Here is a 69242-nt window from a genome sequence, read left to right as displayed (position 1 = left end):
CGCGTTCATACCAAGCCCTGGAGTAGAGCAACGTCAAAAATGAATCATTTTTGAGGATCATTGGCAATACCAACCAGCTGGTAGAAGTGATAACTGCGATACAAGCACATTTCTTTTCCAAAGCCGCTTTGCTGATGCCCAGTGCTGCTCGCCTGTTCTCACCTGGCTCTGCTGTTAAAGGCATCACGGAAATCAATCACGTCTTTGTTTTATTATGTAACGAGGAACATAGCAAAACGGTGACGCGAGTAGCACCTTTATTACAGCGCTGGCCAGTTCCAAACTGCCCTCAGCTGCAGCAGCGATGCGAAACGGTTAGGCTTAGCGACGACTACGGCAGCGAGTGAGCAGCGCAGTTCGTCTCTCGGCGTGTCCGCGGGCGACGTCGTTGCCGAAAGTTCGACTGTCCGCGGGCGGCGTCATTGCGGAAAGCTCGACTGTCTCGCCGATTAGTTCAGCGGCTTGTGACTCGCAGTCGCAAGGCTGCAAAATCGAGCAGCGAACGACTTGCCTGCGCGTCGTCTGCCACTTCTTTCGTGCACGGTAGGGACAGGCTCACTGGCTCTCCGAAGAGCGCGGCCGCATACTCGCGTGTTCGGGGTAAGAGTGGATCACCCTGTACATACGCTTTGGTTTTTACAATACGGCCTTCGTACTACCTCCTTTTTGCTGCGCCGAGACCGCGTCTGTCAGCAGCGCGACTCTCCCGTCGCACGTGCACACGAAGCTAGCAGGGCGTCTGCTCCGGCGGCGCCGCGAGTTTCCGCTGCTCGCCGCTGCGGCGCTGGCGTCGCGCTCCCAAACTTGAGCTTGGCGGCGTCGCGCGGCGGCCAAAGCGAAAGAAGAAACTGAAAATAGGAGAAAGAAGAGCGGAGAGGAGAAAGAAAGAGATGACAGAGGGCGCCTCAACGGCTGGAACTTCGCCAACATTTCGAGGCGTTTCTTCCTCATTTAAAAAACTGTGCCTGGTTAAGGCACTGTAAATAAAAAAGTGAATAAAGATCTCGCGCTCAGTCACGTCCTAAACATATATGTTTAAAGTTAGCGCTTCATACGTTTACTGTCCGGATTTTAATCAACTCATGAGACAGTACTCCCTGGCAACGGTATGGCGGTCGAAAGCAGTAGTGGGTTTGCCTACCCTTGCAGTGTTCCGATGTCAAACTCGTGCTGAGGTGGCCCTGATCATCGAGGGGGGCGCCTCCGGGGCGAGGCGTGGGCATTGCACTGAGCCTGCGCTGACCTCTGCCACTCTCTTGTCGTGAGCAGATGGAGCACTAAATTTTTGGTAGTGTGGGCTCGCGTGCGCGCGGCCCCCTAATCATTAAATTCAAAAATCAGAATTAATACAACTAGGCTATCGCCTGAGAGGAGTTGTAGCCGCCGGTCGTCGAGATATTAAAAGCTAACAGTCATAAGTGCCATTTTGGAACAACAGTGGACACCTCTATCGTGCTGTAAGCTACGTGGCGGTAGTGACAGCAGTGCGCCATTTTAAGGAAAGGATGTGCGCATAACTGGCTCCCTAGGTCAGTGGGCGCCTCAATCGCGCTTATAGGTACGTGGAGTGAGGAGAGTGAGAAATGTGGGCTGCATGCGGTAGCTCCGAGAACGGTGAACCAACTCTCGCTCTCAACCATTAACTGCCACCTGGCAGCGGGGGTGGAAATTTTAATCTACATGTAAAGGCAAACAGGTGTTTCTTGCCACTTATGCGGGAGAACATCCCGTTCCTCTCTCTCGTAACGTCTCCCACAGCTGGGACACCCAGGAGAAATACTTGCACAGACCTCGTCTTTGAGAACCAGGCATTGGCGCAGCAAGTCGAGCATATATCAGTCTGTTTCTCCAAACCAAAAACTTCCTTCATAACAATTAAGAACTGTTAGTGGAGTGTTTCTCGAAGAAGGAAAATGTGTGAAAAAAAAACGAGTTGTCCGTAATTGTACACACGTGTCTTGCTCGAATTCTTTGCCTCAGTCAATCCAAAAGCTGAGACAGCTGACGAGCTGCGCTCAAATTTCGCATTAGGAAGTAACGTAATGGTCGCTATTTTTTTTTTTAGTGACGCCATTAGATTTAGCTCGGATGCCACCCGAGCCACTCGCGCGTGCTCGCTCGGCCGATTGGCGACGAAGCACGCGAGGCAGAACGATAGCAGGGGTGCGATAACGTGTTGTTGTCTCAATTTTGAGACTGTGACGTCAAAATGACGACACTGCGAGACACTGACCTCGGAATCAACCAATTAGCAGCGAGGTTGTAGTGGCTAGTAGCAGGGCTCCACCCAGGAAGCATTTAGTTGCACAATAAGGGACCGTATGCTAACATTTTGCTGTAAACACGCCGTTAATGAAATCAACAATGTTTTATTTTCCCAACAAACTATGTTTCAAACCTAACAAGAAGCGTCCTCAGTTTTGCAATTAAGTTTGCTCTTCAGTCCCTTTTGCTGCCGCGAGGGTGCGCTGACGCTGGAAAAGCGTCGGCTAGGTGGCGTGAGCTGCCTCTGATTCAAAGGATTAAGCCTCATCCCTCCACCCACATATTCAGCCATCGCAAACATGGCAGTCAGATAAAAATCAGCAGATTCGACGGGACGGCTGTCCTTTTTCTTTTACACATTACGTAGAACCAAGGTACTGTGCGGACGTCTTAAGTGCGTGCAAAAGTCTATTGAAGGGCAATGATTGCTACGGGTCTGCCGAGATCAATTTGCAAGGTGCGCTTGGCTCGAAAACCGGCGAAGGCACTTTTAAGGCAAGTTCACATTGGCGAGTTGCAAACGTCGCGCTAGTATTCTAGGCACTATAGTCGCGCGACCGATTTCGGTCACTTAGCTACGGTTTCTGAAGCACATGTAAAGTGGGGAGGGAGAGTAACAAATCGATTTATGCCTGCCGCGCGACCTCCGCAACTCGCCAGTGTGAACTCACCTAGCCTGCTATCGATGGCAATTGTGCTCTAAGGGCGATGCGTGGTTCTATTTATTTTTGTTCAGAAAATACCAGGCGACCATGAATAATCACACTGCAGCAACTGCCGACATACGAGAGCAGACCGGTGAAGCTGCTGGGAGCTTGCAATCTGACTGCGGGAATTAGGAGCCGGCACGCCCGGTCACAACAATCACTCTCCCGCCTCGTAACCAACTCAAGCCGCCCGTTTCGGGTTAAGCACTTGATATTCGTGTTGGTGTTGTTGCCGTTACGTTCGGATGATGCTCGGATTACGCCGCCGGGGATACTGAGGCGGCGAAAGTTTATGCGAAGGAAACACTCCTTCGCATACGTAAAGTGCACTTCGTTGACTATGCGTTGTAGGCACAAGCAGAGTAGGCTCCTATTAATTGAACCATTTTATTTTTAATCAAATTGAAGGGAGAGAGAGAGAGAGAGAAAGAGAGAGAGAGGGAGAGAGAGAATTGCTTTTATTGAAGAAAAGAAAGTGACCGAGATATCCTCTGTAGGATGGTTTCCTAGTCCAGCTGAAGCTGTTTCTTTTAAACATTTTGTAGAAAAGATAGATCCTCGACTTCCGTTTGCGCACGATGCTAACGATCTTAATTGATGTATTAATATCCACTCTGAGATATAGTCAATATATTTTTCATGCTCAAATGACCGGACAGTTCGGCTCGGCTATTTCTCGACAAATTTAGTCGCAGCGCATGTCTGCGAGCCAACCTCGTCAAAAGTGGATTGAACTTCACCTTCCTGCGATCCAAAACGCAACTCTTCCTTCAGGCCGCCCTCCGTTTTCATCTCCGTACAGCCACCCATTCAGACTTTACTGCACACCGAAATGCAGGGCCTTCAATTAGGCAGGTGACTTACAGCTGCTTCAATGTAGCATCGTGGACTTGTTTGAAAGGGTTTACGAGTGCGGTTGCCCATAGAGAATACATGCGAACTTACAGAAGCTCCAGCGTGTAGTAATCTTGGATATTTGTAATGCGGCCCGCGGCACCTTTTTGTACATTATTAAACGGATCGAGTGTCACGGAGAGATGTTTTTCTAAGTCTTGAAGTTTTGTCTCGCATGAGGGAGGGGCGGGGTTTGTCTCCCAGTGCCGCCGGTTACCGCCGGTGGCAGAATGGGTGCAAGCTTTCCCTTAGCCTGGTGCTTGCGGATTCTTTTGGGTGAAATGCTTGACAAATGTGTCTTTGACCTTACCTTGGGTGCGCGAAAAAAAAAATTAGCGCACTTGTTTTTTGGTCTTCAGAGGCGATGGTAATGGAGAGGTAGCGGTTGGGGAATGACGTCATGACCGTCTGGACAAGTGCACTATTGTGTAGTGGCCTCATCACTGTTATATGTAGATCGGGATCGTTGTGGGGTATTTGAATCTGTACCTGCGCTAGGTAATGTGGTTGTGATGTCGCGTCGTCATCTAGCTATGAAAAATTTTTTTAGAACGAAATTTAGTTCTTACGCCCCCATGGCTGCGTTAAAATGTGCAGCATCACTGTCTGGGTGGTATGAGGGCTGCACATTGGCTGGAAGCGGTGGGGCTGCCATCAGCACGTCTTAGAAAAGTGCGCAGTCATTTGTGCTGAGAGCGCAGAAAGGAGCGTTCGCGTGACACGTTTTTGATCGCTTCATGGGTGAGGTGCGCTTCCGGAGTGAAAGAAAGGGATGATTGAAAAATCGTCAGCTACCGCTACTTCCGGTTCCAACTTTTATTACCCTGTTCGTTTGCTTCATGGCAGTTTCTGCATTTATATAAGTTATTCTACATTTAAGACGGGTGTTTATTGAAGGCACTGGGACCTCAGGAGCAAGGCGGCAACAGTCCGTGGTCAGCCAAGGCGAGCCCCCATAGCACGCGCAGCGATGAAAATGCTGCCACTAAACAAAATGTTCGTCTTCGTCTTTACAACTGCCTCCGCGGAGAAAAGGAGCCACCCTGGCGACTTGGGGCGCAGGCAGGATGGGCTGGATCGTAGAATGGCTTGAGGCACTGGACGTGAACAGTATCGCGTCCACGGCGGCGCCGATCAGAAGATGGAGATGACAGGTTCTACAGTGTAAATAACTCGAGATGTGAGCTCCAGGGCACGGTATGGGCCATGTTACTTGGCAAGCAATTTGACAATAGGCCTGGTCTATTTGTGGGGGTCCAGAGCCAGACAAGGGAGCCATTGGGAAGTGTGGCGTTGTTTGACTGAGGTCACCGTGGGATTTCTCTCTGCACTGCGTGTCGGTTGTGAGAGCATGGGCGATGCGGTGACAGTCTTCGGAGTGCCGGCCGGCTTCAGAAAAAGGCTTCAGAAAGAGAGAGGAAAGCCAGCACACCGCATGGTGGGCTGTGACGACTTCAAACGGGCGGCCGTACAGGTACGGGCGGACTTGGTAAATGCCCGAACTGTCGCCAGACACTCTTTTTCACAGACCGAATAATTAGATTAAGCCTTTGTGATGGTGCGGCTGGCATTGTCAACGATGTATTCGACGAAGCCAGATTTTCGTTGTGCGAGTACGGCGCCGAGGCGTACCCCACTGTCGTCAGTATGAACCTCGGTAGGTGCAGTCGGGTCGTAATGGCGCAGTGTCGGCGGTGCATTGAGGATACGGCGCAAGGAATCGAAGGCGTCGTCACTCACTTGTGACCACTGCGAAAGATCGGAACTGCCGGTCAGAAGTTGTGTCAAGGGTGCAGCAACTGAGGCAAAGTTGCTTATAAACCTACGGAAGTAGGAGCACTCACCTAGGAAGCTGGAAGTTCTTTGATAGAAGTAGGTCGAGGACACGCAGTCACAGCACGAAGTTTAGCCGGGTCCGGACGGACACCATCGTCGGAAACAACGTGGCCTAAAATGGTAAATTAGAGCGAAACAAAACTGCGCGAAGACGACGGGACAAAAGAAAGGCACGAATACACACACGCACAAAGCGCAGATTTCCAACTGACTTTATTTTGTAAAAGCAGAGCGCTTATACAGGCAACCGCAGCAAACTAGGAGACAAGCAGAAGCAAAGGCAACGTGCGAACGGCAGTGACAGTGTCAACGAGACCACGTGTGATTACGACCCATGAAAAGTTCGGATGTGTCCATCTAAGAAATTGATCTCTTGACTTGAAAGAGATAAAGAAGGCGCGCTAACACACTTATCACCCCTTTTAGAAATGAAATAGGCCTCGATAACTTCTTTTTCGGTTTTTGTTTTGGCCTTAGAAAGGAACTTTGTTTTTTCCAGGTAAGGAGAAAAGCTTTTGGTGTCGCAGCTCTTACAGTGCAAGGGTAGATTGCTGCCAGTGCCGCTGCTAAGGGATCGCCTGTGTTCTAAAGCGCGCTCATTAAAACAACGGCCAGTCTGGCTTATGTAGGAACGACCGCATGACAGAGGTATTTCGTAAACAACTTCGGAAACACATTTTGTGAACTTGTTCCGGTGGTTCTTCTTGCAAGTGGTGGGTTCCTTTCTTGTTCCAACCAGTAGAGGGCACACTTTTTTCAATTTGCAGGGAGCCGAAAAAACAACGCGTATCCCATACCTTTCTGCTACCTTCTTGATGTTATGGGAAAGGCAACGAAAATACGGCATGACAAATGGTGGCTTGGATTCCGAGCATCCTTTATCTTTTTCATGTGAAGATTTTAGCCTTTGAAGCAGGCTTTCGCAGGTGCCAAGCCAAGAAGTAGATGACGGTGATAGCCAGCGGAAAGAAGGCGCTCAAACTCAAAAAAGTTTTGTTTCGCTCTAACCATGAACCGACTAGCCGAACATCATGTCTTACCTCAATGGTAAGTTGGCGGGCGGCAAATGACACTTCTTTAAGTTGAGCTGGAGGCCGCCGTCAGAGAGGCAGGTCAAAACGTGCTTCACGCGGTAGAGGTGAGTGTGTCAGGCGAAAGCACGATGATGTCGTCGAGGTAACGGAAGCAGGTCTTCCACTTTAGCCTACGCAGAATGGTATCCATCATCCTCTCAAAGGTGGCAGGAGCACTACGAAGGCCGAAAGACATCAAAGTAAACTTATATAGGTGGTCAGGGGTTACAAAGGCTGTTTTGGCGCGATCGGCTGCTTCCATGGGTACCTGCCAGTACCCGGAACGTAAATATAACGAAGAAAATTTTTGGGCACCTTGCAAGCAGTCTAGCGCGTCATCGAGGCGTGGCAGGGGATAGACGTCCTTGCGCGTGATCTTGTCAAGGCGGCAGTAGTCTACACAGAAACGGATGGAGCCCTCTTTCTTTTTGAAGGCAACTGGCGAAGCCCAAGGACTGCTTGCGGGATGGATGACGCCGCACTTGGGCATTTAGTCGACTTGATCTTCAATAACTTGGCGCTCGGTTGCCGAAACACGATAGGGGCGCTGCCAAGTGGACAAGCTGCATGAACTGCGGTGGAGGAAGAGCTGCGTCGATGGAAGGGAGAAACAGTTTTGTAGAGGAAAGAGTGGGTGTAGTAGATGGTGGACTCAGCGCAGTGAGATTGATGTGCGATGCATCGGCAGTCACCTCATGGGTTAGATAAGAGGCGATGGGTTGGACATTGCCGACGCATTTGCCACTGCGCAAAGCACTAGGGCAGGAAAACGGGTTACAGATCCACAGTACGGAGAGGCCAGCAGAAATAGTCAATACGGCGTAAGGCAGGGGAAGACACTTACAGTGGAGAAAAGTATCGGCTGGCGTGAACAGGACTGTGCCATCACAGAGAGGGTCACAAGCGAGGCGCACAAGGACGGAAGAGCATGGAGGCAGGTCGATGTCTTCGGCGACGAGGGCTTTAACACATGGCGGTGAAGGAGCAGCGCCCGACACGGATTGGGCCAGAGCAGAGAAGCCGACTTCAGCATGAGCGCAATCGATAACAGCATGACGAGACAGGAAATCTCAGCTTAAAATGACTGCTTGAGAACAAAACGGCAGGACGACGAACTCCATCGTATATAGGACGTCCTGAATTAATACTCGAGCGGCGCAAGCTGCTGACGGCTTGATGTGTTGAGCGATGGCCGCGCGCAGCGAGAAACCGGCAATTGGCGTCTTAACTTTCTTCAAGCGGCGACAAAGTTTTACGTCTATTACTGAAATTGCGGCGAAAGTGTCGACAAGGGATATGACAAATTCCCTCGACCGAAACGTCAATAAGGTACGCAGGGGACAGCTGAGGTCTTTGGTAGTTCGACAGGGACGCAGTTCTTGCCTCAGGAACAGCGGCATATAGTTTTCCTCTTGAGGATTATTAGGGCAGTGCATCGGAGAAACGGAGTGGCGTCGCGCCGAAAGGGAACGGCGGTCGGTAAGCCCTGAGCGGTCTGGGGAGAAAGGACGTGTCGACGGACGGGGATCAGCAGATGCGGAGTACCGACGCGCTGGAGGCCAGTACCCGACAGGCGGTGCCGAAACTGGGAGACTGCGACGACAATGGCGGGCTAGGTGCCCAGGCAATCCGGAAGTGTAGAAAATAGGCCGGTTATCCGTTGTGCGCCAGGGACCTCGGTCTCGTGGAGAGGGTCGCAGATAATGTGCCGGCGCTTGTAAGGAGTACTGACATTGTAAGGTACTTAGGCGGCCTAGTTTGTGCGACGACTTCGGCGTAAGTCAGTGGACGGGCGACCGGTCTTCGGACGACGTTGGCATAATTCATAGGGGTGGCGATAGGTCTGAGGTCGGCGTCAGCGTACGTCTGGGGAGCAGTGGCAGGTGATGGTGAATGGGCGGACTGAAGCGCCTCAGCAGCCTGTTCTCGAGTAGCATGCTGGAGAACCGGGGCAAAATATGGTGGCGAACCTTGAGGGCTAGGCAAAAGAGAAAGCTGACGCGCCGCCTTCTCACGTACAAAATCGTTGACTTGCTAACCTGCTTATTTAGAAGACAAAAGGGGTTAGGCGTTTCCTTTTTTAATTGCCGGATTTAAAAAACAAAATCCCTTGCACATACTACTGGCCAATTTCAAAATATCACTCATAAAGTTCCATATTATTGTCTGCGTTCTTCCAGTAGTAATTTAACATCGGCACCCACCTGGGCTAACCGCAATCAATAAAAAAAAACTGCCCTCGGCTGCGTACGCAGGTAAGCAGACGCGAACCCAACAGCGGATCTGACAGGCTGCGCCACATGGCGGACGGCGCGACAAACGAGTCACGCGCGGTTTCTTGGAAGATTGTTTCGTCTGCTCTTTGAAATTAATGCCATGAAGAAGAGTCATCGCTCCTCTTAATTGAAACCACAATGCAAATGTGACAGCAACAGCACTGCACACACTAATAGATGAGAATAATTATTATCCACATCTTGTTTTCGCTGTCGTATGCTTTCAATGATCTCTGTGTTCCGAATACTTCGAGAGCTTTGTTCTTGCCCTACGGGAAAGGCCACGTCTCTGTGTTCGGACTACCACATATCATGTGTCTTGCGAGAGCGGTGATGTCACGATGTTGCCTTGGTATTCATCCAACGTGATGGGACGTTCAGGACCACATGTCGGTTGCTTATTCGTACGGAAGGTGGCGCAGTGTGTCGAATCCGCTCCTGGGCTCGCGTCGGTGAAAACTACCGTATTGTGCGTTTTTATCGTAAAGACTTTCAAAATTTTTCTTACCTCAACCGCTGGCTCGTTTGAGGTGAAACTCCACACAGAGCTTGCGTATTATGCTAACTTTTGTATCGTAGCAAGTTTTGCAAAAGTGCTTACTTAGTTGAGCCGTGCATGATGCAAAAGCGTAATTGTCTGCTTCGAGATGGGAGAAACCGAAACCCAAAACACCGAGTTTTTGCTGAAGGGCGGAAGTAGCGCCGTCGGTGTTCCACAACGAAATTAAACAAGAAAAAAACAGCTCAGGACTTCGCGACGTCGTCCTCCGACGCTTCAGGAGAGCCACGAAAGCAGACGATATAAGCTGAATTGGATAAAGTCATTGGACGAAAAAAAGACGTCAAAGAATATACTTTTAATGGCACAGCCGCGTTAAAATAGTTGTTTCTGGCATTTTTTTCCGCTCAGTTGGCGGAAAATGTTCGAAGCGCTTCAGTTGAAGCAGCCGAAAAGGCCTGAACGGCGTATTCAAAAGGCCCGCGCTCTCTGCAACGCTCGCCTTGGCGCCATGTGACGCTTTCCACTGCAGAAGAGAGATGGCGCTACTGCCGCCCTTCAGTGGTCGGCACTGAAGGGTCGGCAGTGGTCGGCAGGCTCTTAGCGCAAAAGGACGAAGAGACGCCGGGATAATGAAACATAGGGCATTATGGGGCTACAACAAATATGAAGTACTAAGAGATATATGGAAAGGAATAATGGTGCCGGGACTTACTTTCGGCAATGCGGTTCTGTGCTTAAGGGCAGAAGTTCAGTCGAGATTAGACGTAAATCAGAGAGCTGTTGGAAGATCAGCACTAGGTGCCCACGGAAAAACCACAAACGAGGCAGTACAAGGGGATATCGGCTGGGCATCGTTCGAAGCACAGGAAGCTGAGAGTAAAATGCTATATGAACAACGCCTGAGGTAATTGGACGATAACAGGTGGGCAGCTAAGGTATTTGAATATTTATACAGAAAGAGCGTTGACTCACAGTGGCGGAAAAGAACTAGAAAACTAACCAGTAAGTATGCCGGTGATGAGGACGGAGAAAGAGCATTAAACGACAGGTTAAAAACGCGCAAGTTAAAAATTGGTTTGGTTTGGTTTGGTTTATGGGGTTAAACGTCCCAAAGCGACTAAGGCTATGAGAGACGCCGTAGTGAAGAGCTCCGGAAATTTCGACCACCTGGGGTTCTTTAACGTGCACTGACATCGCACAGTACACGGGCCTCTAGAATTTCTCATCCAAAGAAATTCTAGCCACCGCGGCCGGGATCGAACCCGCGTCTTTCGGGTCAGCAGCCGAGCACCATACCCGCCGAGCCACCGCGGCGGCAAGTTAAAAACTGGATGAATTCAATGGAAAAGAAACATAGTGTAGAACTATATCGATACTGGAAAAGGCAGAGCAGGAAAGAATTTTTCTATGATAACTCAAGAGGCAGTGCCCTACATTTTGAAGCTAAGTCAGGGTGTCTTAGAACGCACAGCTACAAAAAGAAATTTAACGAAGAAGATGACAAATGTGCAGTGTGTGATAGATCTGTGGAAACAATTGAATACCTTATAATCAAATGTGATGGTATCCATCCGGATGTCGATACAGGCACAGTCACGCTTCCTGAGGCCCTAGGGTTTAAAGATAACAATGGTCATGTAAATAAATCTGGAGTGCAAGTTAGCAAAAAGCGATTGGAGGATTGGTGGCTGAAAAGCAGAGATGTGGCATAAGGTTAGAATTGTAGGAAACCGTAGGTAAAGATGATGGCGAGTCTTAATGAGAATTGCCAACACAGTAAACAAAACAAATAATAAAGAAAGAAAAGCTGAGCATGGTGGCCATTGCCACCACCCCGTTTCAAAGGGGGCGCTCTTATCCATCCATCCATCCATCCATCCATCCATCCATCCATCCATCCATCCATCCATCCATCCATCCATCCATCCATCCATCCATCCATCCATCCATCCATCCATCCATCCACCCACCCACCCACCCACCCACCCAATCATCCATCCATCCATCCATCCATCCATCCATCCATCCATCCATCCATCCATCCATCCATCCATCGATCGATCGATCGATCGATCGATCGATCCATCGATCCATCGATCCATCCATCGATCCAACCATCCATCGATCCATCGATCCATCGATCCATCGATCCATCCATCCATCGATCCATCGATCCATCCATCCATCGATCCATCCATCCATCCATCGATCCATCCATCGATCCATCCATCGATCCATCCATCCATCCATCCATCCATCCATCCATCCATCCATCCATCCATCCATCCATCCATCCATCCATCGATCGATCGATCCTTTGATCCATCCATCGATCCATCGATCCATCCATCGATCCATCCATCGATCCATCGATCGATCCATCCATCGATCCATCGATCCATCGATCCATCCATCCATCCATCCATCGATCCATCCATCCATCCATCCATCCATCCATCCATCCATCCATCCATCCATCCATCCATCCATCCATCCATCCATCCATCCATCCATCCATCCATCCATCCATCCATCCATCCATCCATCCATCCATCCATCCATCCATCCATCCATCCATCGATCCATCCATCCATCCATCGATCCATCCGTCCGTCCATCCATCCATCCATCCATCCATCCATCCATCCATCCATCCATCCATCCATCCATCCATCCATCCATCCATCCATCCATCCATCTATCCATCCATCCATCCATTCATCGATCCATCCATCGATCCATCCATCCATCCATCCATCCATCCATCCATCCATCCATCCATCCATCCATCCATCCATCCATCCATCCATCCATCGATCCATCCATCCATCCATCCATCCATCCATCCATCCATCCATCCATCCATCCATCCATCGATCCATCCATCCATCCATCGATCCATCCATCCATCCATCGATCCATCGATCCATCCATCGATCAATCCATCCATCCATCCATCGATCCATCCATCCAGTAAAAACTCGGTAACTCGGTGTTCTGGGTTTCGGTACGCCGATCTCGACGCAGACGATTACGCTTTTGCATCATGCACGGCTCAACTTGGTAAGTACCGTTGTAAAACTTGCTATGATACAAAAGTTACCATAATGCGCAAGCTTTGTGTGCAGTTTCACCGCAAAAGAGCGAGCGGTTGAGGTAAGAAAAATTTTGAAAGTTTTTACGATAAAAACGCACAATACGGTATACGTTGTACAGGTGCGGACCCAAGTAAATAGAGCACGTTAATTCATTGTAAGGGAAATCACGCCTTCCGTACTGGAAATAAAAAAAAAAACACTGCTCATGAGAAAGCGCACCAACATCCACTATCAGAATGCGCATACCATTTCTGAAGATTTCAATTAGGTAGTCTGTAAGAATTATTCGAAGACAATTTCGAGCTGCGTTTACTTTTCTTTTGCACTGGTACGCACAGCCGGGAGGCGTTTTTCATTGGTTCCGGTAAATCCAGGTAAGTGCCGAAGTTAAGTTACTCCTCAAGGAACGCGACCGCAATACGCTTCATGAGCGGTGTTCGCTCGAATAGGCCAGTACATTGCGCAAAGGAATTTTTTGAAGTCTGCAGCAATCAGATACGAGATTCTCTGAGTAGCCTGCCCTTGCACATAGACGGCTGTAATAAATTTTCTGTTGGAGAAAAATCGTGGAGGTGTTCTAACAGTCTTTTCCCTCAAGGAATCCCAACAGCCTTCATTTCTACTGCTCCCAACAGTCAGGCTATGTGTCGGTGCTAGCACAGGGGAAGCGCCACAAACGATCTGTCTTTCTTGTGAGTGGAGGCTTTGTGCTGCAGCATGTATCTGTTTTCTATTTAGCATTTATCTATTTTCATGCGTTCAGCAATCAATTCTGTATTAAATGCCCGTCTCAGACGAGAAAGCAGCAGACTACATTCACAATACAAACGTTCCGCCGCAATCGCGCACTCGACCGGATGGCCTGCGCACAATCACGTGACGACTCCCCAGCTTACACTGGCTATCGACGCTCTCCGGTGCTTCAGCGTCATCGTTTTTTTTTATTTCATTGCCACAAATACTGGGTTTTCAGCGCAGCTGTGCTTTCTGCCGGCAAAACGTCGCCCCAGTGCAGTTGACGCCATCGAATCGGCCGGAAGAATGCCCCATGCGGGCTAGCTTCGCCGGAGACGCTGAGGTAGCTAGAAACGTAGAGTTTCTCAATGGCATCCCGAGAGGAAAAGCTGGTCCACCGTCTATGCGATATTAAGGACCACGTGATACACCACGGGGATGCCGGGAAGACGAGGATTCTTGTTTGGATTGGCTGGTGTTAGGCCGGAAACGTGGAGTCTGCCTCGGAATTGGTAGCTGCGCAGTTATGCTCTCCTCCGTGCGCAAATTAAGTATGCGAAGCATACTACTTTACCTACCACTTCAGCCCTTCACCGGGGTTATGCGCCTCCAAATCACGTGATACATGACGTCACACCACGTGACACGATGACGTCACGACAGTAGAGAAACGGGGGCCCACCTCGCGCCGTCGCTGTGGTTATGCGCCTCCAAATCACGTGATACATGACGTCACACCATGTGACACGATGACGTCACGACAGTGGAGAAACGGGGGCCCACCTCGCGCCGTCGCTGCGGTTGTGCGCCTCCAAATCACGTGATACATGACGTCACACCACGTGACACGATGACGTCACGACAGTGGAGAAACGGGGGCCCACCTCGCGCCGTCGCTGCGGTTGTGCGCCTCCAAATCACGTGATACATGACGTCACACCACGTGACACGATGACGTCACGACAGTGGAGAAACGGGGGCCCACCTCGCGCCGTCGCTGTGGTTGTGCGCCTCCAAATTACGCGACACGATGATGCTTCGCATTCTCCAGGCTTAACCAAGTTAAGCCTCAGCCATTTTTTTTAACCGTGCGTTTTTCACTTCATAAATAAATTTAACGAAAGTTCCATGTTAGGCTGGCACGGAAACTTCGACAGCTTTTGCTGCGAGGTTTGCCGCGAGAAGAGTCGTATTATTGCGGCTAAATCCACCTTTCATGCCCAGCAATAGCCAAGCCAAATTCGAAACATCATCCTGCCATTTCTGCGCAGCACCTTGGTGTATAGGGTAGAGCGCAGCCAGTTTTCCCCCGAAGTAATTTTAAGAAACTATTGCTTGAAACTCGCCCATGCTTTTTTATTTTGTCTTGGCTTGCCAGATCGACGGTGCGGCCCACGTCTTCATTTTGGCTACATCGTGCCAAAATACGTGCTATTTCTCCAAGCTTGCAGGCAAAGCAAATCCTGCACTGCACTTTTCAAAAATAGCCAAAAATTGTTGTATCATAGCACCGAGAATAACTGCGCTATAGAAATTCTAAAAAGTGATATCGGTTTAAATTACGGTGCGCTGCGCGTCTCTAAATAAACAAGGAGGCTAATAGTAATGGTTAAAATATATACTACTCAGTATCAGTTGACCAGCGTACTTGTCGGCACGTCTTATCTGTATTCTGATGGGCTACGCCGCTGACTATGGAATGCCCCAATAAAGCGCTTTTCTGTATCAAAAAGCTGTTTTTAAAAATTACAGAAAGTGTTAGACGAAACACCCGGTATAGGGCCAAAGTGTTTGGTTCGTGAAATTCCTTTGACTTCCTTACGAAGTCAAAAGCGACGTAGTTATGCGGCAAGAGCGCCATGCACATTACGAAGAAAAAGAAGGAAACGCGGAAAGCATGGAACCAGCCTTTGTTAAGGCTGGGTTAGCAACAAGAAAAGAAAGCTATAGACGCGTTTCGACAGCGCCAGAAGCGTCAGTGTCACATGGACGCTGTGAGCCGAAATTTGTCACAGCAGAGGAGCATTCCTGTGCTGAGTGTTCTGTCGCAGGGATTCAGTAAACAGCAGGAAGAGGCCAGGGTGGTATTGCCTCCAGTTGTAAGCTCTCTACATTCACCGCAGCCTCACGAGTCAAGCTCTTCGAGGACGATGTAAATGTGACGGAAATTCGCTCGCTTTTCTTGAACAGAGATCGGAGGATTTTCAAGCCTTTAAGACGTGGATGTCTAAGAGGGACAACTGGTTGCGTAGCGACGTCCAGAAGGAGCTTGTAATCAATATGGCCCCTACGGTATACGGAGAATTTGTAGAATAGGTGAAGTCTAGTTCGTCCTAGGCTATCACCGTTGATGGCACAGGCGATATAAATGGCGACCAACGGTTCACCTTTTGTGTGCGCTGGCTGCAGAGCAAGACGCTTGAAGTCGAGGTCAGCATCTCGTCCTGTATATTACGCGCCTGACAGCTGAGCCGAGGCATTCTACTCGGCCATCAAGGACGTGACACTACGCCTCGGCCTTAACATTCACTGTTTACGTGGATACTGCTTTGATGAGGCGGCGAATAAGGTCGGGCCGTCTTTCAGGTGCACAGAAAAGAATAAGCGACTCTGAGCCAAGGTGTCTATGCGTAAGCTGCAGCAATCACTGCTTAGATCTGGTACTGCAGGAGGTTAGCAGCAGTTGCAACGTAAATGAACACGCCCTCAACGGCGTTAAAGACGTTTTCAACGCAATCCTTGATTCGAAGGAGCGGGAAAGAGTTTATGCAGAGATTATAATTCCTACAGGCCGCGAGATGGGTTTAGAGATAGGGTCAAGGCTAAATAACTTGCAGCCACTTTACAACACGGAAGCCAACAGTCACCGAAACCGAGGAGCATAGGTGTTTTTTTTTTACAAAATAAATTACGCTGTTCAATGGGGTGATTATTTTTTTTTTTCAATTCGTTTATTCGAAAGCTGAAGGAAAACAACCACTTGCCACCAAAGCGACCCGAAGCCACGACCTCCGAATTTGACGTCCGGTGCTCTACTAACCGAACTACGGTCACGGTTCTTCTTTGCATGTTGGCAACCATTATCGGCTCTCAGCTTGTGTACCACGTATGTAGCCATGCAGAGGGAGCCCCTAATTGACCCGCTTTTTCGGCGCTGTGTATCAAAGCAGTAGATATGAAAATCGGTCTGCAGAGCGCCGTAGATGGCACTGTAGCGACATACAGCCCAGTGCACGTAGTCTCAGTGTGGTCCGCCAATGCATGCGAGTGAGTGAGGTTTTGTTGCATAGCTGCGTGGTATCCATCCGGATTTCGATGCAGGCCCAGTCGCTCTTCCAGAGGCCCTAGAATTTAGAGATAACAATGGTCATGTAAATAAATCTGCGGCGGAAGCTAGCAAAAAGCGATTGGAAGATTCGTGCCTCAAAAGCAGAAAGGAGACATAAGGTTAAAAGCGTAGGAAACCGTTTTGGAAGAAAATGGCGAATTTTAAAGATAATTTAGTACACAGTTAAGCAAAAATAAAGAAAAATGAAGCCGAGCTTGGTGGCAATTGCCACCACCCCGCTTTAAAGGGGAAGCACCTATCTTTTATTCATCCATTAAAGCTCATCAAAAACCTAAAAGTAACGACATCTGTCTTCTCTGCCGCGCTCCTACTCTCGGCCCCTCCCGGGCGCCGACGGTGGCGGGATCCAGGCGGGGGGAAGTTAGTAGACGCTCCCAACGCTCGCCCTTTGGCGCACAGGAGACCGCGCGTGCGTTTTCTGCCTTGGCTTCACTCAAAATCAGATCATGGCACGGGAGATTAAAGAATTAGTTTCTCAAATAACTGCCCCGAGCAACGTCGCACTCCTTAATCGAAGCAATTTGTACTGGGATCGATTTGGTTGCGGTGCACGCGGCGGAGGTGTGGTGCGCGGCCGAGAATACCCTCAGAGTTATGGTTCTCAGCGCTCGCGCTTTGGCGCGCAATGGACCGTGCGCCAGAATCAATTGTTTGCATTTCCTGCTTTTGATTCAGCCGCAATGAGATCATGGCACGGGAGATTATATAAAATTATTGCTACCCAAACAACTGCCCCGACCCATGTTGCATTGCTTTATCGAAACTTTTTGTACTGCGATGTCTTTGAATGCGGTGCACACGATGGAAATGGCATGCGCGAGCGAGCCAGTGAACATCCTCGGAGTGTTGTTTTTCGGCCGGCGCCTTTAGCCCAATCTTATTCAAAATTTAACTACGCGAAGAGGAACTGGTACGACTTACGACTGGACGTGCGGTCGAGTCTTTACATGAACGGATGGCGGTGTAATGCTGCCATAATATATTTTTCTCTCAGAGGCGCGTTTGTTTGTGCAATCGGCTCTGCGTAGGCGACTACTCATCTCTCGACACACCTCGCAGGCTAGCGTTAAAGGAACCGACTCTCAGAAGACCCTTATGGTTTGTTTGCAAACAGGTGGATACGATGCCCTAGTTGCGCACTGTATACATGGTTGTGACCAGAAGATTTTGATGTAGGGTTAAATGTTCGGGTTGAGTAACACCAATCAAAAAAGGCTTTTACCAGCTGCTTCGCGCGCAGCTACCGGGCTGCATGACTCACTAGTATGTTGTTTGCTTAAGTGATTGTGATCTTGGGTCAGCATACGCAATAATGGCTTATAAGACGACATTTTCTTCCCTCTTGCAACTGCCATGCATAAGGCGCAGCAGCCTGGACTGCCGCAGTTAATTAATCGCTGTCGGTCGAAGCAGCGCGAAAAAAGTTAGAGCGCTGAACAACCAAAAGTGGAATTGACTCAGTCCTGTTCGAAGCAAAACGTTGCTCGCTTAGGAAGTTGCTCGACGTAAAATTAAAACACAAATGAATGTATGCAACTATGTTTGACGGAGGTCCTCCCTTGAATTCGCAAGTATTATTCGCACAGATGTCGAGTATTCAAGAGATAGTTCGGTTGCTGTACTTAGGCACGCAACGAGAGAGTTTGGTATGAACCCTGCCAGAACAAATGCTGTCAGCAATGCTCGCAACATGAATGCTAGATCTGCACCACGAGCAGCATGAATAGCGGGGGCTTCAACAGCGAGAGCCGCGCCCCTTTGATATCGAGTTCGTGGGTCGAACTGCAACAAAATGAATAACTACAGTGATGCGCGACACATGAAAGCTGCACCTGCACCGCGAGGAGGATGAACAGCGTCGCTCAAACAGCGAGAACGCTCTTTAGTATCGAGTTCGTGGGCGAAGGAGTCCAACTGCAAAAAAAAGAAAAAACAAATCTGTCCACCGATGCGCACAACATGAAAGCCAGACCTGCACTGCGAGCAGCGTAAAAGGCGAAGCTCATACAACATTTAGCGCAAGTTTTGAGTCGAGCGCGAACCAGTCCGACTACAATCAAGCCAATACGCCACGTAATGCGCGCGGCATCAAAGCTACACCCGCAGAGCCTAACAAAGCCAGCAATGCGAACGGCGGAGCTAAGACAAGGAGAAGCAAGTCTTTCGTAGCCCGCGAGGGAACAAAACTATCTACAGCCATGCTAAACGGACTTAACTGCGAAAAAAGACTGGAGTCGCTCGCGCTTGACGCCAAAATCTCCGAAACAAAAATGCGACTACGTCCACTCATGCCGTAAACACGGGGATCCAGCATATTGCCGTGAACCCTTGTAGTGTTTGTTCATTTTTCAAAGCTACCGGAGCGTTGCAATATCATTTTGGTAGTGATACAAGAAGCGACCATAGTTATGTATATTGATCGCATCCAGGTGGAGCCGCTTCTGCGTTGTTCCAGAATGTTCTAGTAACTTTGCACGCTTTATCTCGAAATCTCGCTATCAGCTTTAAATTCAGTGCGGTGGAGAGGGCCGGGCATTCGGTTCGATGGGCATTCGGTTCGACGCCGCCGCCGTATCATTCAGTTCTTTGCGGACGCAAGTCAGCCCAAATAAAGAGTTTCGTTGAGAAGCCTTTTTCGTCGTATTACAGCTCTCCGGACTTCAGTCACCACCACGTTACATCTGGTGGAGGTGCTGCCCTGCTATGCCCCTCACGATGGAACCTGGTGCACAGTCAACGACCGCCGTGCTTCCCCAACCCCGTGTGCCACCGACTTTCAAGGGAGAACTACACGAAGGCGTAGAAGACTGGCTGGACGGATACGACCGTGTGGCAACGCTGAACGCCTGGGACGACAACGCCACGCTTTGAAACATTTATTTTGCGTTGGATGGCCCTGCCAGAACGTGGTTTGAAAACCACGAATCTTCCCTCTCGACCTGGACGGCCTTCAAGAAACAGCTACTGGGTAAGTTCACTGGCGTCGTACGGAAAGAAAGAGCGGAGGTCCTCCTGCAGTCACGAATTCCAACACTCAGACGAGACCATGACTGCGTATGTGGGAGAAATGAAACGCTTTTTCAGCCGCTCCAACATTGACATACCTGAAGAAAAGAACCTCACCTGCCTGATGCTTGGCGTAAAGGAGTAAAGATTCACCGGCCTGATCCGGGACCCTCCAAAAACCACCGCCGAGTTCGTAGTCGAAGCTTGAACCATCGAAGAGACTCTAGACGCCCGGACCCGTCACTAGAAACGACCACTTAAAATGCTGACGGCAAGCCCCACCCCTGCAAGCCGGGGAATAACCTTCGAGGTCTGCTAAGCGAAATTGTTCGCGAAGAACATCGCCGGCTGCTGCAATCCCCAAAACCGCAGACGCAGCAGACTCATGTGGCGTGGCTCACGGACATTATCCGTGAAGAAGTGCCGCACGCAGTTGGCTCGCCGTCACCGATGACACCAACGGAAGCCGAAACCATGACCTGCGCCGCGGCACTACGCAGTCCTCCGCCCCCACAAGACCACCGAAGCCCTCTTCGACGGGCACCAGATCTACAGGAACGACGGCCCCTGGATCCCGCACCACCTTACGAGCGACGAAACAGCTCTAAGAAATACGAGGAGTGGAGGACTCCTGACAACCACCCACCGCGTGACCACTGTGGCCACGCCGGGCACACATTTCGCTACTGCCCGTACAGATGACCGGCCTGCGGGGTTTTGCCATCGAGGCCTTACGACTGCTTCCCGGCCAGCGACCACGGGAAATCGACGACTACCTGAGCAGAGGGGAGTACATGTCAAGCCGTATCTGCCGCTCCCCGTCGCCGTCCACCGCACGTTTTCCATCACCGGTACGCAGCTACGCCGCGTCTGTCTGAGGTAGGTCCCCTAGCCCCGTAGGGGGAACTAAACAAATTATTCTGTGGAGGTCAGGTTGCTTACCGAGGAAACGACGAAGATCTTCCAGCGACCACGCCGTATGAAGACACCGCATACAATGACAACCTCGACCACGATGCGAAACGCCTTCAAAACGACGCCGCCACCCAGAAAAGCTTCGAGCGCACGCCCCACCCGCGATTCACATACCCGACGAAGAAGTGACCCGACGCCGAGGGCGACGTGAAACGCCGGAGCCAGGACATCCGACTTAGAAGTTATGATCGACGGCCGGAAAGTTACCGCTCTTGTCGACACAGGAGCCGGTTATTCGGTGATGAATGGAACATTCGCTGCGCAGCTGAGGAAAGTAACAACCGCTTGGGACATCTCCAGCATCGAAGGCGCAGGCGCCGTCGATGCTGGATAAGCGCTTTTCCCGCATTCGTCCGGTGCGGAGCCAAAAAGCGCGCGATAACATGTGACCACGGCGCCTCGGCCAATGGGAGGATCGATTATCCGCGGGCGCGCTAGAAGAGGAGAAGGACCAGACAGATTTGCAATTTTCGTTAATTGGGGGTGTTAGACCAACCCTGTCGAATGTCGCCATCTGTCGGCGTTGGAGAGAAGTGCATGGAGCGACGAGAGATGGAGAAAGAAGAAGGAATTCGATAATAGATGGCGCCTTAGCCGGTGAAAGAACAAAAACTTCACTAAAATTTTCAACATAATTGAAAAAACTTCGTCCCTGGATGGGGCTGAAAAAGCAGCACTATAAAAGGTCGTGCGCTGAGCCACGTCGGAAAGCTAAAATGCTTAAATATAGTGGTTTAGGCGTTTAGCAACGGATATGTCATTAACTCAAAACACAGTACGCGCTGCGATTGTATGGGGGTCGTAGGTAGTGGGTACGGCGGTCCTTGCTTCATAGATTCGTAGAGACGCTGCGTATGGGTCCCTGATCAACAAGGGGGACCCGTCAGGGGCGATGCGAGCGGAATACATTGCGCCCTCGCTGACCCCCTGCCACTGCAGCCCTGAGTGCCGCAGTACGCATAAATTTTTGGTAGTGGGGGGCTGCTGCACGCGCCCCCCCCCCCCCCCCCCCCCGAGCGTTAAAATCAAAAATAAGAATACACACTCTGTTCAGGAAAGTAAAACCAGCGCTAAATTCTACACGAAACAAAAAGAAAGACGGACAGGACGGGCGCTGTCCTGTCCGTCTTTCTGTGTGTTTCGTGTAGACTTCAGCGCTCTTTTTACTTTCCTGAACACAATGTCACACCAACTAGCCCAGCAAAAGGTACTGTTAAAGAATACACACGTATGCGTCCTTTAAAAGTAGCTTGTTGCGTCAGCTTGTGAGGTGAAATCTGAACGCAGTTACGCGTTGGAGACGCCACCAGATTCGGGCGCGCGAGCGGTTCGCCGACGGAGTAGGCGAGGAAGAACTAGACCAGTAGCTGGTCGCCTGCGCGGCTGCGCCTTTGAGCGTGCGGCGTCTGTCGTCGGCGCGAATCTCATGCGCTTTCAGACTAGGGCACGGTGGAATTGCTTTTTTTTTGCCACAACTACTGTGCAAGAGCAACACAGCACAACACGAGTGTCCGCTGACCACCCCGGCCGGTGCCTTGAATTGCGCAGTTCGTGAAAGGACCACCACTTGTTTTCTACAAAACCTTCTTGGCTGAGATACATGTTCACCTCTTTTGATTACTTAACGGTCTCCTTGCTGCAGGGATTCGGCCGGAAACATTTCGCGGGAGTCGAATTGTACTCCTCCTGAACAGTGGTGGCGTGCCGTCTGACCCGAAGCATGATGGCCTATTCGCATCATGGCTGATGATGGCTATTCGTGTGTCGAGTATGGTAAATATGTGAAACATAGGTGCAACGACCGAACCAACCACGTTGTGAAAAATTTACTTTCGGATAATCACAAAGTGAACAAGGGGGGGGGGGGGGGGGGGTGGAACCTCATGGGTGCTTCGGAGGTATTCGAAGCGTACTTTCGGAGGCTTCCGTGCCTCAGACAGCAGACACTGAATAAGACGCCTCACGATGGCTGAGTGGCTGTGATGCCCGGCTGCTGATGCCAAGGTTGTGGGTTCGCTATCGGTGGCGAGGCCGCATTCCTGTTGCGGTGAAATGCAAAAACGCGCATGTGCTGTTCTATGTGAGCGCTCTTGGAGGAACCACAGCAGGTCTCCGTTAATCTGGAGTCCTCCACTACAGTGTCTCTGATAGACTGCACGTCGCTTTGACACGTTAAACCTGCGATAATAATACTATATTACAAAATAAAGGAATTATAAATTGGAGTTTTTATTTAAATAATTCGACCATTCGTCGTTTCACGCCACGGAAATAGGGAAAGGCGGGTTTGTAGCAGTGCTAGTGATGCTTAAATAAAAAAAAATAAATAAATAGCTAGCATAGGAAAAGGAAATGAGAAAATACATGCGCTCGCTGGCACGCGAGAATGTTTACTCCCAGAAAGATGCTACTCCAATGAAATGTAACTACGATGCAATGGTTGTGTTAAGCCGCTGCGCTGAAATATTTCTGCTTATACACAGAAATCAATGCCAATCGCTAGTGGGCACCTTCGTCACGCTGTTTTCGGACTGCTCGAATTGAATTCTCGGACGGGCGGCTTATATCTGCATTCTGCTGCCGCACAAAACGGAAGCCAACAATGATCGAAGCCAATGAGCATAGGGGATGTATATTTAAAAAATTATTTGGAGTGTTCATCAATGGAGACTTAAGAGGGCAATTATTTTCAAAGATATTTGTTCATAAAGAAGAAAAAAAGAACCACATGCCACCGGTTCGTAGATCGGAGCCCAAAATTTCCGAATTTCGCGTGCGGAGCTCTACCAACTGGGCTCCGACAAAGGACAGCGCTCTGTCCTGTCCGCCTTCTGTCTTTTCCTAACCGTGTTCGCGCTGCTGAAATCGTATGGATTGTGTTATTCGACAAAGGATGTCCAATCTTCTGCTTTCTGGAGTACTTAAGGGTAGTGCAACCGTGCCTGTGTGACGTTCCCGCCTGTAGGGGGTCAGTCACAATGCAACACAGTTGTTTGTTGCTATCTACGGGTTCTGCTGAAGCGAGGAGAATTGAGCCAACACACAACGGCTCCGTGTCAACCTAATTTATTTACACTCTGCCTGAAGGTGAAACTGGGAGTTCCGCTCACCGCTGTCTTGTATCAGGCGTCGCGGTGCAGTCCGGCCAACAGATGCCTCGTTCTCGGCTGCTCTGGCAGGGTGGCGCTCAGGCTGGTGGCGGTCCCACGTTTCGGTGACTATGACGGGTGGTGGCGTCAGGCTTCTTGGGCGTCTCGGCTGGCGGTCAGTTTGCTGCGGATGCCCTCGGGTCCGGCCTCGCCGGCTACAGACCAGCGCGATCTCCTTCCGTCCACTTCGCCCGTCTCTGCTCGTTCTGTCCTTTGTCTCTTCTGTCTCCAACGCGTCGCTCTCAGGATTCTCCTTCTTTCCTTCGGTGTCCTCCTCGCCTCCCCTGCTGGGAGCCCTCCTGGTGCTAGCTTGCCGGCCTCCCCCGCCACCTCAAGCCGTTAGTAAGGCCGTTGCGTTTCAAGACACTGCTGGCCTGTGGGCCCGCGAACTCCGGGAAACTGTTTGTGCCGCGAGCGTCCCGGCCTACCCTCGGCGCCGCAGGGTGCCGGCCTCTAAGCGAACGCGGGGCTCATGTTCAGCCGAAGACGCACTCCTCTCGAAATTGACATGTTTATGATGGTCACGGCGGTCCTCTCTCTTCTCGCATCGGAACTCGGGGTAGTCTGTTCCAAGAACCGCGGCTTGGTCACGTGACCACGGCATTCGAAAACTGGGCCGTCAACGGACAAAGAGAGTCCTCCTCTAGTAGCGGAAGAGAGCAGCTGCTCGGGGAGCCAGTCTGTACTTTCCAAGGGCCTGGGGCCCTCTTTTCTTTTTGGTTAACTTCCCTTAATAAAGACCCAACTCCCAGCCTTCTCCGAGTCCACAGCCCGTACCTCGCAACAAGGCCGTCTGCAGGCGTGCATGCGCGCACACACAAACGCACAAACGTGCCTGTCTCTGCGCCAAAAGGGGGGGAAGTTTGGGACGCGCTGCAAAATGGGCCGCAGGGATGCGTGTGGTCGCGCAAAACTCCTCGCGCGGCCTCTCCTCCTTTTGCCCTCTGGCTACTTCGCACGTCTTTCTGTTGCGCCCGCCGCATTCCACACAACCGCCTTCGCTGACGGGGCAGGGCGATAATTTTGAAGGCAGACACAGTGTCTCTGGTGCTAGTCGGTGGAGAGTTCTTTTGGGCCATGCCTAGGCCTCCCGTACACAGTCCTTCACATCTTGACAGTGTTCGCCAGCGCCGCCCTCGTCCGTAGCAGCGGACGTAGTGTGTCCCCATTTACCGCGAGTGCCACGCAATAACCTGGTCGAAAGGTGAGGGTGGAAGCTGTGGGAGAATCCTCTCTTCGGGTTGCTTGTGTCTGAGGAGAGAGGTTTATGCTTGGTGTTCTTTCGTACGACGCTTTGGCTACGGCATACGTGGAGTAGCATTCAGAGCAATCCATCTCGGCTACATCGGCTGCAGGTGGATTGAGGGAAGGGGGGGGGGGATGGAAGTGAAAATGGGTGAAAATGTATTTTGGAGCGCAGCCTCACGGGCCCCTTGGTGCTTTCTGCGTTGCCGTCGGCGCAACGGGTTGTCCAAGTAGCAGAGCGAATTACACGCTGCCTGGAAGGTGCCTGCCCAGGGAAGATGCTGGAGGGCGGCTAGCAGAGTAACACACCACTTGGCAGGTGGCGCACACACACACGCCACCGCAGGTGTAGTGTGATGAGTTGTGCTCAAACTTCGCGTTACCGACAGTCGCAGCTGTGGGTAAATTTTTTGTCAGTCAGTGCCCAGATGTGAGCCCAGCAGTTCGTGCACGCCTGTGCAGATGCACAGGCGCACACACGCACGCCCGCCCTCACGCACGCACACACGCACACGCACTCCACGGTATTTTTAGGCGTCGCGGGTTCGATGATCTCCCGAGGTCTTCGCGGAATGATGACAATAATGGGGTGGCCGGTAAGCAAACGTAGTGAATGAGACTGAAGCGTGTTAAGAGATACCAACCTCAGACAACCACTGATTGCGGGAAAACACATCGCATTGTATACACCGAAATAAGTTATACATTGGAATGAACATTTCCTACAAAGATCAGAACGAAAGTGAGAGTCCAGTTAGCGACACTCTAAAAGCAAGTTTAGAAGTTGAACGAACATAAAGTTGACAGGCGAGCACGCCTTCAGTCCATCCACAAAGGCGCAGGCAGGGCGGCCTCCCAAGGCGACGGTCCTTCCGGAGCAGCTTGCGCTTTCAAGGGTGCAGTGCGGCGGCTCTGGGGACCGGGAGTACGCGGCGGCGGCTTTTCCTCCGAGGAGCGGTCTGAAGCTTGTGCCCGTTCGACCCCTTTTTAAGTCCTCTGGCGCTAGCGGACGAGGCACTCGCGGACGCTGGTTTACGCACAGAGTCGGTGTCCAAAAAGCGCACCAAGTAGTTCTCACACAAAAGAGGGAACACGTAGGCACCTCCAATTTGACACTTCAAGGCTGCCATCTTGGAGTAGAAAAAATTTAACGGATAACTAAAACAAGGCCCAGGCTTCCACTCTGGAGTGGGTGATTTTGGAACAGAAAAAGTAAGACGCAACTAATAATGGAGACACGTATGCCCTGAACTCCTGTCCCGGTAGCGGTCACCCTGCAGGCGACAAAAGCTTACGATTACACAAAAGGAGTTCAAGAATTTGGCAGTAGTCGGGCTGACTTTTAGCTGGAAAAAGTAAGCGATGGACAAAACAAGCAGCACGCACGTCCCCGCTTGCGCACTGCGAGGGGGTTGTCTAACTTACTGAATCAGCGTGCACGTACTCGTGCTCTTCCAGAGACACATATAGGCTACATGGACATACTATGTTTAAAGCAACGCGGAGCCGTCACTTCTGTGACAGCTGTATTGCAAACGGAGCAGATAAGGCAAGTGTACCATACTCTAACCCCGGCTGGGATTCAAGCCAGTGGCGGCGCAACAGAGAAGCTCCGTTTAGTAATGCCTTAGCTTAGTCGGCAGTCGTCGAAGATTCTTCCATTCTTCTCGCATGAAATATCTCGAATCTCTCATACCTCCTCGTTCCTTACTTTACTGTGCGGAACTCAGTGATCTCGGCATACGGCCTCACGCCACCATCTCTCCCTTACCGTGCCGCCACATAAAAATTCCCGAAGGCACACACGTCAAGAAAGGGCAACCAGTCGGGAGGTTGAATTTGCAAGCATGAAGTTATGAGCGACGTCGCTGAACGCGGCGATTGTGCGTGTTAATCTTTCAAGCAGCTTTCCCCCTCGCTAAACAGGCTTATTGGCAGGAAAGGTTCCCTGGGAATTCCGGCAGTCTTTCATCATATTGCCTTTCATCGTACAGTGTATAAGGCGTGATCCCATTGTCCTTTTTAAAAGACTGCTGAAATAGGCTATGTCACAAACGAACATAGCATCAAAACACAACACAATCAATTCCGTTCTTCGATAGTTTCTCGTTGCTCGCTCATTTAGCAGTCCGCTTATCATGGCACAAACGTTCCCTTGGCTCGGAGGCGCGTCTTAGCGCGTATGGTTGGTTTATTGGTTTATTGGGGATTAACCTCGCAAAGCGACTCAGTCTATGAGGGACGCCGTAGTGAAGGGCTCCGGAAATTTTGATCACCTGGGGTTCTTTAACGTGCACTGACATCTCACAGTACACGGGCCTCTAGAATTTCGCCTTCATCAAAATTCAGCCGCCGCGGAAGGGATCGAACCCGCGTCTTTCGGGTCAGCACCCGAGCGCCGGAACCACTGAGCCACCGCGGCCGGGTTCTTAAAGGTGCGCTGAAGAGGATTCTGAACTTGCCTTTTTGCCGCGGGAACTCGATCTACACGTTCCTAGCATTCTTAAAAACTCCGACTTATTGCCCTCTGTGACCGATTTCCCTAATTAAATCGAATTAACGTCCGGCTCCCGCCTTCATTTTTTGAATTCTCCCCCGTACGTTGGGCGAAGTCGACCAACGCGTGAAGTGCCTTTCAGCCAGCTCCGTGGAGGCTTTGCTTTCGCTTTATTTTGTTTTTTAGGTTTCCGTGAAAAAACAGTTTCAGTCGCAGATAATATAGCCGCAAAATAAGCCCGGAGAAATAAAAATACGCGCGGACAATTTGCTACTACGGACTACTACGTATTACTCCGCCGATGGCAGAGCGGCAAGCCGCCACGGGACTGTGTGAAAGACACTCCACGCGTTGGTCGAATCCGCCCACCGTACGGGGGGGAATTAAAAAAAAGGCGGGAGCCGGACGTTAATTCGATTTAATTACGGAAATCGGCCACACAGGGCAATAAATCGCAGTTTCTAAGAAAGTTTGGAACGTGTAGATCGAGTTCCCGCGGCAAAAAGACGAGTTCAGATTCCTCTTCAGTGCACCTTTAACGCGTAGGGCCCACGTTTGAAGTCTAAGGATGGTTTTTGCGGCGTATTGAATCTACATCCGCTCAACTCGCTTTAATACGCAGGCGTCAAAAAAGGCTTGGTAGAGCTGCAGGTGTATGCGTAGAGGAAGTAAGGTCCGATCAGAACCTTTGCCCGCTGCCTTCTGCAGAGGCCGTACAGTGTTGTAAGGAAAAGGGAAGAGTGGGAAAATCGAATGTATCAGCACAAAATTATCTCACAACTATGTACATAAACGACAGAGGAGTAGTTATTCACCTAATAAGCACAGCTTCCAGGAAGCGGTTGTTTGTAGTTTTGAAAAATAAAAATCCTGAAACAAGTTGGTGGGCAAAATGTGCGCGACAGATTCACTAAGCCTTTCAAGGTAGCAAGAACAAGGTAGCAGGATCAGGGCAGCAAGATCAAGGTAGCAGAATCAAGGCAGCAAGGAATCCTGCCCACCCATAGGCTCCCTTTTACAGCGTCCCAGAAAAGTCGCGAAATTCTTTGTAGCCCATTTACGTTCTCACTTCCACAGTGCAGTACTTGCACCAGTGTCACAACGGAACGTCGCAACGAAGATGAAATTTGTGTCCGTACAGACGCGAACTTCTCCCAGCCAATACAAGCCTGCTTTTTTTATCATATTCTTTTGATCAGAGCAAGAGCTGGCGACGACATCAGCATAGGCCAAAATCTTAATTTAAGACTGTACTAGAGAGAAGGCACGATTGCCTCTGTTTTTCAAGAAACTCAGCTATAACAGGCGGCGTAGAACAGATGATGTAAACAAAACATGTTTGGTAAGCTCTTGAGATGCACGTTGAAGTTGGGCGGGGGCCTGAGGAGGGGGGATGTGGTACTGGGATATCGGTTTTGGGGTGAACGAAGGATGTCTTGGCTGTAACACCGTGGTTTCCTGATGGCGCCCGCGTAAGCAATCTGCGCAGGAGAATTTCCCGAATTATACGAGCGTCAAGAGAGACACATTGCTCGCGTGACGGGGTCTCCGAAACTCCTGAAGCTGAAGAGATAGATTCTAGCGTATACATAGCCGATGTGCAGTAATTTTGAGTTCACTTGCTCTGTCCGCTGGGCAGCCGCGGTGGCTCAGTGGTTATGGTGCTGAGCTGCTGACCCGAAGGACGCGGGTTTGATCCCGGCCGCGGCTGTCGTATTGCGATCGAGTCGAAATTCTGGAGGTCCGTGTGCTGTGGGGTGTCAGCGCACGATAAGGAAGCGCAGGTGGTCGAAATTTCCGGAGCCCTTCACTACGGCATCTCTCATAGCCTGACGCGCTTTGGAACTTTTACAAACCTCATACAAAAAACGGTTTCACGGCTCCTGCGTATATTTACATGTTTTGCAGCGGCCAGTACATTAAAATGGGTAAAGTCAAAACATCTCGCATTAAGCGAATTTTGCAGTTTTTTTTATTTTGCATACCGATATCACAGAGAAAAGTAAACAGCGTAATAAAGTTGTCCAAAAACCATCTACGTTCAGAATTTCTTATGTTCTGAGCCCGTTTGGACCCGTTTCAACCAGTTTGATGCGAACAGAACCGGTTCGAACCGGAGCAGAATGTCGCTCCGGTGCCGAACACGGAACTAAACCCGAAAGGCGTGAACCCGAATCCGAAACGAACCCGAAAAAATTCCGGTTTGACGCCCTGGCGGAAACAGAGAGTCAGTGCTTCCCTCCCCGAAGAAGTGTGTGTAATTTCACCTGGCTTAGAGAATGGGAAGCGCTGCCCACAGCCGACCACACTGTGGCGTGGGGCGAGGCGCCCTCCGCCTAATGCCCGCAGTGCGTCTTGGCGTTTGGTAACGCTCATGTTCCAGATACGCATGGAGTGGCAGAGTCACCACCGTGGCGTCTTTATTTTGTGTTTTTTTTTTGCATTGGGGCGTGTGTACTTTGGAAATGGAGGGGACAAGCTCTCTTGCGGGGATGCCCGCAGAAAGCCATGTTTCCCTTTCCTGCACCATCTAGGAACATTGCTCCTTAAACACTTAAACGAGATACTTGTTTCGTTTCATTTAATTACCTTAAAGGCCACAAAAAGGGGTGTTACATAAGAGCCACTGTGAAGAATTAAAAGGACAAATTCACAATATCAGGAATGTTTTAACATCATCAGCCAAAAGACTTGGCCAGAAGATGATCGGAACGTTGTTTGGAAGGCAGCTCCATTCCGCGGCTGCGCGAGGAAAGAAGGATTTAGAAAAAAAAGCCCGCCACCGTCTGGAAGACGTCGAAGTATCGAGCGTTAGGTGTTTGGTTTACCAGAATTGAAATAAATGAGATTAAAGGGAGGATAACTTGCCAAATTTAACAGGTGCACCTAAATAACCCGCGTATTTGGAAGACTGGATCGTTAGCTATTTCCTGTTTTAATTGCCGGATTTAAAAAAAATTCCTTTGCACAAACTACTGGCCTATTCGCCCCCAAACATCGCTTGCAAAGTACCATAATGCGGTCTCCGCTCTTCCAGTTGTAATCTACCATCAGCATCCGCCTGGGCTTACCGAAATCAATCAAAAACTGCCCTTGGCGGCGCACGCGGTTAAGTAGACGCGAACCCAGCAGCGGGTCTGACAGGCTGCGCCACATGGCGGACGGCGCGACAAACGAGTCACGCACGATTTCTTCGAAGATTGTTTTGTGTGCTCTTTGAAATTAATGCCATAACTGTTGTGTCTTGCGCGTAGACGCATAGACGAGGGAACAACGAACCGCTCAGCCAGTGCGCGATTCCCGCCGCGGTGTTGTGTTCGGGTTGCGCGTGTGAACGGAGGCCCGACGAACCTCTCGACGTTCCCTTCCTCCTTTCCCCCCAGCCCTCTCCTTTCTGCACCGGCAAGCCGTGTCTGGACACGGGAGATGACTTCGGATCGCGCCGATGAGCGGCCGCCAGCGCGCACCGCTTGAGTCGAGTTCTAATAAATAGTTATTATGTTCGCAAACGCCTTGTTTCATCGAGCCAACTGCGGACATAACAGTGGCGACGAGGAAGCAGATCCGAGCCCAGCGTTAAGCTACGCCGCACAACGATCATGGCTACGCTCACGCTTCCTGAACGGATACCGGAGTTCAACGGTTCCTCATGGACATCGTGGTTTGGACGCCTTCAATTGTACTTTGAGGCACACAACATCACGGAGAATGCCCAGAAGAGGGCCCACCTGCTTACGCTGTGCGGGGAGGAGACGTACGACACCGTTTGCGCTCTAGTCCAGCCAAGCACTCCAGCTGCCGTAGACTACGACTACATCGTAGCTGCACTGCAGAAACACTTCGACCAGCGGCCATCCGAAGTCTACAGCCGGGCTCGCTTCCAACGACGTGACCAGTTGGAGGGAGAAACAGCAAGTGCCTACGTTGCGGCACTAAAGAAACTGGCTGCCGACTGCAACTTTGGAACGCTGCCTGCGAGCACAGCAGCCACCGAACAGTCAGCGGGAGCAACGTCATCCCTGTCGCTAGCTAAGCACACGATGCTCCCCCTGGACATCATGCTGCGTGATCGATTTGTGTGTGGACTGCGTGACGAGTCCTTGCAACAGCGCCCGTTCGAGGAGAAGGACCTGAGGTTTACAAAAGCCTACGAAATCGTCTTGCGAACGGAAAGTGCGGGGCAGCAGCAGCGACAAATGCGGCGATCTATCGAGCCAGTGCACCAGACAAGACATCTGAACAACCAGAGCCACAACATGAACGCAAGTTCGAAAAAACTTCAAAAGATCCAGTGCTGTTGGCGCTGTGACGAACAGCATAATCCGCAGACGTGCCGCTTTGAAGCAACTACATGCAACGTTTGCCACAATCGTGGGCACATCGAGAAAGCTTGTATAACGAAAAAGAAGCTGGGTAAATCAGCCCAGTCACGCAATCATAGCGTAGACGCTTCTGAAGTTGCGGCACAAGTTGAGAAGCAAGGGTTTTGTCACATCCGTCAGCGCTGTACGACCTAAACACCGTTGCCAACATCGGCACGCGTCAGAAAATAATGACCTGCCTGACCATCCACAATAAGCTGATCCAGTTCGAAGTCGACTACGGAGCCTCATGCACCCTTATCAGTGAGGACACCTTTCGAACAACGTGGCCGGAGCACGCACCCAGACTAAGAGACGACGACACGCACCTCAGGACTTGGTCAGGTCAGAGCCTGCCGCTACTGGGTAGTGCCGACGTCGACGTTGTACACAACGGGAAGAAATGCAAGCTGCCACTTTTGATTGTTAAAAACAGTGGATCCAGCCTCCTGGGAAGGAACTGGTTTGACGCACTTGGGATCACCATCGGCGGCGTCCACCAGACTGGAACGAAGTCAGTGGTGGAATGCCTTCAAGAGAAGTACAAGACAGTATTCTCCGATGACATCCCAGGACACGAGGCACCTCCTGTCGACCTGGAGTTGCTCAATGAGGCCAGCCCTAAATTCTTCAAAGCAAGGCCAGTACCTTTTGCCTTAAGATCTGCAGTAGAAGTGGAACTTGATAAATTGCAAGAACAAGGCGTCATTGGACCAACACAGCTCTCTGAATGGGCAACACCACTCGTCGTAGTTCGGAAGAATAATGGCACCCTACGACTATGCGGAGACTACCGGAGCACAGTGAACAGGTTTACCAAGCCGTTCTCGTACCCGCTGCCAACGCCAGAGGAGGTCTTCAGCACACTTGGCGAAGGGAAAATTTTCACCACTGTGGACCTTACGCCAGCGTACCAGCAGCTGAAGGTGAGCGAATCAACATCTCATTTGCTTACCATCAATACATTGAAGGGCCTCTACAAAGTCAAACGACTGCCACTTGGCATAGCGGTAGCCCCTGCAATTTTCCAGAGGTATATGGAGACAATACTTCGTGGAATTCCTGGAACATGCGTTTATCTCGATGATGTAATCATCACAGGAGCATCAGACGAGGACATGCTGCACGTTTGGAACAAGTGTTCGAAAGGCTAGCCAACGCAAATTTGCGTATAAAAGGAAGAATGCTTTTTTGCCGTACCCAAGGTGAAATTCTTTGGTCACGTAATTGACGCTGAAGGCATCCATCCGACTGATGACAAGGTGCGAGCAATAACCGAGGCACGAGCACCAACTAACAAGCAGGAACTCGAATCCTTTCTTGGACTTCTTACATTCTACGACCGGTTCCTAGAACAGCGAGCAACTGTGGGCAACGACCTGTACAAACTATTGCAAAAAGAGGTCCCATGGACCTGGCCGTAAAGCCATCAGGAGTCATTCGTGGCCCTGAAACGGCTTCTTTTGCAATGCACAGCCCTCAAACATTACAATGAGAGCAAGCCCTTGATCATAGCCTGCGACGCATCACCCTACGGCGTAGGTGTTGTTCGTTCACAAGCTGACAGCCAAGCAAGAGAGGCACCAATTGCTTTTGCTTCACGCACTCTATCAGCAGCAGCGCGCAACTACTCTCAGCTCGATCGCTAAGGGCTTGCTGTGGTCTACGCGGCCGAACACTTTCGCCAATACATCGCTGGGTGAAAGGTAACGTTCATAACAGATCACAGGCCACTGCTAGGCATTTTGGGGCCCCATAAGTTAATACTGCACATGTCACCACGCATGACACGCTGGTGCATCAAAATGTCAGCATATGACTACGACCTTGTACACCGACCGGGGAAGAAGCACCAGAATGCAGACGCACTGAGCCGCCTACCGCTGAGCACGACTCACGAAGAACCACCTAACCCGGGAGACGTGTTGATGCTCGAGGCCCTGCCAGAGCCCCGCTAACAGCAGATACAGTTGCTACGTCGACGCAAGAAGACCCATCCCTATCGGAGCTTTTCAACGCCATTCAAGAAGGCAACGGGAGCTGACTAAAGGGAGAAAGTTTCAACGCCTATCGCAAGAGAGCTACGGAGTTAAGTACGCACTGCGGTTGCATCAACTGTGGGTCACAAGTTGTTATCCCACCCGCATTACGAGCTCACGCTATGTCACTGCTTCATGCAGGCCATTGAGGCATTGTTGCTATGAAGAAGTGTGCCCGAAGCTTTATGTGGTGGCCTGGAATCGACAGCGACATCGAAGCAAGTGCTCAGAATTGCAAAATATGCCAAAACAACCAAAAGGCACCACCAAAGGCCCCGGCCCCACAGTGGGAGAGGGCAAGTGAGCCCTGGCACACTATTCATATCGATTTTTCAGGACCGGTCGAGGGAGGCACGTTTCTTGTTATTGTCGACGCCTACACTATAAATGGGTCGAGGTAAAACAGATGACGAAAGTAACGTCAGCTGCGGTCATTGAGGCGTTGCGAACATTGTTTGCCACCTTTGGATTGCCAAGAAAAATCGTCTCTGATAACGGCAGCGCCTTCGTGTCAGCGGAGATCAGGCAGTTTTTCAAACAAAACGGTATCGCCGCCGTCATATCGGCTCCCTACCATCCGGCTACAAACGGCCAGGTTGAACAATACGTGGCAGAGCTCAAGCGAGCTCTACTGAAGGAACAAGCTGGGTCATTGCACCTACGCATCACCCGCTTTCTATTCAAACAGCACAGCATGGTGCAAAACACAACCGGCCGCACCCCAGCGCAGCTCATGTTCGCACGCGAGCTGCGAACCCACCTGAGCGCCGTCCTTCCGGAGCCAGCACTTGAAACCGGACAGAAGGACGATCTTCCCCGCGTTAAGAGAATGCGAAAGGGCCAACGCGTTCTTGCTCGAAAATTCCACGGACAGCAGGCGTGGGCCCCAGCTGTAATAGACAGACGCATTGGGAAGAGATCCTGGCTCGTACACTTGGTGGGGGGAATTGCCCGCCGACACCTCGACCAGCTTCGTCTTCTGAAGGCCCCGCCGCAAACGGCACCGGTTCAAACAAGCAGCCCTTCGGCCCCTGGTACCGTGGCTTGGGATATCGTGGCGGAAGACGCACCGCTCAAACACGCAAGATGTACGCCAAATACAGAAACGGCAAGCGCCTCTTCTGATGCCACGGCCGTACTACAGCGCGCTTCCACACGTGCACGCCGACCTCCTGACCGCTACCAGGCCCCTTTCTAAGGGGTGAGGAAGTGTTGTGCCTTGCGCGTAGACGCGTAGACGAGGGAACAACGAACCGCTCAGCCAGTGCGCGATTCCCGCCGTGGTGTTGTGTTCGGGTTGCGCGTGTGAACGAAGGGCCGACGAACCTCTCGACGCTCCCTTCCTCCTTTCCCCCCAGCCCTCTCCTGTCTGCACCGGCCAGCCGTGTCTGGACATGGGAGATGACTTCGGATCGCGGCGGTGAGCGGCCGCCAGCGCGCACCGCTTGAGTCGAGTTCTAATAAATAGTTCTTACGTTGGCAAACGCCTTGTTTCATCAAGCCAACCGCGGACATAACAATAACCAAGAGTCATCGCTCCTCTTAGCTAAAACCACAATGCGAATATGACAGCAACAGCACTACACACACTAATAACTGGCAATAAATATTATCTCCACCTTGTTCTGTTTTCGGTGTCGTCTGGTTCAAATGATCTGGTTTAAACGTGTAAGGTTATGTCTGTGTTCGGAATGCCACACATCATGTGTCTTGCGAGAGTGGTGATATAAAGAGGTTCCCTTGGTATTCAACCAACGAGAAGCGACGTTGAGGACCACCATCGGTTGCTTATTCGTACGGAAGGTGGCGCAGTGTGTCGGTTGGTTGGTTGGTTTATGGGGTTTAACGTCCCAAAGCGACTAAGGCTAAGAGAGACGCCGTAGTGGAGGGCTCCGGAAATTTCGACCACCTGTGGTTCTTTAACGTGCACTGACATCGCACAGTACACGGGCCTCGAATTTCTCCTCCAAAGAAATTCAACCGCCGCGGCTAGAATCGAAACCACGTCTTTCGGGCCAGCAGCCGAGCACCATAGCCACTGAGCCACCGCGGCGGCTCGCAGTGTGTCGAATCTGCTTCTCGGGTCGCGTCCGGTAAAACTATACACTTTAAAGGTGTGGACATAAGTAAATGGGGCACGCTATTTCGTTCCAAGAGCAATCACGCTTCCTCTACTGGAAAGAATAACAAAAAACACTGTTTATCCATGTGAAAGCGCACCAACATCCACTACCGAATGCACATACCATTTGTGAAAATTTAAATAAGGCAACGTGTGAAAACTACTCGAAGACAATTGCGTGCTCCATTAACTTTTGTCCGAACCTGTACGTGCAGCCGGGAGTCCTTTTTCATTGCTTCCGGTAAATTCACGCAAGTGTCGATGTTAAATTACTCCTCGAAGAATGCAGACGGCAGTATGCTATTTTGTGAACGATGTTCGTTTGAATGCACAAAGGATTTTTTTAAAGTCTGCAGAAAGTGTACAGGGAAATCTCTGTACAGCCTGTCCTTGTATATAAATGCCTGTAATAAATTTTATGTTAGGAATAAAATAGTGCACGTGTTCTGACTTCCCTCAAAAAACCACAACCTTCATTTGCACACCTCCCACCCCTCAAGCTTTGTGGCGGTGCTCGCACAGGTGAAGCGTCACAAACGGTCTATCTTCCTCGTGAATTGAGACTTTGTACCTTTTTAACACTCGGCATGTATCTATTTTATTTATAACTTTTCCTGCTGTCAGCAATCAGTTTTTAATAAACGCCCATCTCTTACTCATGCTCAGACGAGAACGCAGCGGACTACATTCACAAGAGAAACGTTCCGCCGCATTCGCGCACTCGACTAGATGGGCTGCGCAAAGAATCACGTGACGGCTCGCCCAGCTTTTATTGGCTGTCGACCCTCTCCGGTGCGGCGGCGTAATCGTTCGTTTTTTTTTTTTTATTTCGGCAAATACTGGGTTTTCAGCGCAAGTGTGCTTTCTGCGGGAAAAACTTCGCCCCGGTGCAGCTGAAGCCATCGAATCGACCGGAAAAACGCCCCATGCTGGCCACCTTCGGCGAAGACGTTGTGTTAGCTAGAAACGTAGAGTTTCTCAATGGCATTCCGAGACGAAAAGCTGGTGCGACCGTCTGTGCGAGTTGAAAGACAACGTCTTACACCACGGGGATGCCGGGAAGACGAGGATGCGTGTTTAGCTTGGCTATAGCGTTAGGCCGAAAATGGGGATTCTCCCTCGGAATTGGCAGCTGCGCAGTGATGCTCTCGCCTGTGCTCAGATTAACTTATTTTATTATTGCGTTTTTCAGTTCTTCAATAAACTTAACGAAAGTTGGGCTTTAGACTGGCATGGACACTTCCGCAGCATTTCTTCGAGGTTTGCCGCGAGAATAGTCGTAATATTAAGGCTGAATCCACGTTTCATGCCCAGCACTAGCCAAGCCAAATACGAAACCTCATTTTGCAATTTCTGCGCCGCCCCTCGGTGCATGAGAAGCAGCGCAGCCAGTTTTTCCCAGAAGTAATTTTGAGGAACTATGGCTAGAAAGGCGCGCAAGCTTTTTTATTTTGTCTTGGCTTGGCCACATCGACGATGTGGCGCACTCCTTCATTGTGGCTACATCGCGCGAAAATACATGCTATTTCGCGAGGCTAGCAGGCAAAGAATATCCTGCAGTGCGCATATCAGGTCGAAACATCCAAAATCTGTTGTATCATAGCGTCGAAGAAATTCTGCTTTATCGAAATTCTAAAAAGTGGTATGGATATTGCTTATGATGCGCTGCGTGTCCCTAAATAAACAAGGAAGCGAACAGTAAGTTAAAAAATTATACTACTTAGTATTAGTTTACCAGCCTACTAGTTAGCATGTCTTAACTGTATTCTGATGAGCTACACTGCTGACTATGCTGTGCCGAAAAAAGCGTTTTACAATATAAAATGGCTATTCTTTTAAATTACGGAAAGTCTTAGACAAAACTCCGGGTACAGTGCCAAATGTGATTGGTTTGTGAAGTTTATTTGACTTGGTTACGAAATCAAAAGCGACGTAGTTATGCGTCACGAGTGCCGTCGATATTACGAAGAAAAAGAAGGAAACGCTGGAAGCGTGGAACTAGCCTTTGCCAAGGCTGGGGTTATCAACGAGAAAAGAGTTTCGTTTGGTTTATTGGGGTTTAACGTCCCGAAGCAACTCAGGCTATGAGCGACGCCGTAGTGAAGGTCTCCGGAAATTTCGAGCACCTGGGATTCTTTAACGTGCACTGACATCGCGCAGTACACGGGCCTCTAGAATTTCGCCTTCATCGAAATTCAGCCGCCGCGGCTGGGATCGAACCCGCGTCTTTCGGGTCAGTAGCCGAGCGCCGTAACCACTGAGCCACCGCGGTGGGGCGGGAAAAGAAAGCTATCGACACGTTTCGATCACAGTAGACGCGCCAGTTTCACTTGGACTCTGTGACCCGAAATTTGTGACTCGAGAGGAGCTTTACTGTGCTGCGTCTTCTGTCGCAGGGATTCAGTAAACAGCAGTAAGAGGCCAGGGCAGTACTGCCTCCAGTTGTAAGCTCTCTACATTTACCGCAACCTCACAGGTCAAGCTTTTCGACAACGATGTAAAGGTGACGGTATTTCGCTTGGTTTTCATGAGGAGAGATCGGTGGATGCTCAAGGCTTTTAAACATGGTGACTAGAGGGAGAACTGTTTGAGCGGCAACGTCGAGAATGAGCCTGTAATCAAGATGGTCCATACTGTACAACGAGCATTTGTAAAATAACTGAAGTCCAGTTCGTCCTAGGCAATCACTGTTGATGGCACAGAGGATATAAATGGCGACCAGCTGTTTACCTTTGTATGCGTTGGGTGCAGAGCAAGATGCTCGAAGTCCAGGAGAGCACCTCGTCCTGTGTATAACGCGCATGACAGCTGAGCCGAGGCAGTGTACTCGGCCATCAAGCACGTGACACTACGCCTCGTCCTTAACTTTCTCTGTTTACGTGGACACTGCTTTGATGAGGCGGCGAATAAGGACGGGCCGTTTTTCAGGTACAGAGAAAAGAATAAGCGACTCTGAGGCAAGGTGTCTATGCGTAAGCTGCACCAATCACTGCTTAGGTCTGGTACTACAGGAGGTTAGCAGCAGTTGCAACGTAAATGAAGACGCCCTCAATGGCGTTAAAACATTTTCAATGCAATACTTGATTCGAAGGAGCGGAAAAGTGTTTATGCAGACTTTATAATTCCTACAGGCCGCGAGGTGGGTTTAGAGATAGGGTCACGGCTAAATACCTCTCGGGCACTTTACATCACGGAAGCCAAAAGTGACCGAAACCAAGGAGCATAGGGAATGTTGTTTCTTTAAAAATAAGTTGCGGTGTTCATCAGCGGAGACTAATGGGGCAATTATTCTTCTGAAATGTAGTTGATTACACAGCAGAAAATAAACAATCACATGCTGCTTGCGGGATCCAAAATCATGACCTCCACGACCGCTACGAGAAACCTGTTAGGCCACTTTCGGCATCAAACGTGGTGGACTTTTAGAGTACAGCCAATGTTGATCTTCGTTCGCATTTACGCCAAAGGTCAAGAGACACCAAAGGTGCTCTTGAAGACAGCCTATTCAGTGATCGGTAGCAGAGAGGAAATTTCGAATAGGTACTAAAAACTTTTTGCAGAAATTTGAAACGCTTTTCAAATCATCGCACTACTAACATCTGGGAGTTCTAAAACCTCAGGTCAGCCCCAGCTCAGTGGTTACGGCACTCTGCTGCTGCCCCGAAAGACGTGGGTTCAATCCCGGCCACAACGGTTAAATTACGATGGAGGCGAAATTCTAGAGGCCCGTGTATTGTGGGATGTCAGTGCACGTTAAAGAACTCCAGGCGGTTGAAATTTCCGGAGCCCTTCACCACGGCGTCCCTCATGGCCTTAGTCGCTTCGGGACGTTAAATCTCAATAAACCAATAAAACCTCTGGTCATACCTGAATGAACAGACTGCGAGAAGTGAGCACGGGCAACAGCTTCAAAAAATAAGGCTTGGTATATAGGTATGAAAAAGTGAAACAAATGACATCTGCTGAGGTTTTATATTGTATCTTAGAGAAGTATTTGCTTTAAAATTGAATTAACGGTGAAACACCACACAAGGGTACAATGATTAAATTGAGGAATGCCACACAGAACAATAACTTGAACACTGTTATCTGCTGCGCAGAACTGAAAATTAGACAGCGTACAAGAGATACCACAAAGTTTATTACAGAACTAGGAAAGTAAAATGACTACTCAAAATAATATCGACACAAAAGATTACTGCCAATTTTTCACGCCAGCAGAAAACGGGATATGAGTACAGGCCAATAAGGCAATCATAGTAATGAAGAAATATGGAGAAATATGGAGCTTTACGTTTATGTAAAGCGGGTCTCCTCGGATTTGGCAGGTGTGATGCGAGTTTTTATAATATTGGACATTACTCTGAGGCAATTGGGAAGTTTTATTGCTTTTTAGTAATTACTAGAGCTGGTGGTAGTTCTACCCACGGTATTTCATTTAGGCTCGCGACTCGAAAGAACAATATGATGGCACGAAATCTATACTGTATCTCTTGCATCCCGCAGTCTCCGCCTCCTTCCCGAAATTGGCCAGAGCTGAAGGTTGTCGCTGCCCTTCGCGGTGGCTGTCACATGAGTCAGAACCACAGAGCTGTTAGCATATCAATTTAATCTAATACCGCAACAACTTTCTTTTTATTTCAGATGAACACCAAGATTGGGCGCTGGCTATCGTGAGCATCAGGACTCATCTACGCAGGGCATACCGTCCTTGTACACAGGCGGAAACTACTTCAAGACATGTGCGCCTCGAGAGCGAATATTATATAGAGATTTAGATTTGGAAAATCTAGTGTTAAAATTTGAGATGAATCCCACACGGCGCATAAGGCATGTACAGCTACGTACAGTTAAGGATAGCAGCTAATCTCACTGCACTCAAAACAATGCTTGAGAGCCGACGGAACGAGAATAACGGCTTGCGTTATTTACAGGTATTATTAACAGCATACATATAGCGATTTTATTTCTACTGCGGCTTGTCTCATCCAGCAGCAAGCTATTTCACCCCACCAGACAGCCACCAATGAAGGAAGCGCACCTCGAAAGGCGTCCTTTGAGCGCTCTTGACAACTGTGTGCAGCACTATGTGCGGATCAGTCGTAGCATAAGCTGCATGTAACATTACAGGTTAGCAACAAAGAAAGCGAAAATAAATATGCCTGGCATAAACACGGAGAATTCTCTGAAGAATAATAATTATGTAGCTACAAAGCGATAGTGATCTGCGGAACCTCGAGAGCCACAATGATGCTACGTCTTTGCTTGCAAGCTCCGTTCAATGCCTGGCAGTTGCTATCAAATCCACACTAGGGTCGGCAGGCTAGATTCGCCTCTCATGCTTGCTCATTAAAGGAGCAACCAGAAAAAGCTTATAAACTGGCCAACGTAGAAGCACATATTCTTAAAAGCAAGGCTCAGTATAGAGAACGCTCGAGACAACGGGAAAAGGAAAAATGGGCGGCTGGAATTGCGCGGTACAAGTGCCCAAATCTGTGTCACGCAACCGTACACTTTTTAGTGCTCCTGAGCCTAATGATGAAGCGAACTTAGGCAAAGGTAGAGATTTAGCATGGACTCAGTAAACTTGCGCTTAGTCTTCACCTCGTAGCAAGTTCGCTCCATCATTAGGGGCTGGAGCACAGAAAAGTCATTGGACGCGTGAGAGAGCTCAAGGTTTTGGTGCCTGTACTTGCCATGCTGTACTGCCGATGACGCGCAGATCAAAACTGCCAATGACGGATATACGCAGAGGTCGAAAAAAAAAGAAGAGCTGGTAATGAATCCTTCGAACTGAAATTAAGAGAATTGTCAATGACAAAACTTAAAGGCTAATGCGAAAAGAAGGGCCTTACATTTTCTGAGTTGGATCAGGTATTTCAGGAAGAAATGCTGGCGTCAAAAATTTTACTAGGAAAGACATTCAGGCATTTCATTTGGATTATACAGTTCCACTGTCATATCGTGTTTTGGTTAAAAAGTGTGTGTCATAAATAGTAAGATGCGCATGACTGCAGCTCAGCCACTTGTACTAGAATGAATGTAAAGGCACAAAAACCACAATACTTGTGAGCAGAATTTAAAGTGCTCTTGTATGTTATAATGAACCTGTAGAAACTGTGGGGACGCGCCGGTACGCACGCCGACCACGGGGTGGTCTCCTTCGGCTTTGAACTGTAACAGCCGCTGCTAAACAGGAAAAACGTATTTATCTCCTCAAATAAAACCCCCACATATGGCAGCCCAACGTGGGGCCCGCTTTTGGAACATTGGACGACTGTCTGTTCGGTTCGAGGAACGCTCTTTGCCCGGACGTGACAAGTGCTAAGCCTAGTGTGCATTTTGATCGCTAGTACTCGCGACATGCTTTCTTCAGAGCGAGGGGTATTGCGCTGCAGCATGTTTGAAGTTTTCTACTTTGTCAGCATACTTTTCGACAAGTTTTCAAGGGAGTTTCTTCAGCACGAGAACCACTTGGTGCGCATTGAGGGAGAGTGAGGCCTAGAGGCCGCGGAGTTGCCGAGCCCGAAGCGAGTGAGCACGAATGCCGCGTGAGTGGTCCGAGTTTTTTAAAATATATTTTCTCTACTGTCTCTGTTTCGACTCTGGGAGTCGCGGCTCCGGGAGCCGGGTGGCCTGAGGCCACGGGTGCCGCTACGAGCTCGCTCGTATTGCAGCTCGGCACCGATCGCTCCGACGCCGTCCGATACGGTGGGCGCCGACCGCTCAGAAGCTGCTTTGTGGAGTGAGCGGGGTAGGACCACCCCACAGAGCTGATGTCTCCTGGCGGCTGGGCGCACATAACCCATTTCGGGTCTTCCTTTTGTTGAGGGTCGTTGTCGTAACGGTAGTGAGGCCTAAGGGTTTTTAGAGCTGCCTGCACTATGTCGGAACAGACAAGACCTCCGGATCATGGTGCTGAGAGGGGCGCACTTTGCTGCCCACCCGTTTTGTCACCGCGCATGAACTGAGCAGTCTCGTTCAACTCAAAAAAGGGCTTTGTTCACTCGAACTTTGCGGTTGCACAACCACTCGACACGTTTTGCTAGCGAGTAAAGCATTAGAGAGTTTTAGAATAGAACCGGATTGAATAGGATGACCCTATCCACATGCGCTTGGCGTTAGGGGAATGGGTTCATGCTTTGTTCAGGGTGGATGTTTGGGCGAGTTGGTTGCTCATGATGAAAAACTGTAGCGCACGAGACAAGGACACAACGAAGACGACAACACATGTGTGTGTTGTCGTCTTCGTTGTGTCCTTGTCTCGAGCGCTACAGTTTTTCATCACGTTTTGTGTCTATAGAATAGGGTCGCGGATAGCCGCTTTGCGTTGCTTGATGGCAGCTTCATGACGACGATAATGAGAAGCTTTCAGAACAAATAAATATATATGCTGTATTTTTCTCTTGTGTAAATAAAACGTCACGTAAATTGTTGTAGCTACCAATTACAACTTAGGAAATGTGAAAAATGATGGAAATATTTTTTTTTAAAATGCGGATATGTTCAATTCGAGCCAAGATAATCCACACAGGAAGTTTCCGTCGCTATCAGTTCATTGCTAACAGCTGTATTTTACCGGTACTCACCTATGGGGCAGAAACGCGGAGGCTAACAGAGGGTTCAGCTTAAGTTAAGGCCAACGCAGTGAGCTATGGAAAGGAAAATGATGGGTGTAACGTTAAGAGATAGGAAGCAGGCGGAGTAGGTGAGAGAACAAACGCGGGTTAATGACATACTAGTTGAAATCACGAGAAAAAAATGGGCTCGGGCAGAGCATGTAATGCGAAGGGAAGATAACCGCTGGTCCTTAAAGGGATACTGATCCGGATTTAGGATCAGCTAATTTTTTAGGGTTTTTAAATAGTGTCATTGCTGATCACGTCTGTGAAATTATCTTTTAGATTTTGGCTAAAACAGTGGCGCAATCACCAATTGAAAGCGCGATGTTTAAATCTCCCGCACCCCGCGCGAGCGCAGTAGAGGAGAACAGCGGAGAGGGAAACATCGTCCATGTCGGCAAACGTGACGTCACGTTGAAGAGCCGGGGATACTTCGGCGCACCCGAGCGAGCTTTAATTGCGCGTTGTTCCTCGTACTGCGTGCGTTGTGACGTACAAAGCGGGTCAGCCGACCTTGAGAATCAGGTTCAACACCAGGTAATACTCTGCGTTCGTGTCCACGAACAACTACGGACGCGACTGTGTCGTCTTCCACTGTTTTCCGCAAGATCACAAGCTCGCAGCGCAAGCGTTCGCTGCTGTGACGAAGAATTCAAGTCGACCAAAGCAAGTACTCTGCTCAAAGCACTTTCATAAGAGCGGCTACATGCAGAGCTTGTCCCTAATGTGATCTCTGGAGATTGGTGTCGAAAAGGCACGGCTGAACCATGACACAGTTCCTTCGATTTTCTCGCGCATGAGAGGCGTGTCACCATTCCGAAGAAGCGCCTCTTCTAAAAGTAGAAACATGCTCATTTAGCCCCTGCAGAAACCTTATAGAGGCTCAAGCATGTGTCGCTCTCCTCAGCTTAGGCGCGGCCTTACCACCTGAGGCGTGCTCAGCAAGGCTCGGTTAGTGATTTTATACTCGGTTCAACGAGTCCAAGCAAGCAAGCAAGCAAGCAAGCAAGCAAGCAAGCAAGCAAGCAAAGCACAATAAAGCACAATAAAGCACAATAAAGCAAGCATCGAAGCTCTTCATATGCGGCATCTCGTTTAATCGTAGCTAAGCGATTAGAATAAAAGCGTTCGACAGCGTTCGATGTCCCGATTTCGGATGCAAATTTAAGAGAGAAATGAATTCCAACCAAGTTTTTGCAAAAAAACATGTTTCGCATCCTTATTCGGTATCTTCATCAAGTTGTGGCAGCGGGCGAGTTGCAGCTAGCTTGGCTTTAAAACACACATATAGTTGGCCACCACTTCACTGAACATAAACTGCAGATCTAGGAAGGGCGAACGTTTCCGAGGGAGCGATTAATATTTTCTGGCATCTGCTGAACGCGCCACGAGTGAAGCAGCAACCTTGTGCGCGTATTTGGCTTGGTTTCCAGCGCACAGTGATTGCGTCACTATCCTGTGGTCACATGCCTCGCAGTGGGTGGCCACTCCGCTTCGCTAATTTTGACATCAGCTTTGTGCTGCTTCATTGTTTCCTTGAAATACTTTCTTGCCCCAACCTACAAAGCCGGGTACTGAAAACAGAATTTTTTGTACACAGCGCTGTGGGCCTTTCCTTCAGGATGACGCTCTTTCGGGCGAGCCAGGAGGCGTCCGGTCGTGGTAATTGACTTGCGCATTGTTCGCACCTTTTCGTTTCCGAGAATACGAGCCGAGGTTGTGCTGGAATCTTTTACGCATGGACTGCATACGCGTGTTTCACGCTGGCGTATGCTTGTGCTAGGCGTAGAATTTTTTGCTTGCGTCTTTTTTTGCTTTCAGGTGATACGTTGAATGAACAAACTGTAGTATCCTTTCCTTTGGAGGTGAGTGAAAAAATAGTCGCCATATTCGCTTTTACAATACCACGGAAAGCTGCGATCTGCGCTCAAGGCAGCGCCGGATCCACATCGGCAGCTTCTCCAGTCCTCAAAGTGTCGTCACGACCTCTCTTGACCAATCACGGGCGACGGCGGGCCGCACGGTGTGCCCCGTGGCACAGGCCGCATATTTCTGCTAAAAAAGGCAATTCGCGCTTGTTTTTGCCTTATTTGGATGCGATATTCCAGTATACAGCATGGAGAACTATAGGACGCCGCTGCCAGCCTGATTTTCTAAAAAAGTGCTTCAGTCTCCCTTTAAGGGTAACGGAGTAGATTCGTAGAGAAGGCAAGCGTAACAGGAGGCGGCAGAAAGTTAGATGGGTGGATGAGATTAAGAAATTAAGTTCTGCGCACGCTTCGGCGGTAGCTGTACAAGAAAAGTTTTTCACATTTTTTTATTGTTTGTCACGTGCAGTGTCATCTCGGGCGGAAACCCCAATGCTAACTCTCGCACATGTAACTATTTTCAGCTTTGTTTACGTCCGCTCGAGTAAAATATACTGCGTAAACAAGAAAAGTGTGTTACCGGGATGCCAATTCTTTGCGACCCCTTTTTGGTACCAAAATTGAAAACCTGTTTGTGGAGATCAGTAGTTCGAACCTCCCGCGCTTTCTGACGTCACCGACGCGTACCCGCTAAGCCTAGTAGCTCTGTAAACACGGAAGCAATCTGAAAATTTTGCGCATTTTGTCGTTAACATTTTGTGGTTCAGGCAACTTCAGCCAAAGCTAAAGCTTCATGTGGCTTTAGTTTGCCGTGAGCGTGAGCCACAGAGTAACGGCAACGACGAATCGGTGATCAAGCGAGAGGCCCCGCTTCGACGGGTGCCGCCATGTTGACCAAACGTAAAGTGGCGTTGGGGCGCACGCTATTTCGCCGCTTTAGCATTAGCGTCACCCGCTCACCCAAGGGCTGGTAGTGTTCTGCACATGCGCAGGAGCATCCCGCTATTCCTCAATGCCTCAAAGCGATAGGGTGACCCTACACTAAACTCTCTAATTGAGGCACGAGGCCCTTGCTAACGCCGTTTCCCCTCCCGTGACCTCCGTTGAAGGCATGCGGAGTGTGTTTCGGAAATCTTGCAGATCCAGTGGAGCCACCCAGGCTTGCTGTCCTGTGCACATCATCTCGCTGCCGCCTGCTGCGACGGAGCTGCCGGTATCCTTTTTGGCGCATCCATCCGGGGCAGCCGTGGCGACACCAGTCAGCACTCACTTCCGGCTGCTGTTAGCATGGCGACTACTGCAGAATCCTGGCTGCAGTTTTCAACCAGCCTCCTCTTCACGGGCCTGCGGGCACGTAGTCCACGGGCCATGCGATTTCTCCCAGCGGAGACCTTCGCACCGGCTTCGGAATACCGCGGAAGACTGCGCGGTCGCTGTCGCCGTGACCTCCGCTACAAGACCTGGCTCAAGCGCATGAAGACCAGGAGAGTCCTCCATAGCTCATACTTGCAGGCGCGTGGGTCTATTTAAGGTTGGGGGGGGGGGGGGGGGGGGCGACGCGCTTTACTGGTCCCCTGTGGTCGCTTCCCCGCAGGGCAGCCTTCTTAGTTGTTTTAGTCACTTTATCTAACAAGAGAGGGCGCCGGCGTCGTAGCGAAACAAGCGCCACGGATGGCGTGTTAGCTGTGCGCGCACGCGGGGGAGACTGCTTTCTTTGGCTCGGGAACAGGGAAGCGCGCTGACGTTCGGCGCGCGGCTCCGCTCTTCGCCGGCTTGCGCGAAGCCTCGTGGGGAGGATTGTTCCCCCGCATTTCGTCCTGTCCGGCCGCGGAGTATCCCTTGCCCTAGTGTGGGCGAACATTCGGTCGTAGCCGTGCTGGTGAATCGGACATCCTCGATTCCTTAGAGTATTTTGTGGCTAGCTGGCGTTATTGTTGTTTGTGTCAGCCAGAGGGTCGTCCCTTTGTTCCCTCAGAGCAAGGCCCGCCGTGGTCGGTGTGCGCTCGGTAGCGTATGCGTCCACTGGGTGGGGTACGTGTCCACTGTGTCAGCCGCGATTTAAACGTGGAGAACATATTTATATCTCCCCAATTGAAACCACACAGCTAATGCATAAAACGAACGGAAATTGTGACTATGTAGAAGGTTGACTATGTAGAAGGTTGTCAAGAAAACTGATCCCTAAACATGTGATAACAAAGTGAAATAAAATTACGCTAATGTGGATACGCTTGATTGGCTGAATTGCTGTATTCCAGGCTGCCACAAGAAGCGCAGGCCATAGGTGAGTGGGGCGATGGATCCAGCGCAGACGTGTGGTTTTTCTCGACGCAGGTACAGTGAGTAACTTTGCAATATTAGTTTCTATTTACGAAAAAATACAAAAACGGGCTCAATGCGGGGCCATTGACGGACGAGGTGGCAGGTCGCCACGTCCCGACGGCACCGCCGGAACCTTGAGGAGGAGAGAAGAGAGAATGCAAGGAGGAGATTAGACTCTGAGAAAATGAACAACTGATTATGGAACTAGAACTTTTTTTGCTTATTAAATCAATTCCATGCGGTTAGAAACCGGATCACCAGGCCAATGCAAGATAAAGCACACTACGAGCAAAGATGTCCACCGCTTCTTATGTAAATCCTGCGCACCACTGAAATCGTTCCACAGTTCTGCGCTTTCTTGGCTATTGACCTTCAACATCTGCTCTACTTTCTCTTCTGCATTCTTTTTTTCCGTCACTCTTTACCCCTCACCTATAAATTCCATGTGGTCATGCTCCTTACCTCTAGAAACAGGTTGATAAATATAGGCTGTCACCTTGCACCGTCTTTTCTTGCTGTGTTACTTTTTTCAGCTTTTCAACTCCATTGGGGCAATTTTTCCGCGATATGGCTGAACGATTTTGCATTCGGCTTTCACGCTGCCCCCATTTTTCAATCCTAGAAAACTTTTTGAGAGATGATGCCTAAAATTGACTTCAATATTGCTGAGAAATGCGTCATCGACACAGAGGCCGCTCTTTTGAATTCAATCAGTGCTCTTCGAGTCTGTTTTGTCCATACCTTCTCTGCCTGAAAGATTCTAAAAAAACTGTAACATTTTCGGACAGAGATTTTTTGACACGAACAGAAAGTCGGCTATTATTTCAACGCCTTCTTAATTATTTTTTCCATGTCCTTCAGAATCTCGTGCTCATCGTCATCGGTAGACACCAAGCTCGGCATGAAGTCATGTGCTGTACCGAAGAGGGGATCCCTTTGCATAGATCATATTCCTCACAACCTTTTTCCTTGCGGTACAGGAATACCATATGCAGTTGCGCAAAATGGAGAGGTGCCGAATATTTTCGTTCTAGTCGCAGCATGTTTGGTTTGGTTTATGGGGTTTAACGTCCCAAAGCGACTAAGGCTATGAGAGACGCCGTAGTGAAGGACTCCGAAATTTCCACCACCTGGGGTTCTTTAACGAGCACTGACATCGCACAGTTCACGGGCCTCAAGAATTTTGCCTCCATCGAAATTCGACCGCAGCGGCCGGGATCGAACCCGCGTCTTTCGGGCAAGCAGCCGAGCACCATAACCACTTAGCCACCGCGGCGGCCCAGTCGCAGTATGTGAAAGGGGCTTTACACGTGGTACGGGGCGCGTCTCTAAGCATTTCTGGTCTGATACGCACAGCTGCTCAGCTCTCATTCCGAGGAGGTGCAAAGCAAGGATCTTTGGCGTTCCTTCGAAAAGGCAGCGTTGCGACCAGAGTTGTACGAAATTCGTTACAGGTAACTGATTACCTGATTACCATCAATAAGTGGAAAAAGCTGCCTCATGCTGTTGTTGAATGTCGGTCTGAGAATGCTTTTCGTGCACTCTTGTCGAGCCTGAGGCGTGCGTGAATGCTCAATACTTTATCGACTTTTCTGTTTTGCATTGATACTCCCAGTAAACCTGACAGATGTGTACACACAGTTGATGCCACTACTTCCTTTCTATTTTCTTCTTTATTGCCATGTATCACTGACTGGGTAGCCCATGTTCTTTGTTTGAAATGTATGTAGTATGTACCCCCCCCCCCCCCCCTGCAATTATGCTGTCACGGCGGTGCAGGAAATTCAAATAAATAAATAGTAATAGGATGAATTTCCTTTTAATTTTGTAATCGATTATAACGTTCTCGGTCATCCAAATATTTTTTCCGTAATTGGTTACTAGTAGTCATATACTTTCTGCTCAAGAACCAAATTATAACCTCCGGTAAAACTTTGAGAACCAAAAGTTGATGGGAAGTACCAGTGTTTGCGCGGTATATTCCTTCGCCGTAGAGACACAATGGTCGGGCTACGTAAAAGCCGAGCGCGCAAGGATGTCCTGACATTAAAGCGTGAGCGGCCTGTATTTGGCTAGAATGTCCCATTTATTGAACTTTCTCCTCTCAGAGCATAAACACTCACGAAGCTGCATGCTTTGCGTTAGTCTATGCTGGTCCTGAAGGTCTTCGTACATTACAACTGTTCCTTTCCCTCCAGCACGTTGAATCAGAGAGCCTTCAGTGTCCTTGTTGACGTTTTCAGAAAGAAATGTGAAAAAAGTACCAAGAAATTTTAAAAAACGAACTGGTCGAGAAAATCAACAGCGTATGAATTGCAACAGACGAGACCTCAAGGAAGCCGTACATGTATATTTGACTTATGACGATAAGAGTGGGAAGAAAAATAACCTAACAGTAATCGATTGGTCTTTTGTTATTGCTCTGCTACTTTTTTTTTGGGGGGGGGGTGCGAGGGGGGGGGGGAGGAGGGGGCTGCAACTGACCGCGGAAAAAAGTTATATTTCAAAGGACGTAATTGTAATCAATAATTTTTTGTGCAACGTGTACCAGACTGGTTATTACTTAACCACAAAGGACTTGCAGTGACAAAAAACAAAGGGAATGAAACTGGAATATTGATGGGGCAAGAAATTCGAGGGAGAAGTATTTTTCAGAGTCGTCTGCAGTAGCAGTGTTTGAGTGGTTGTTCCACTGAACACTTAGTGGAAATGCAATGGGAACCGCCAATGTCAGCTTACGATCGCCGTCTTGAGTTTTTGGGGGGTAGAAGGAGGAGGACTAGGCAATAGTGTGATAACATGAAACACGGGAAAAGCTGGAGACAGAGAAAGGAAAGAAGGATTACAGAACTGTAGGTGGCAGGCGGGAAAAAGAGTCCCCGTTTGAACAGCGATCGAAATTTCCCTTCGCCGGCTGAGTTCCGGACAGGGCTCCACGCGAAAGTGCGTGTGCATGTCACGCAAGAAAGCTTGCGCACGCGTATTGATGGAATCTGTTGCATCTCCTCCTTCGGTTCATTTCCGCACTGCCTTGAGTATGGGCGAATTTTTGCTTTTTTTCGTACTCCTTAATCGGTTAACTGCATGAAAGTTGATTGTTTTTTCCCAAAAAGATTTTCCAAACAATTTGAACGCAGTGCATTTCCGCTGTTTCTAGCAAGCCAACTTTCCTTCTATATTCTCATGCCGACAGCCTAAGCCTAATTGTGTTAAACATCTGGATCTTGTTACGGGGGATCTTGTAAGATCTACATCTGGATCTTGTTACTGGGTAGGAAACATTCTAGTCTCTCGTTCATGAAACAAGCTCTGTTTAGAAATTTGCCTGTAGAATATTTACTCTTCTACCACCATCTCCTTAAAATTACCAGTTAAAGGTAGAACTGCAAACTATTGCTTCATAACAATCTTCGACGCTTCCTTAAAAGATAGAAGTACAGGAAATCGCAAGAAACGCACGGCTGGGTTCATTTCTTGCTGAGATCACGTGCTCCCACGGTATTTCCCTACGGCTCCAGAGCGGTCAGACATGCTTGAACGCAACTCTCCGGAAAACAAAATCTTGTTTCAGGCGTTTTTGGAGAGATGCCTGCTGACATGGCACCGGATGCTTCGACAGCTGCTGCTTTGTCGACAAGGAGTGTTTTTTGGGTAATACCATATCCAATCATTACTAGCAAATCTTAATTGCAATCCAAGCCTAAAAATTTCGACGTTAAAATGCTGCACGCCGCGATGCGCTGATGAAGTTTCTGAAGATGGACGGGAATGACTGATCCACCTTGCCAATCAATACAACCAAATAATGAGGAAAAAATCTATAATGACGCAGAAACAATCGTGGTTTATAAAAGCTTTTACATAAAAAAACTGACAACTCCGTAGCTTTAGCAAAGGTAGTTTTCTTGTGAAAGTGTTTTTTGTGCAATCAGAAGGGCGTGATACCTAAATGCAGCCTTTTGTTTTAGGGAGGGGGGGGGGTGGCGTAGTAATACCTGCATGATCCCGCGCTGGTCGCCCACAGCAGGCGCCGCCGGCGTCCGTCCCCAGCTGCGCTATCAGGACGCAAAAACCCCGGAATGGCCTTTAGGGCGCCGCCCGGCAGCCGCAACCGCAGTCCCCGTACCCGGAGTGCATGCACGCAGCCGCAGCCGCAGTCCCCGCACCCGGAGTGGAGGCAGGCAGCCGCAGTCCTCGCACCCAGGGTACATGCAGGCAGCCGCAGCCGCAGTCTCCGCACCCGTAGTGCAGGCAGCCGCAGCCGCAGTCCCCGCACCCGGGGTCCATGCAGGCAGCAGCAGCCGCACTCTCCGCATACGCAGTGCTTGGAGGCAGCCGCAGTCCCCGCTCCCGGAGTGCATGCAGGCACCGGAGCCGCAGCGCAGCCTCTGCCGAGGTCAGAGTGCCGATTGGAAAAGCAACCACGGCCCTGGAGCCGAGACAGCAGCGTGGCGTGCCTCCCTGGTGGTATTGGCTGACTCGCTGTTGCTGCTCGGCGCTGAAACCGGATAACGACGCGGTGCAATGGTTCTCTCTCGAGGAAACGCGTATACACCCGCGGAAATGGCTATTCTGCGTCGGCGATCGATGTGGAGGGGAACTCCTAGAAGTTCGTTTCAAACTAGACAGAGCTCAAAAAGGCAGATCAGGGCATATAACGAATCTTATCTTGAATCTAGAATTATAGCTTGCGGGAACCGAGTTCGAATCAAGCTGAACGAGTCGAGTTAACGCATATTGGTTCTTTATGAAGGTCTGATTATATCGTGTGCATCGAATATGACTCTGTTAATACTGCATTCAGTGATGTGTGCTTACTACTATGTATTAATATGAAACGTAACAATTAGTTTCTTATTTCCAATTAGACGGGCGAGAAAAAAATCCCCGGCCGTTTTCGTATGTGTCAATCTAAATTTCAATGAGGGCTGCGGTGGTGCGACATGCTGATGCCATTCGCAGTGCTCAGCAACTCGGAAAGAGTATGGGTGGAGGATGAACGTGCCCCACGCACGCACTCCTTTCAAGAAGCAATGCCGGGTGAAGCGCACTGAACAGTCTTTGGAGTAGGAAAATTAAGACATTCAGCAGGCAAACCGCCTCCTCAGTGTAAAGCTCCCAGACCCGTGAAGCCCTCTTACGCTACGCGCAGCGCTACAAGATGAACGCGAAGTGAGCTCTTCTTGCTTGGTTTGAGGAAATTTTTTGCACCCGGCTAATGGCCTCACAAGGCACTCATCGGGTGTCATCGGATCGTTTCGGTCGCTGTTTTTTTCTTTTTTGGTGTTCTTGATTGCGCTATCGCAATGTCCATGTACCGTCTTTGCAAAAAATAACTGGGCAGCGGTGATTTGTTTGTTAGCCGCATAGCGAGGCATTTATGGCAGCCCTCAAGCTCAGAATCTTTGTAAAGTAAGGTGAACCAATTTCCTCACATTTGACACCTTTTGGTCTGTAGGGGTGCCGTAAAGGCTCGGTCATACGGTTCACGAGCAAAAACCTGCTGCTCCGTTACTTCTGGAAAAGGGGGCACCTGCTACATGATGCACATAATGTAATGTGCATGTTTAACCAACTATCTCAGCGGTGCGCTTCGCGAGTGATATTTAGCGACTGCTTAAAACTGTAGTGAAATCTCTGCCTTGAACAATGAGAGTACGAAAAGGGCTCGAAACCTGCGGTAGCCATCACTTATGATGCCAAATATTTCTCGTAGCAATGCCTCACCGGTGTTTGGTGCGGTTCATCGGCGACAGCTGGTCTTCGGTGTCGTCAGGCACGTTCTTTTTGGGTGGGCAAGTGTAGGCTCGGGGAAGGAATTCGCCCAGGATGCCCTGGTGCGACTCCTCGTCGCAGTAGGGAGCCTAGTCCCGCTCGCACTTGACGAACATGATCGCCTTGTTGACCGCGGCCAGCGGCCCGCGATGGCACTCCACCACTGTCGATGAAAATGCACTTTCAAATTTTGCCCCAGTAATTCTGCCAGCGTGCCAATGCTAATCAGAGCGCAGCCAAAAAGTCCTCACACTGTTCCTTTTTGTCACGCTTGCGGGCTGATGTGCGTGAACCAGCCGTTACATATTCCACCGACGCGACAGGGCAGTAATAACATACATTTGCCATTTCTAGCCCGCCCGGACCTGTTCCACGCAGTGCTAGCTCGCGAGCCCACGCTTTCCCGTTTTCAACAGCACATACGCATCGATTAACCGCCCTGCGGACTTTTTGCTTTGCGAGCCCAGTGTGCCCGCCAACACCGCCCGCTGGATTTACCATTATTTTGACCTTTCTTGCGCGCGCTTCATTCTAACGTGAGAAGAGGCATTGCAAATAGGCTCATCACTCCGTCATCGTTTTAGCGCGCACTACTCGCGCCCGCGTTCACCATATAAAGTTTCTGTTCCGCGCCCCTATCACCAGGACCTCAGCTTCAGCTCCTCCGTCGGCTCTAAATACTGTTGGCGTTTCCGCTTGGCGGCTGCGCCACGCTCTGTCGGTGAAATTCGGCTCCTGTGACATTTGTTTGTTTTTGCACCGGGGATATCGCGACGGTTCCAGGTCTGGCGTGCTGCCTTGGGTTTGGGCGCATGCGGCGCCGCATTACCTGCCGCGGATGTTTCCACGCTTCTGCCGCCAAGCCTATGCTGAACGGATGTAGGTACTTCCCATCGCGGGTGTCGCAGCCCGGCGGCGCTGCTCCGCGGTGGCGGTTGTGTGTGGTGTTTTCTTGCGTGGAGTGGGCCGGCCCCATGGACATCGTGATTTTCTGTCCTCCCCCCCCCCCCCCTCTCCCCTTTGTGTGCGCCTTTACCCTTTGACGCTACTTTGTACCCTTCTCTAAACCGTACCAACTTCCTTAGATTCTTCGGTTTCCTAACCCAGCCAAGCACTGTTGCGGTGGCCTCTACAAACGAAGGCAGATTCTGGGCTGGGCTTCCCTGAATAATTTCAACCATCCAAACCCTGCACGTCCTCCGAAATAAGAATCACTCCTTCAATCTAAGTACCTCACTCACTTTAGTCGAAGTCTCTATACTGCAGTGATTGCTGCACTTCGAATATAAAACTCTACTACAAGCACCTATACACAACTACCAGTTATAAAGTATTGCAAACTATTTCATAGCTTGTAATTGGGAGCTGTGCATGAAATGGCTTCTAGCAAATAAAGCTTTTTGAAAGTCACCTCCCGACATGTCTTCCCGCCAAGCCCGCATCATTGCTTTGCGCAGGTGTTCGTTTTCATGAAATAGACGTCAATGTGTGGCATCCAGCCCCGTATGAAAGCGTATGAGCGCATGCAATCATCCCGTTGATTGATAATAATAAATAGTTTTTAGGTGCCATTCTCAATTTAAGTGAAACGTTTTACCGAAATCACGGCGAAACTTAAACGGAAACTGATGGTAAATGCGAAGCGGAAAGCGGCACAAGTTTCTGTCGTACACCTTTCTACATTCGAGCAAGAGTTCGCTGACACATTTGTGGATTTGTTCGATCGTATGCTTGCGGGGGCGCAGCAGTTTGTGCGACTGACGCTTTGTGCCACTCACCCATCAACGCTAAAAACGGCGTTTATAACAGTTATTTCTATTGACACTTTCTAGGAATTAGCTGGCTAGAATGGATGTCCCTACATGACAGCTCACTCGATAGGGTTTAGGCCGTTGCTTTAACAGCACGGTACGGTCATCCAAAGTAGATAGTAACATGCAAGAAGAGGTGGCGATGAGTATCGCGATGACGCAAAGGAAAAGTGGCTAAATCATTACCGTGATCCTGCAACCTTCATGGCTGGAACATATCTGCTGTGCGTCCACGTGCTCGGTGGCACTGTTTAATGAGGCTGAATGACTGGAAACCAATCAAGCGTGTCCAGCTCGAAAGAACAAAACTGGACTGACACTGAAGGGCAAAAACCGCTCGACTGATCGGCAACAGGGGGTTAACGCGGTCACACGAGAACGCTAGAAGGCAGCGGAACGCGTCGTTACGGACAACGAAGAAAAGCGAAAGGGCGTCGCGCCAAATCGGCATACAACCTGGTGGGGAACAATTCGAATATTGCGGCTAGCAGGTTATGTGATACCGCCTACAGTAATTACGGAGTTTCTTCCCCAGTGCCCAAAAGAACTTCCACGGCAATCGAAGGGCCCGCCGGGATTTTGTTCCGTGGCCTAAAACCGGCCTATGTATAGACTTACTGGCTCACCTCTCACGCGCTCGTACCCGTAGGTGTCGTCTTGGGAGCACAGGACGACAAGCGCAAGCCACATGTCGGCGATGCGAGCAGTGCCACGCAACCACTTGAACGTAGGGCTAAAAACCAACACTCGTTCATGCATGCTGGTTAGCACCGACAACCATGCAGCGTAGCTCAGGAGGGTGTCCTGCACAAACACAAAGAGGTAAGTAGCGGCAGAAGGATGTGCACATTCCGGTTACAAGCTGTGGACGGAGAAAGCGTTCGCAACAGTCTTCAGGTAATGTACTCCACTAGAAAACATTCTTCATACGAACCTAAAATCAGGGCACATACATGTGGGCAGTTCTGTAGTAAGGAATTTCACATTTAAAATAACACAAAGAACGGCGAGTTCAAGTCGTATAAATCTCTGGAAACTTCATAACTGCCATCAATGTCAAACGCTTTGCAAGAGAGTGTTAATCGGCTCACTCGGCAGTAAATCTGGAACAGGGAACTGCACAAACTGATCGGAAAAGTAGAAGAAAAAACGCAACCAGTTTAGTTGGGCACTGCATGCATTCGCAAAAAAAAATACAACTCCGCCAGTGCACAGCGACGAGTGTTTATTTAGCACTCCTTTGAACAAAACCTAGAAGATCGAATGTGAAAGGTATCCCTCAGAATACCTCATATGTGTGACAGAAAAGCCCCAGCTCAACCTAGCTGTGTTGCGGCACGAGCTAAGCTACCTGGCATCAAGGCCTGGCTACAAGGGCGTGAAAAGTGGCATTAAGTATAACAATGTTAGCTCATTGCAGTTCGGTATTTACCGAATTGGCAACGGATTTAAAAGTTGCCATGTTATTAGAATGAAGATGCCTTGACTAATCTGCCCGTTAAACGCACTGTCACCCCTGTATCTCCTTGCATGTCACGCTAGCGGTCCATTAAGAAGCTGCTCACCCGAGAAAGTCGGACTCCGATGGCAATGAATCTCACGTTCGGGAGGCACTGGTTTTCTTGTGGCCGCCGCAGCGGGTTCACCTCTGTCCACAGGAACAGAAAAGGTACCCGAGTATCACTCTGCGCCTTGTACTTCCTTGCGGAGATAAGGATACCCGCTTTCAGGGTCCTTCGGCGCCGAGTACCAGCTGTAAGCCTTCCAGGGAAGGGTGAATGAAACGTTCGAGCTGAGCTCTGGCAGCGCTACTCGAGCCTCTGCTCGCGCCTGGCTCCTCGACGATGATGATGACGTCCTCAAGCTTAATGGCACATACCCACGGCGGTGGATTGTCCAGGGTGCATAGCGCATACAAGCGCACTCATGTGCAAGGAGTGGAGTATTTGGATAATTTTGAGACAGAGAAGTAGAATTTGTACAAAAAAAGAATACGAATATGAAAAAGCAGTGAATTTTCATTCTATCAAAGGAATCAGCCTGACGTAATTATATAGTCGTGAATACAATCGCACACTGGTTTCGGGGCATATTTCTTGGCGCTTGCCCGAAAGAGAGGAGTACCGGTACAGATAGAGGAAGCCCGAGTAGACCGAGGGGGATCTCCAAGCAAATTCTCTGGATAGCAGCGAGCCGCCGGCAGAAGAGGAAAAAGTAATTTATGTACTCAATTTCTCCACAAGGAAAATGTAGACTCACAAGTGCAATTGAAGGTGCGTATGTCATTCGAAAGCTGACCCCCGTCGAAAGCTAGCCTCTAACTTGACTAAAGCATGTAAGCTATATGCAAAGAGAAATGCTATGTCACCACCGGAACAACGAACGGTCCTCAAAATTTTGGTGAATGTATTCGGGAAAACTGCCACGACAATGAGGTCAACCAGTGATGACACCGCTGGGATTTCGTCTGCACCAACGATATCTGCTGATTATACAAGAATCATCGCTTCGGCGGACGCGATTTTGCGCAGCGCGTCTCTCTGCTGTCTGCTCGTAGAACCGATTGTGATTCAGCTCGTGTGTGCCGTCATCACTCTCTAAATTTTGCGTCGTCTTGTCAAGCTATCTCGCACGCTGGCGGCCAGGGTAGATTGCCACCTAGTTTCCGATTTTTTTCTTATTATGCGAAGCATATTAGTAGAGCTACACTACAGCCCGTCGAGCGCGGCGGTGGAGCTACCATTGACCTTTAGCGTGACCACGTGACACCACGTGACAACATGACGTCACAGCAGAGGAGAGATGGGCTGCCGGCTCGCGCGGTCGGCCGCGGCGGTGGAGGCTCCACATCAGAGGCGCTGCAGCTGACCACGTGACGCTACAGCAGCGGTATAAAGCTGAGCTTGCCTCGCTCTCCGGGCACTTACGAGGCGGCCAGGTGTTGGGATGCCGCCTAGAAGCAGGGCTGATTTGAACGAGAAGCGAAAGCTTCAGCGTGCCAGAGACCGATGAAGAGCGGGATGAACGTCAACCAAGGAAAGCCATGTGTTACCAAGCCTAGCCATCAATATGCTTCGCATCTGACTAGGCTTAACCTTAGCTAAGCCTCAGCCATTTTTTTATATCCAAGTTTGGTTCTTTTCTAATGTCTCATGAAGTCATATGACCGATAACGTCACAGTGGACCAACTTTCGGCGACACATTTTGAGGACACTTTCGGCGTCAACATAGCATTATAATGCTTTCGCATTAATAATACAGTTCTTCAACGTCTACGGAGAAACCGATGGTATCAGAAGCAGTCATGTTGAGCTCTTGGTTGAGTTCTTCGGCGATCTCGTGCGGTCCTCGAACGAGGAAGAGATCTTCAAACTTCAACCTCGTTATCTGCCTTTGCAGGCACTGCACAATTGCAGACTACCAACAGTTCTTTTCTAAGACAGTGACTTTCAAAGCACATAAGCCGAAATTCCCGTTTCGAGTCATTGTATCAGTAAAGAACTGTTGTCAATCTGGAATTGTGCAGTATCTGCAGAGGCAGTTAACGAGGTTGAAGTTTGAAGATCCTTTCCTGGTTCGAGGATCGTACGAGATGGCCCAAGAACTCAACCAAGAGCTGACTTTGACTGCTTCTGATACCATCGGTTTCTCCGTAAACGTTGAAGAACTTTATTTTTCCCTACAACGCGATGAATTGTTTGAATCCGTAAGAAAGCTGATTGAAGAGACGGGAGAAGTGCCTTTTTGTAATTTTCAGGCGTCAACAGTGATAAATTTTTAACGCTTTTACAATTTGATCTTCAAACAACGGCCATTGTTTTATTGTTTTTATACCTACTATCCCCTCACCTCTTTCTTTTCACTTCTACACACTGCCTGCTATCCTTTATTTCCGCTGCCCCAGCTCAGGTGCTTCCAGCAGCGATAGCAGATGCCGGTGTAGCAAAAATTCTTCACCTTCCACATTCAATGAAAAAAAAACACCACCACTTATACCAAAAAGGCTGGAATTTGCATAGGTTCTTCAGTAATTTCCATACTGTATGACATCTTTCTTTTGATAACCGCATTAACAGTTCAGTAAAGTTGCTTCAGGTTGAAAGAATCTTTAGAGATGTCGATGACTACTTGGTGATTCATGACAATTCGCATATGTCATCCCTTGTCCACGCAGTTACAGACATTTTCACGGCTTTTAAAGCCACAGCAGGAGGATAAAGTCCATGCATACGAACTTCCCTGCGAAGAGAGTGCACAGTTTTTAGATCTCAGAATTTCTTTGAGAGCCAACCACATCTGTTGAAGGTATAATCCTAGGTCACAAAAGACCCCTCTCACTTTTAAGAGTGCTCACTCTAAAATCATAAAACGCTACAATGCTATGAACTGCAGCAGTGCCGCCTTAGAAAAAACTTGCCCACATCAGTTGACCGATAGTGTCAATACGCAAGCTGAGCGGCTACGCATGCCTGGTTCCCCTGCTCATTGTATTTCAGCTGTTTTTGAGCGCCTAATGCAGTAAAGACAGAAAAGTAAAAAAGCGAAGGATGAAGAAAACAAACAGAAAAACACTCAGGTTATTCCGTACCTGCATAAGATATCCCACAACGTGAAGGAAATGTTGTCCGATACAACGTTAACGTCGTTTTTTCTGCACAATGCAAGCTGTCAAAAATTTTCCCAGTGATAACAAGAAAGAAGAAGGCGCCGCGCAATATTAAGCGGGTCACAAAGTTCTCAGAATGCGTTACAAAGGTTGGTTATAGTATGCCCCTTACGTGTAAAAAAGTGTACATTGGCTAAACAGGGCGTTGTTTTAACGAAAGAGCGCTATAGAACACTTTAATCTTGTAAATGGTGGTATCAGCGGTCATCTGATACACATTGTCGGACTTAAAAGTGTAAACCAATGTTCATCAAGGCGCAATTTTTGAGTTACGTCAACGAAAAGCTTCAGCGTGAAATAATCGCATCTTTCATTATCAAGAAAACTGGTGACAATTGCGTCAGCACGCCTTCACCTAATTTCTGGAAAATGAAATGGCTTTTTGGGGGAATGTGAATCGATTTTACGTCACGAGAACAGAATGTATTTCAGCGTCGAATTTTATGCGAATCATACTACTTTAGCTACCACTTCAGCCCTTCACCGTGGTTATGCGCCTCCAAATCACGTGATACATGACGTCACACCACGTGACACGATGACGTCACGACAGTGGAGAAACGGGGGCCCACCTCGCGCCGTCGCTGTGGTTGTGCGCCTCCAAATCACGTGATACATGACGTCACACCACGTGACACGATGACGTCACGACAGTGGAGAAACGGGGGCCCACCTCGCGCCGTCGCTGTGGTTGTGCGCCTCCAAATTACGCGACACTATGATGCAACACCACGTGACACGATAACGTCACGACAGATCGCCGTCACGCGCTGGGAGAGGGAGAACGATGCCATCGCACAGACGCCGGAATGTCCTCGAGCGGCATTCCCGCGCATTTCGAACGCGCGTTCACACTCGGTGTAGGTGAAACGCTCGCTCCACCGGGCAGGCGGACGCGGCTTCCGTGGCAATCCAGGCGCTCACCCAACGCGCGTCTCGGGGTTAGTCGGCGTTCCGCTGTAGCCATGCCGTTGTCTTCCCCCACGACGAAGGCTTCTAGTGGTTGTATTAAAATGACCAAGTATTCAACCAAGGAAAGCCATGTATTACCAAGCCTAGCCATCAATATGCTTCGCATCTGACTAGGCTTAACCTTAGCTAAGCCTCAGCCATTTTTTTTAAAATAAAATCGGTTGGAAGTGCACCACCATCCTGTGTTGTTTGTTCCTGGTTTTCTGTGGGCGTTTTATACATGCTTATAATCTTTTCAGCATCATCTTCGCATACATGCGCGATTCGGGCTTCTTTCGTACCGGCAGAAACGAGGCGTGTTTTAAGCAAATGTCTAAAATATTACATCATGCGTCAACTCCCGTTTTTTATGTGCTTAGCTTTCTACAGAGTAATGCATTGAAATGTAGTGCAATTGCAATCAGAGCGAGCAAACTGTAACCGCTGCGACGTTTTTCTTTGCTATCAAGACGCGCGTAATGCGAGTGCTTACAGCGGCCGGAACGTCGAAGCATCGGGCGTGGGCGACGCTTCCTGCGAGCAATTTTAACCTAAGCCCTAGAAATAAACAACGTTCCTGTCAGTCGCTTACAGAATGTCAAGGTACTCCTAAGTTTCACCAAGCACCCGCATCAGGGTGGCGTGGCTTCCCTTGAAATCCAGCAGCGAGGTTCAGAGTGAGCTTGGCGTCGTTCTTGACTCCCACCTCCACTGGCGACGAGCTGCAGACTCGATTGTCTCATCTCTGCATTCGCGCCTCAATTTTATCCGTACATTCGGAGGTTAACAAAGGCGAAAACAGCCATCCTCAGTGATCGGACTCCATAAAGCCCTGGTGGTGAGCCGCATAATGTAACAACGACCATCAATATCCCCATCTGTTTCCCAATTTAAGCGTCTTGAAATTTTGCACCAAAAGAGCCTAAGGAGAGCGCATGGAAAGCAGTTCCTTTCCCGACCATTTCTGTAAAGGAACTGCCCCACCGAGCCTCTTTCATTATCTGAACATAGTACTTATATTCCCGCGTGCAAACATGTGTAATAAAAACATAGGGTCACTGACCAAGTCAAAATTTTAATGAAACGTATGGACGTTTCGGAAGCCCTGCGGCTTCCTTGTTCACAATGGGTGAAACCAGGCAAAAGCATGCGTTTATATCTTATTCAAAAATGCGTCGTAATGATCTTGCGTAGTCAGCAGGCAGATTTCCTTGCGTCCGATTTAGTGTACCGGGAGGGGTTTGTATCATCAAGGACTCTAGATACAAGCGTCTAGAAGTGATTCGTTCTCTGGCAAGCACACGTGCCCCGTCCCAATTGATGACATGTCCAATTTCTTGCACGTGTTCGTCCAGAACGTTAGCAGCACTGCGTCCTTTCGCCACGTCATTTTTGTGCTGCTGGATCCGTCTGCGCCAGTTTCCGGATTCCCCGATATAATTCCGGTCGCAATCTTCACGCGCAATCTTGCACACGACCCCAGGATATCTGTCAGGGGGAAGCGGGTCTTTCACATTGACGAGCTCGTTTCTAAGCTTGCTTGTTGGAACGTGGGCAACTTGCACGCCGTACTTTCGCAATACCCGACCAAGCGCTTCCCTGATCTGTGGCATGTAGGGGATGGAGGCGCGTTTTGACTTAGAAGCATTGGAGACGTCAGAAGGTGGCGGCCGCTCCAGTAGTTTCTGTTTTGTGTTTGCCACAAAGCTTCTTGGATAGCCATTTCTCGCCAAATCCCTTTCAACAGTCTTTAGCTCTTCCTTCAGGCACGGGGCACGTGTGCTTGCCAAAGAACGAATCACTTCTAGACGCTTGTATCTAGAGTCCTTGATGATACAAACCACTTCCGGTACACTAAATCGGACGCCGGGAAATCTGCCTGCTGACTACGCAAGATCATTACGACGCATTTTGAATAAGATATAAACGCATGCTTTTGCCTGGTTTCACCCACTGTGAACAAGGAAGCCGTAAAGCTTCCGAAACGTCAATACGTTTCATTAAAATTTTGACTTGGTCAGTGACCCTATGTTTTTATTATGCCTCTACCTGACCAGATGACGTTTCGTCAAACTCTTTGACTACAAACATGTGTAATGTATACCTAGTTTCGAAAGTGTGCTATTTGTTACAGATCCTTTCGGGCTTTCGACTTAGCATTTAAAAGTTTAATCGTCTCTTAGCAGTATCTGTTGGCAGTCCTCAAGGGAGAGGACTATATAAACGTGATAATTAATTCCTGCTTTCGAGAAAAGGGAGTCTTTCCTTGCCACACTTGTACTTGAGGCAGGTGGTGTCAAGATTTATGTATCTTCGAGATCTACGCGACCCTTTCCTGCGGACCCTTTCAAGTGAGGCTTTCTTCGGCTTTGCCAAACTAGGTTATTTCCGCTGTAGACGGGATGCGCTACAGTGCAAGTAGATTTGTGAAAGAAGTGAGCTTTGCTTTCCGGTTTCTAAATGCTCGTTTCAGGTTGGAATACCTTTCAAATGTCACGCGTAAGAAATTGCTAAAAGATTTGCGTGACTCTGTCTTCCCTGAGCCAATATATCGATCTCTGTATCGCAAAGTCCATGGTAGAGAGAGGGTGTGGTAGATGGTCCTTGGCGATCACAAAATGAACAAGGGAGGGGAAAACCTCAGGTTGCTTGAGCCAACGTTACAAGAGGACTTGTCTTCGTCTGGGAATGAGGGAATTTTTTTAAAAAAGAGTACGAAAAATGGTGGTGCCAGCGGATGTGAAGAGTTTTTTCTTCAAGTTGCACACAGGTACGTTGCTGGTTCAAACATGGATGGAGGAGAAGGAATTGTTTTTACCATGGGGTGCTGACTGCTTATTGCGTCACAAACCACAGTCAATAGAACACGTCTTTATTGATTGCTGGGATGCGCTGCTCTTTTTGGACGTGCTACAGCGTACAATAAAGAAAGACTTACCCTTGAGGCCGTATGGTATACGATTTCTTGACGTTGAGCCCGATCTTTATAAATACTATGTGATTTTCCTTCTTGGCCCGCACAGTATTTGGCGAAGCAGGTTGGCTGTACGACATTGCGATGAAGATGCGTGATCTGTCCGAGATGACTTCAAACAAAACATATTTAAGCTGCCTGAAGTGTACAAGGAGATACGTTTTGGAGATGAAGTTGTCGAGTTGATGGGAGAGGGATGTTTCTTGAAACAGTTTTGATTTTCTCACGTGAGTGCAACGCATATCCGCTCTTGATGTTTGAGAGTGCAGCGCATAACATATGTTCGTGATCTGTTGTAATCTGTCAAAAGAGGCAGCAAAGACAAAAAAGAAGACTCGGTGGCGCAACGGTAGCGCGTCTGACTCCAGATCAGAAGGTTGCGTGTTCGAATCACGTCCGGGTCATATTTTATTTGCGCATTTCTTAGGTTCTGCCGTTTGATAAAATCCGAGAAATAAAGAAAAATAGGTCGCAATTTCTCTTTTCTATTCGAATTCTTTTGAAGAAGCTGTGCATTCGTGTATTTTTGTATTTTCATGAGCAAATGAGTTCGTGATCCTTTTTGTGTGCGTGTGCACGACTGTTCAGACACTTTGGTTACTATCTACATCATTTCTGGTAACATTAATCACGGAAGCGTAGTATGACGGCTCTGCGGGTTTGGCGACAGCCATAAGAGAGCTCTGCAGATCCTCTACAGTTAAAGCAGGGAAAATAAACAGCACAGAGTAACTCAGAAGAACTTGTTGTTGGGCTAGTTGGTAGTTATTCATAATTAAATTCAAAGGCGCCAAACCATACGCGCACACACACACAGGAGAAGAAAGAAAGACGAGACAGAGCGCCACTCACAACTGATTTAATGTGCAGAAAGACACGTACATATATGTCACTGTCGGCGCATGCGCAAGGAAGACATTCAGCTTCGTGAGGATAAGCAGCGATCAAAAAACGCTTTTTCAGCCTTATACACGTTTATCGAGGTTTCGCTGTCGCACAAGTTGCCCCTCTTTTCGATATGGAATGCTTCTATCAGTTCTCTGGCTTTTGTCACACTACTCTTTGCCAAAATCCGCACATCAGAAAAGCATGGTTCACAAGTACGCGACGGGCAGGTTCTGGTGTGCATGGGTAAATGGGGGCCATCTTTATTTTGTTCTACATTTCTTTGGTGTTCTCTGATCCGCTCATTGACACATCGCCCGGTTTGTCCGATGCAGGAACTGCCGCAGGAGAGGGGAACTTCGTACACAACCCCTACCGCACATTTCGTGAACGGTCGCCCATGCCTGGTACCGCAGCCACTTTCTTTTACTTTTTCTTTTCTTTTGGCTATTCGAGAGCAAAGGCTTCCGAGCTTTTGGGGGGCGGTAAAAAGTAACTCCCACGAAACTAATTAGCCACGTTGTCATGCGAAAAAAGAGCCCTGATTGACTGTGCGCATACTCAGTAGTAATGACTCAGTGTATCCCAACAGGCGGGTGGCTTCCACGAGCATCGGCCGCTGTCCCGGAGGTCGCAATAATTTCGATTCCGTTTTCCCTCATCTGTCGAGTACCGCCGGATTAGCCCGCAGCGCCTATTTAATCAATCTGCATCTTTTACACGGTGAAACCTGCGTTCATGAAGCATGAAAAAATGCATAGGGTGGGGGGGTACTTTTTTCATAAATGCGTTCATACAGAGCAGCTGTTGCATGCTTTGAGAATTTATGCTTTTTCAATACATGATTTCGCGAGCTGTCAACTTGCGGTTGCGCCTGGTCTTCGTTTCGATGCATGCTCGCGGTACATCGCGGCTCGAGGGTCACGTATGCGGCTGAGATGGTTGGGCGCCGGACGGCTGCGTCTGTGCTGACTTCACGGCGCTGGTCTCGTGAGCACTAGCGCCGTGAGGGTGGTCATCACCTGCCGTGCTGCTCCGCCAGCGCCGAAGGATGCAGCAGGACTGATCCACTAAAAGTGGCGCTGCGAAGCCGGATTCAGCAGGTCATCCCAACTACGAAAAAAAAAATAATTAAGGGCGACTGCACTCGTACCAATGCGAATGATCAGTGCTAGCTGGTACGCTTTGTGCTTTAGGTGTCGTAGGGACTTCCTATGAATGCTAATGCCAGGCATTACTTATGGGAGAGGTCCTCTTAGAAATCACAACAAAATTTACGACTCACGACTTGGCGATGATTGTATTTCTCTTTTGATAAGGTTACAAAGAGAGCTTCAAGGTGGAAGAAATGTACTGGCGCGGTTCCCGCATTCTGCACCTGTTCTATTTATCTCACTGGTTCTGTTGTCCGTTCCCAGTGGTTAATGTGGGATCCAAACAGCAATAATTAGATGGCTGTGTTGTCAGTAGCACTGAACAGGCTGCTATCTTTATTCCCCATTCGACAAAATTGAGTTGCGGACAGGTATCTGGGTAAGCATGCAAAGGGATTTCATGTACGTGCTTGTCAGTGCTAAGCCTTCATTGGCTTCTAAATCATATGAAGGACTTCTATCGTCATCGCACCTTTACATATGACCTACATGGTGCGGTTTGAATATAAATATTCCGTAATTTTGCTTGAATGCACAGGTTAATATAGCCAAAATCTCCGAAGCAAACGCGTTTATTGAAAATTCATGACAAAAATATCCTGTCTGATAATGTCGTGAACAGTAACAAGCACACATCTCCGAGAGTGGCAGCACCCGCAGATGCCTCTCCGTCGTTGGGAATTTGTGCGTCGAGTGCATGGTCGAGGCCGAGTGCGTTTACACAATTTTCTTGCTCCGAACTGGCCACCAACAGAAGGTTCCACACCTATACTTTTGCGGGTACCACCTTCCACAAAAAGCGCAGGCCCGAATGGCGGGCACATAGCCAGTTTTTCCTGCCCTCCGAACCTATAAATAACCTTCTGCTTCGAAACTACCTCCACGCCATTTTCAAAGAAACCTAGGAAAACTATTCGTTCTTCCAAGCCGAAGAACGTGTTTCTTGTAATGTGCAAACCTCGTCCTAACCTTTTTTATTCCTTCATCGCTATAAGTCCACTACCTTTTTTGCGCTACCCTTTGTGTGAGAATCATTTTATTCTCTTTTTTTTTCAGTCACACCCTAGATTGTGTTTTGCGCTGCTCAAAAAAAGTCAGCTGTGCACAATTCGCTCCTCGACTCGGTGGCGCAACGGTAGCGCGTCTGACTCCAGATCAGAAGGTTGCGTGTTCGGATCACGTCCGGGTCACGTTTCTTCGCTGGAGCATTCAGCGTGCTTTACTTATAAGTTCGCTTTTAGATCTGAGAAATCAAAAACATGAAGCCGTGAGCAGTCGTTCTACAACACTACGTGTGGCTAAAATGCATGTGTACGTCGTTGTAGCTTAACTTTTTTACCTAGCTTAACCTAAATCGTTTTTACGTAAACCAGGTGTTTAAGGGAAGGCTAAGTAATTCTCAAAAATAGTTTTTTTGTATCTAAGTAAACAGATGGGTTTTCCAGCATAGTATTATCAGTATTGGCGAACACCTGAAAACCGGTGCATCGTCTTAAGTAGTAAGCTGGTTAATTAGTTTTTAATGGCTAACTTTTTAAATATTCGAGTTTGCCTAGTTGAAATTAGAGATTTGTAGTGGAACGTTATTAATAGCCAGGTCAGTTTCTTTTAGGATTTAGAAAACGCGATTACGCTTTGCGCTGTGGCTCGACAAAATTCGGCTTTTTCGACTAGTTACGTGCACTGGAAAGGTTGCTTTGCCTGCGTGCTTTTTGAAAGTGCATGTATTTTGGCACAAGGTGGCCATAATTTGTCGAGCAACAGCGGCGAGGGTAATCACGTTTTCGGAATTCTAAAAACTGATATCGCTGTTAGTAACGGCCGGCTACAAATATCCAATTGCAATCAGGTGCCTATCGGTAATAGTTAAAAAGCTAGTTATTAGAACTTAGTTAATCGCTTTACTGGTTAACATTATTCGCCTGTTTTTTGACGTTCGCAACACTCATAATACTAAGGCCGCAAAAGCCATATTTTGAGCCCATAAAGCCTGTTTTTGAAGATTACTTAATGTGCTGTCCCGAATCCAGTTTGAATTTCCCGCCCGGGCGCCAACTTCATCTGCGGACACTGGACTTCTCTCCTCCCCGCTCTTTCTCTTCCTTCTCCCCGTGCGCCTTCCCTCTCGCCCGCGTGCTTTCTCCCTCTTTACACCTCCCTCCGGAGGTGTCATGTTACGTAACTCGTGACTCTTTCCTTCCTTCTACCGCGCTGCACGACTGCGGCAGCACCGCGTTTTTACAAGTTGTAAATGCCTGGATAAATGTTCGATTTTCCTTGTGTTTGCGACCTGTCATCTATCTGAGGAGTGGCCGCAGCCCCAACGCGTGCCACGGAATCAGAATAGTAAAAACGCGTTGAACGTCGAGTCGGTGTCTCGCGGAATCTTCGAAAGCACCTAGGCTCCGCTGGCTGGCTCCGCTCTTCAGAAGTTCCGTTTTCGCATCGCAGCCACGGACGACATGGCGTCACAGGACCGCAAGTCGCCCGCTGCTCAAGTGAGTCCGGACCAGTCTCATTTTGCATGCTCTGAGAACACAGCAAGCTATGTGCAGTCACGGCATTCGTCGCGCTCAGCTCGTTCGGAGCGTTCGGCCGTCTCGACAACGCCAAGCATGCTGGCCGCCAGAGCAAGAGCGGAGGCCGCCGCGGCGCGAGTACAGGCTTCTCTCAAGAGGAAAGAAGCCGTGGTGAAACTGGAAAAGGCCAGACTGGAAGAACAAGAGAAAAGTGCGGCTGCGGCAATCGAACGCAAGAAAGCCGAGCTAGACACAGAGTTACAAGTCATGCAGTTGGAAAGAGAAGCGGCCGCCGCGGAAGCGCAAGCGGACGTCCTGGAGGCTGCCGTAGATCAGCACGGCGGGGAGCATCACATCTGTCGGACTGTCTCCGAGGCATCCGAAGACCGCGCTCAACGTACCTTTGACTACGTGCTTGACCAGGCTCACGTGCGCATCGGCTCGCGCCAGCAATCGCAGCAGCATGACGGCGGGGAGCATTACGTCTGTCAGAACGCTAATGAAGCACCTGAAGACCGCGCTCCATGCACACCAAGCGCTCGCAGCCAAGGCATCACGCAGAACA

The 69242-nt window shown here is 49.3% G+C and overlaps 1 protein-coding gene and 3 non-coding genes across 4 annotated transcripts; all 4 read left to right on the top strand.

Annotated features, from left to right (window-relative positions):
• Positions 1–1156: 1156 nt before the first annotated feature.
• Positions 1157–1320, top strand: LOC149358044 (U1 spliceosomal RNA). Its single transcript, XR_016291992.1, has one exon. It is a non-coding gene; the product is annotated as a U1 spliceosomal RNA (small nuclear RNA).
• Positions 1321–31206: 29886 nt separating this feature from the next.
• On the top strand, positions 31207–33926 carry LOC149358043 (uncharacterized). Its single transcript, XM_089576720.1, has 3 exons — positions 31207–31780; positions 32110–32894; positions 33729–33926. Exons 1-3 carry the CDS (start codon positions 31207–31209, stop codon positions 33924–33926), a joined length of 1557 nt encoding a protein of 518 aa, XP_089432846.1.
• Positions 33927–64451: 30525 nt separating this feature from the next.
• TRNAW-CCA (transfer RNA tryptophan (anticodon CCA)) lies at positions 64452–64523 on the top strand. Its single transcript has one exon. It is a non-coding gene; the product is annotated as a tRNA-Trp (tRNA).
• A 2753-nt stretch (positions 64524–67276) lies between these two features.
• On the top strand, positions 67277–67348 carry TRNAW-CCA (transfer RNA tryptophan (anticodon CCA)). The gene has a single exon. It is a non-coding gene; the product is annotated as a tRNA-Trp (tRNA).
• Positions 67349–69242: the final 1894 nt, after the last annotated feature.

This window comes from Amblyomma mixtum, chromosome 3 (genome assembly GCF_055824585.1).
Source record: "Amblyomma mixtum isolate Tamu chromosome 3, ASM5582458v1, whole genome shotgun sequence".
Taxonomy (NCBI): domain Eukaryota; kingdom Metazoa; phylum Arthropoda; class Arachnida; order Ixodida; family Ixodidae; genus Amblyomma; species Amblyomma mixtum.
The sequence above is the reverse complement of the archived record's forward strand: the minus strand, read 5'-3'. Positions and strand labels throughout refer to the sequence as shown.

Bases quoted from the DNA above. Each gene is read 5' to 3' on its own strand.
- LOC149358043 (XM_089576720.1), top strand. From the start codon at position 31,207: ATGGCTACGCTCACGCTTCCTGAACGGATACCGGAGTTCAACGGTTCC. The intron at 31,781-32,109 runs GTGCGGGGCAGC...CACATCCGTCAG, and splicing joins AATCGTCTTGCGAACGGAAA to CGCTGTACGACCTAAACACC. The intron at 32,895-33,728 runs GTGAGCGAATCA...GGGCCCCATAAG, and splicing joins CAGCGTACCAGCAGCTGAAG to TTAATACTGCACATGTCACC.